Here is a 71,522-nt window from a genome sequence, read left to right on the forward strand (position 1 = left end):
CATGCATCTAAATACACTATTTTTTATTTCCTTGTCTCTTATGGGCTCACACCAATGACATAAAAAATTTCTGGGCCATTTCTACAGTGTTTGTATATTCTTAACTAAAATAAACAATTGTTAGAATATGAGACAGAGATCTGGGCAAACATCTAATTTCATCCCCTCCTGAAATGCTAAAAATAAAACAAAACCTGCACAGGGAGAAAGGGAGAGCAGACGAAACTTTGGACGCTGGAAAACATACACCACTAGTAAGTGGATTTAGCTGACCTGAAAGAGCTGAATGCCAAGCAAATGGCAAAAGCTGAGAACAAATGGATTTACATTCCAGAATCCTTCTAAGACCAGGGAAGGGCAGCACCAGGCATCCCGGGAAGGATCAAGGAGGTAAAGCTGTTCAAGAAGCAGTCAACTCCTTGGGTCCCCTCCCCCACCACAGCAGAAGGGGGCGGTCTATTCTCCGGGGAAGGGGAGGGACACCAGGCTCCTAGGCAGGGACGAGACTACCGAAGGGGGAGTCTTTCTTATCCCCTTTAACATGAAAGAGACCAAAACAAAAGGGGGATCACAACTTGGAGGAAGGAGGGCACTGCTGGAAAAGGTAATTTCCAGAACCCCCCTGAGCACTAAGAAGGCAAACTGACCAGCCTCCAGCCAGGTCTCAAAACTGGGTCAAGACAGCATTTTTAAAAAGCTATATTGCAGAGAATTAGAGAGAAGAGGGTGTATTCATGAAACAAGAATGAGATCATATTAAGAAGCTGCATTCAGAGAATAAAAAGAGAGCTACTGGAAATTAAGACTTTTTAGAAAGGCAAAGTTCAAGATAAAATTGGAAATGTCCCAGAGCAAAAAGACCAAGAGATGAAAAGCAAGTCAAGGAACTGGAGATACTGCAGAGGACAAAGGGGAAAGGACCCCCACGAGCCGGCACGAGGGCAGCCAGCCAGGAGTGCTTTCAGGGAGATGAGTACATAGGGTGTGTGATGAGCATTTACATTTAAGAAATGGATCTAGACGATTAGCAGACAGTTGGGATGGAATTAGTCATAGCCACACAGTCACAGCCACTAGGCAGGTTTTTTAAATGTTGAAAAGGAAAATTTTCCATCCTTCAAGGTTCTTTCAGGGGGTCTACGAATTAAATTGATGTGACACAGCCTAACAGGAGCAAATAATATTTAATGACAAACTTACATACTGGGGAATCCACATAAACATAAGAGATTCCAAAGAGAATCAGGCAAAATGAGGTCTGTATGTCATCCTGAACTATGGAAAAGGGGGCAGGGGTCTGGGACTTCAAAGGGAAGGAAAGAATTCAACACAAGATGAAAAAGAGTAAATGTTTGGTATGAAATCTTTGCTGGGCCACAGAGAGCAACAGGACACACAGAGGGATTTTAACACAGTCTTTGCTAAGTTCCTTCCTGTCTACTCCCCTAGTTCATACTGCAGTTATAGTTATCCATGGTGATTGCCCCCTTTCTTTTAGGCACGTGGGGGAAGGTCAGAGGTTCTTCCTGAGCCTTCTGTTTCTTAAAAATTATCAGCCTAAAATAATTCAGATGCCTAAGAGACACATTTTGAGGTGGCCCAGTCACAAAAAGACAAATACTGTATGAGTCCATCCATATGTAAGCATCTGAAGTAGTCAAAATCATAGATACAGCAAGTAGAAAGGTGGCTGCCCTAAGAGTGGGGGAAGGGAAGAAGAAATTAGTGTTCAGTGAGTATAGAGTTTCAATTCTGCTGGATAAAAAAGTTTGAGATCTGTTGCACAACAGTGTAAATATATTCAACACCACCGAACTGTATAGTCAAGATGGTGAAGATGGTAAATTTAATGTTAGATTTTCTATCACAATAAAAAAAGTGCCTGCCCAATAGCGTTCTTGTGAGAATGAAGTAAAGGAGATAACGCACCTTTACTTCACGCATAACAGGTGTTCGAAATTTCATTTCCCAGTGGCCCAGACCCTTCTCACCTCCTTGCAACATTATTTCCAGAGCTTCCTAAGTGGTATCCATGCCATCAACCTCTCTGCCCCACAACACGGAAATGAAATGTCACTTCCGTTACCCACCTGCCCAGGCACCGTCACTGCCCGTGTAATTCGTACAGGGTAGATGCTCCTGGTGCTCAGTTCCATCACTGCAGTGGGGCGTGAGAATCCAGTGAGACAGTGCGGGTAAATCTGGGCAGCACACACAGTAAATGCTCACTACGTGGTCACCATCCTTACTCCACAGTTTACTGATCAAGTCAAAGTTTCTCAACCCGGAGAAGACCTGCTATAATGTGGTTCCATCGTACTTCCTGTAACTTAGCTAGGCACACACTGAAAACTGCCTACCCGACCCCACTTGCTCTTTCCCCATGAAAGTACCCCAAGTTTGTCCAAGTACATCGTCCTGTGGTACCCATGTGCTTTAGGAGAGGTGGCCCATCTCTGGTTCCAAGGGAAGAACCACAGTAAGTCCTAGCCACTCCCAGGCCGGGGACTTACAATGCCATGCCATTCGCATGGACAGCTCCCAGACTTCTGACAGACACATTCTTAACTGATAAAAAGAAAAGCAGGGGGAAAGTCCTTTTTTCTGTCTCTGGGTGTCACTATGAGAATGTGAGGCCCTCATGACGACAGGAGCATACTATAAAGAACCAGGTCCTTAATGAAGACCTGAATTGACTGTCTGCAAGGTGCCCACCTCTAAGCTTGTCCTGTGAGACAATACGTGGGCCTTGTCCAGGGCCCATATTCCACAGGTACACGCTGGTCCAGGCCTATTGGTCGTTTGCATATTGGGAAAGTTCTGTGCTGCTTTGTTAGTTGCTACTGTCCTGAGCCTCCTAGGCGCCTGTCACTCCAGATCCTTACCCCTTCCCTGGAATTTGCTAGACTCTCCCTTACCCCTCCACAAGGGGTAAATGCTGGCCATAGCAGCGGCCTCCAGAACCCCATACTCTCTCCATATAACCAACCTCTGATGTTATGTTAACCTTAAAAGCAAGACTGTCAGTTATTTTTTCAGCAAAAATGGGTTTATTTGGGAACAATAGAATTACAAATGGGGACAAACCAGCTAAAGCAAAGCCATAGGCATGTCTGGAGAACAGAGGAGAGGAGGCTCTTTTACAGAAGAAAGGGGGCACTTAGGGACTGTTTAAGCAAAAAGTCCATTGGAGGAAACTGGGAGCCCTGCGTGTCATGGCTGCTCATTGGCTGAATTGTGACAGTCTCTCATTGGCCAGGCTGTTGGAGACAGAAACTCTTCCCTCCTCCTCCTGCTCAGTAAACTAGCCAAAATAGTATGATTTCTCTTCCCTGGGGAGAGGGTGTGGTGGGGAGTGGGGGTGGGTGTCTACTTTTGACCAGAGTGGGGGGCGTGAGAGCTCCCCCTGCAGGTCTCCCGACTCCATGTCAGTGACATGTCCCTTTATCAACTTCCTCAGCTCTAACATTAAAACCCATGTTGAAACAGTTATAACCTTTACAAAATAATGTGTTCTCACTGTTTGAGCCACATGGGTCAGGGTTTACTGTTACTTGCAACCAAAAGCATGCTAATTGACACTCATTCCCACCCAGAGTGGCCTGTCTGGGATGACTCCCTGCCAGTGTAGCTCAGCTTTTCATTCTCCCACTCCCAACCCAAACTCACCCACTCTGCCTGGCTCCAGCCCCACCCAGCCACTGCAGCCACAGTTTGCTCCCTGCTCTACAGATCTATAGTCTGTGTCACTGTTCACTCATAGCCTGTGCCACACAATTCATTGCTTAAAAAGTCTCGAATTATTTCTTAATTGCTTTGTATATGTGTGCGTGTGTGTGCTTTATAAGAAAGCATCAACAGTAAGGGCAGGTGCTTAAGTGTAACCCTTGTATATCCCCCAATAATACATCATCAGCAAATTTAGAAAAATAATTCAGAAAAAATAATGAATGAACTATGTGATGACAGTCAGTTTTCATGGACTTTCTATTTATTTGTGAAGTACTTGGTTTTTTTTTCCTTTTATTTTCGGAAGGGGTTGGGTACTGAAGAAAGAATCTTAGGTATGCAAGTCTGTGTTTATTGTAAAAATTTACTCCTAGCTCTCAAAACTCTGTTGTGACCTGAGATCTCACTCCATGTGATCAAAGCCTCTGTAAGAAGGCAACATGAAAGATACATAAACCAGAGACTAGGGAGGCCCTGGGTGGTATTTCATTTTACTTCAAAGAAACCCAACACTACAAAACCTAGAACAGATTCACAGGAGGCTAAAAGGTTTGTTAGCAGCCATGTGGCCTGTGAGCTGGAGCAGTGCTGAAATCACACCTACCCCTGTTCACTTTTCCCTAGTCGTCTTGGAACTGTGTGTGACAGAGCATCTAAAATCCCTTCAGGAAGATCCTAACAGGCCACTAGAAAGTGGATCCCAGAGCACAGATGCTCTGACAGCCCTGCCCTGAGCTGGGAACAACAAAATAGGCCACAGCCAGGAGGCTGTTCAAGGCTCCTCTGAGTTCTGGGACATCCTGACTGTCCTCACCTGTTTGGAGGAGGTCACCTGACAGAGCGTGGACACTAAGAGTGGCCCAAGAAGCCAGACCACCAAATCCAAGACTGCCTGGTCCTCACTCACCTCTGTCTACCTCTGCAGGCTCTGTCTGCAGTTTACACTCCTATGAACATCTGTGCTCATTCTTAAAGGCCACAGAGACCAGCTGATCTCACACCTATTCACATGCACTGGGCCTTTTTTTTTGGTATCATTAATCTACAATTACAGAAAGAACATTACGTTTACTAGGCTCCCCCCTTCACCAAGTCCCCCCCACATACCCCTTCACAGTCACTGTCCATCTGCGTAGTAAGATGCTGTAAAATCACTACTTGTCTTCTCTGTGTTGCGCAGCCCTCCCCATGCCCCCCATGCACTATACATGCTAATCGTAATGACTGGGCCTTTTTTTTAAATTGAAGTATTATATGATCTATAATATAATTGTTTCAGATGTACAACATAGTGATTCAACAATTACATACATTACTAAATGCTCACCACAATAAGTGTGGTTACCATCTGTCAACAAATTATAGTATTAGCTATATTCCCTATGCTGTGCTTTTATCCCCATGACTGATTTATAATTAGAAGTTTGTACGTCTTTAATCCCCTCACCTATGTTGCCAGTTCCCCAACCCCTCCCTTAGGACCACTACTAGTCTCTTCTCTGGGTTTATGAGGCTATTTGTTTATTTTTTGGATTCCACATAGTAGTGAAATTACGCAGTATTTTTCTTTCTCTGCCTGGCTTATTTCACCTAGCATAATACCTCCTAGGTCCATCCATGTTGTCACCAGTGGGAAATTTCATTCTTTTTTAGGGCTGAGTAATAGTCCATTGTATATATGTACATCTTCTCTATCCATTTATCCATCAATGGACACTTAGGTTGCTTCCATATCTTAGCTGCTGTCAATAATACTGCAATAAACAAAGAGGTTCATGTATCTTTTCAAATTACTGCTTCTCTTCTCTTTGGGAAAATTCCCAGAAGTGGAATTGCTGGATCATAAGTAGTTCTATTTTTAGTTTGAGGAGTCTTCATACTGTTTTTCACAGTGGATGTACCAATTTACATCCCACCAACAGTGCACGAGGGCCCCCTTTTCTCCACATTCTCCGGGCAGTCTTCTTCATTGTCCTTTACTGTCTTGGAACACGTGGGTTTATACATGCATTTGCCGTGCATGCGCTGCCTCAACGTGCCTGCAGCTCCAAGGGCAGCGAGCCAGCCCCAGCCACCCCCAGCCCCCAACAGCAGCACCCCTAGTACTCTGATTCTTCTACTCTCGGCTCTTCTCCCCTCAAAACACATGGTTCTGGAAAATAGACTATCATGTTTGCTGGGATGCTGATACCAGCTGGCATATCGCCGAGGGCTCCTGGGGAGGCAGCTGGATCAGGGAGAGCCCACTGAGGCAGGGCAGGGCCTCCTTCGGGCTTGAAGATAGCAGCAGCTGAAATTTCAAACCTAAAATACAATTGTTCAGAGATCTTTTCTGTACTCACCTTCTTGTAGGGCTTGTTCTTTGCTACAAAAATGTTTTCCCATCAAGACCTTTGAAGGGTTCTTTTCCCCCAGGGCTACCTTGTCTGCAGCAAGCCTGTTCCAGTCAGAGAGCTGGATTTCCATCTTTGTGACACCTTTAGACCCCTGGCTCTGTCTGGACAGCTGTCTCCAGAAAATTTGCTCTTTGTTCTCCATCCCCAGACTTCAGAAGCAGGCGCCTATAAGCTCACACTGGCCCATCCCAGGACTCAGCTGCCCTCCCAAGGTGAGAGGTATTTCTGAGAGACGCTGGGAGAGCAAATGCAGCTAGTAACGCCCAGGACTGCTCACTGCTTGGTGGTGAGGGCACTGTCTTCCCTGACAGGCCCGGGCAAAAAGCAGCACACACAGTGTTTACTCATTCACAAACTAGAAGAGGCAGTTTATGTGGGAAGAAAGGGGAAATCCTAGTCAGATTTGGGCTTCCCATCAAAGGAGTTGTTACTGGCTTTCTCCTTGCCACTGAGCTGGGCAACCAGATGCCCCTTAAGACTGCCACGGACCTAAAACAAAACAAAAACAGCCAAAACACGAAAAGCAACAAAACAAAACCAAAACCAACCCACGGCTCTATTCAAGAATCCTAATTACAACTTGCATGCCCAGAGGAACTCTGGGGTCCCAAGGTGGAGTGGAGTCCAATTCTGATTTCAGCTGATTTCATAGCCTCAGCCCTGCAGCACACCCTCTGGGAAGGGCACGAACTGGGAAGCCAGCAGGTGCCAGTGTGGGTGCAAGCTGTCTGCATCAGATACACCCTAGCCCGCACACAGCATGCTGAGACGCAGTGCGCAAAGCAGTGAGTGTTTTCCTCGCAGGATGAGCCCCGAAAGCTACCCAACTCGTCCCACTGATGGAAGCCGGGGCTTGGCAGGCCCCAGGAAAACCTGTGAAGTCAGTGTGAGTTTGGCTTTAGGACTTCTCCGTCCTCTCTTCACTCCCACATGCCTGACACCCCTTTGGGTATTTCACTGGCTTCCACCATGTTAAGATTTGCTGAACAGAAAGTAGCCATTTCCAATTTAGTGTGAATTTATCTCCAGTTGAAATAAATCTGAAAGTAGTGTTGGCAGTGAAGGTCATGCTTGGTGAGCCTCTGTATTTGTCCAAGGGCCAGGCTGTGGACTTAAAGACCACTTGCTCTGGGGTTCTCTGTTTTTAAGTTCCAAAGTATTCAAATTTATCCAAAATAAAACATATGCATCATGTGAGAATGTAACCGAGCAATAAAGGGACACTTGCTAGAATCTCCCAGAATTCTTAGGGGAAACCAACATTCACTGAATACTTCCTAAATGTCAAAGTTTTTAACCTCCACTGACATCGCATTCGACTTTCACACCATCCTCATCTCAGATGAAGGAACAAGTTCAGAAAGTTCCGCCCAAGTTGACCTGACTAGCAGATACAGGAGGTGGAGTTTGAACCAGGTCGTCCGACTCCCAAGTTCCGTGCTTCGGGCCGAGAGGCCTTGCGGCCACCTGGCCCAGCCTCCGCGTTATGGAGCCAAGGAGAAAACAGCCCGTGTTGAACGACGTGCCCAAGCTCACTGATCCTTTGCCCAACGACTCAGGCAGTTCAGTCGGGCAACAAGTCTACCAGCCTATAGATTCTTGCTATAGTAACTTCTCCCGCCCTTCATATGGCTTTGGTCTTTTTACTGATAGTACTGAATATGCTATTTACTGAAAACTATTTAAAAATTATTCATAGACAGGGTATAACTCATAAACAAAAAAGAGTAGCAGATCCTAGAATTCAGGGTTTCTTAGTGTGAATCTGGGACTTTTTCAGTTATATGACATGGTCCCTTCTAAAACCTGCATAAATATTAACCTAACTACATGTGAAATGAGTATCCTATGCTCACTACGGCAGCCTTGATACAATGTTATAACTCAATGTATACTCTCCTAGTACAGTGAATACTTTCTCAGAAAAATCCTTATATTTCTGGTTCACCTATTAGGAACCAAATGAGAAAAATAACCAATATTTATTTTTTATAAACACTGAGTGCTAAGTAACTTACCTGCATTGTATCTGTTTAATCATTACTGCAATATAATGGAAACTATTATCCTACAGTTTATAAGAAACATCCCACCACAGTGTCTCCACTAGCAACAGACTTTAAATTCCAGTTAGGGTGGTCCTATGTGCTACAGGTTAAACATGGGACCAGACTTCTTGGAGCATCAGCATTGCTTGATGGTAATTTCAAACTTCCTGGCAAAATTTTTAATAAGAATTTATCAGGAAGTAGAATGCAAATTTCACATGGATTTTTTTTTTAAAAGCTAAAACAGATTTCAAAGAAAGGTCATGCATAGAAGTGGGATGGAAGGCAGCTTGGGGCCATGTTCTTCTGTCCCAATGAGACCTTTGGTAGAAAAGTTTAAGGAGAACTAACAAGCTAACAAATGCTACTGGGAAAAAACAAGTATTTAATGTCTCCTTTATTTATTCTTAAGAAACCCTATTTTCCATCATGTACTGTATATGTATTTTCTGTATTTAAACCAGCTGGAATGTCACTGTACCTGAAGAAGTAATAAATATTACTGAATATGAAAAATTTTAAATACATAAAGTTGGTTTAGACAGATTTTGGGGAGAACCTTGTTCATGCCTTCCCTTTGAATGTTGTTCTATCCTACAAACCACATATTCTTATATACAATTTAAAATTCTCTACCCCACAAATAAGGTAAAAATAGACGAAACTAATTTTAATATATTTTATTTCACTCAATATACAGGAGTCTGCCCTTATCCATGGGGGAAACATTTCAAGACCCCCAGGGGTTGCCTGAAACCGTGGGTAGTTCTGAGCCCTGTATATACTGTTTTCTCCATACATACACACCTATGATAGAGTTTAATTTATAAATTAGGCACAGTAAGAGATTAATAATAACTAGTAAAACAGAATATAACAAGGTACTGTAGTAAAAATGTGAATGTGGTCTCTCTCCCTCTCTGAAAATATCTCCCTGCACTACACTCACCTATCATTTTGTGATGATGCAAGATGATGAAATGCCTACGTGATGAGATGAAGTGAGGTGAGGGACGTGGGCACTGTGACGTAGCTAGCATTAGGCTGGCGACCTTCTGAATTTACATCACGAGGAGGATCATTTGCTTCCAGGCTACAGTTGACTGCAGGTAACTGAACCTACAGCAAGGGAAACCTTGGCTGGGGGGAACCAGTGGATGTAAAATAGTTATCATTTCAACATCTAATCAACATCTAAAATTACTAAATTCCTTTTTTTCATACTAAGTCTTCAAAATCCAGTGTGTATTTTACACCTAGAATCCAGCCTAGTGACGGTGCAAGGGTTTGGCAGTGACACATGGCTGCAGCTGCCACACTGGAGTGTAGCTCTAGAACTATCCGAGACTCCCTCACGCTGACATCTTCATTCTATAGATAGGAAACTGAGGCCCAGAGAGATGGAGTCTCAGCAAGTTAATAGTATGTCACACTCTCAATCTAGGGCCCTAGAGTCGGGTTATGTGTGGCTGTTATTCCTTTCTTGAATTATGTATATTATTTTAAAGTAAAACAAACAATTCCTGTTTAAATGAGCTACAACTTCTAGAAAATGTTATTGAGGAGTTATTTCCTCAAGAATTTAACAGGATTAATTTACAAATCAATCACCAAAATGCACCTGCTGTCGTCAGGATCTACATTTAACCCCTCCTTCCTTCGGGGGAGTGTAAAGAGATGAACTTGGCTTCTCCGGGGCATTCTGCGGTCGTAACACTTCTGGCTATCAACCAACAGCCTACCAGCCTTTCATCCCGCTTGCAGTTCAGGTTAGTAATGAAAACGAAAGGGCACAACTCCCTCTGGAGGAGCAAAAATGATTGCAAGGACAACGAACAGAATCCCCATCACAATTAAAATGGCACACAGCAAGAAAAAAGGTGCCTTGCGAGATTATGCTTCATGGAAAAAAAAAACCTGATTTGTGTGATAAGTGGCAAATTAAAACCATATATTATATTTCTAATTTAAAAACTTTTAAGATATATAAATCTAACTTGGTCCTGTGGCCTTTGAGGAGTCTTTTCCAAATCACTGATGCTATACCTTTTAAAATAATAGAATTATAAAGACATTTTATGACCATCTGTTCCAATTCCCTCAATCCACACATGAGAAACTTTCCCCCAAATGATGGGGGCTTAACCATTCCCACAGCTGAGAAAGGAGAGGTTCCCTCAGCCCCTGGAGTGAGTCTTGACCATGCTTAAATGCTGGAGCAGCAGGAGGCAAGCTCCCCAAATTACTGCCAATACTGGTATCATTTAATGACAATCCAGATTGGGAAAAATCAACTACCTACTGACAATTATATTAATCCCCTGGGGCTGGGCTACTATGTTATGCTCCACTCAATGAAAGGATTCATGATAGTGCTTCACTGTGAGAGTCTGACAGTTTCTCAAGTAGGCAGGGGTCTTGTTTAAACTCAGGACCAACTGTTAAAATCATCTTAAAAACCTTCAGTTTATATTTGGGAAAAGATGGCAAAATGTGGGAATATAAGCCTTGGTTTCAAAATCTCCCATTCTTCTATATTGTGGTGATTTGGGATTGAAGAATTCACTCATCATTCTATTTTCTGGCTGAGTACTCGGGATTAAGGTAAATGGTTTCGCATGGTCAAAGACAAAATAATCTAGTTTAAGATGCATCAGTTCCAGTGGCCTGAGTGCCAAACTAATGCCCAGGGTCTGATGACAGACGACTGCTGAAGGGCCTGCCCTGTGTCTACAGACATAGCTCAGGGAGGTCCCCTTAAAATAGGCGCCACGGCCACTGGAGGGCAGGGCTGGAGGACACAAATAAACCCACATCTGTCCCCAGCTTTCACCTTTGTGAATGTGAGGGGTGCATCCAATTGATATCACAGATTCATCTTTGTTTATAAAACACAACATGTTATTCACTTCAATATTTATTGAGAACTTACTATGTTTCAGATACCACTGTAGGTGCTGGGATATGAAACTGAAGGTAACAATCCCTGCCCTTACGGAGTTTACATTATAGGCCAAGGCTGGGAGGTGGAAGACACAATGCACGTAAGTGAATTTAACAGGCAAGTAAGGTAGTTGGAAGAGTTACAGGAAAAATAACATAAAGCTAACAGGTGTACAGGGCCCATCGGGAAGGAGGCAGACCACAATCCAAACAGGGGGGTTAGGATAAGGCATTAAGAAGGTGCCATTATATTTTAAAACAAGGATTACATGTGGCAGAACAACTCTATCAGCATTTGTTCAATATACAACTTCTCTTATCCACTAATAGAGTGTGAATTTAGATCAAGAGGGCATTTCAAATGACACCTACTAAGGCCAGGACCAGCAGGTATTACAAGACCTACTGTTTGGCCCATGTGATTAAACTGTGATTTAAAGTTACTTAAAAATAATAACAAGTATGATAAACACTTGTATAACACAGTACTCGCATGTGACAAGCCATTTTAAGTACTTCATCTACTTCAACTCATTAAAAAGAAAACATTTTTCTTACAGAAAATTTTATACAAAGAACAGCAGACTGAATCCCTACACACCACTACCCAGCTTTAGCAATTGTTAGGGCTCTATTTTTGTTTCGTCTACCAGTTCTCTCCAGGGGTAGGGAAAAGGATGCAGCATTCTAAAGCATTTAACATCCTACTCATTTCACCCATACGGACTCCAGTCCATACTCTGCGAGATCAATTTTAAAAAATGGAACAGTACAACTATCATATCCAACTAAATCAAAAACTCCTTACTACCATCTAATACCTACTCCATTTTTAATTTTGTCTGTCTAAAAAAAAAAGAAAAAGCTCATCTTTTTACAACTGGTCTGATGTAATCGGGATCCAAATGAGGTCTGCAGCGTTGGGGTGTCTACTGGACCTCTTACTCTATAATCACTCCCCTCCTTTTCCCCTTTCATTACAGATACTCTCTTATGAATTTGGTTGACTGTATCCTTCCAGCATCATTTATCCTGCTGTGTGCCCTGTATTCCTGGAAACTGCTGATTACAGTTATAGGCTACCTAGACGCAGGTTCGTTTTTGGTGGGGAGGCAAGATACTTCACAGGTGGTCTGGGTACCTTTCACCTCACAACAGGAGGACCCGAGTGTGGCTGTTGTACTTTCAGTGACAGGACAATGTGCCCAGGTATCAGGCGACCCACCACTCGGCTCTCCTCTGCCTCCTTCACAGTAACCCTGAGAGGCAGGTATGACTATTACCTGCACAGGAGTTACGGCATCAGTTACAGCACCGACGACCTGAAGCGTCCAACCTCACGCTGAGGCCCGCACCTGAGGTCGGAGACCCCTTCCCACCTTTTTAGTTCCTGAAACACTCCTGCACTGTCATTTGGAACCCACATGACAAACCCACAAACAAAAAGCCTTGTGTTCTCAACTCCTCTATGGATTCCCTTTTCCATTTAAGCTCGGGCTGTCCTGAGGCACTGCTTCCCACCAGACCCTTTCACTTCCCCTGCGTGTCACAGGCATGGATGCTGTCTCCTCCCCCCACCCGCTTCTCCTCATTCCCCGAAGACCTAACCATGTCCCTCCCTGACACTCTAAAACTAGGCCTGTCCTAACAGATGGCCCTTCCGGAACACTGGCCTTTAATCCTTGACTGTCAAGCCTTCAGTGCCTTTGTGTGTTACTGTCCCGCAGCCTCTCACACCCCTGCTGTACCTTGGAGAACACCAACAAAGATCACCTCCTAACAAAGTACAACTTCAGGTACCCCATTCTGACCTTCTCACCAGCTTACACACTCCAGCATCCCCCCTCCCAACAGTTCTCTGGCCTCAAGGACCTACCACTTTTTCATGGACAAATCTGCAATGCCCTAACAGCTATATACAGAATCTGTAAAGGCTACAATTTCACCCAAGGGTGATAAAGTTGATCAGCTTTTAAACAAAATTATTAACTAGCACTGATAAAAGCCATGGACACTTCTCAGAGATAGCTCCGCTCACACATCAGAGGGCACCCTTACCATTCAGGCAAAAAATGAAAGAAAAAGGATTTTGTAGCTCTATGGCTACTCTGGCTACATGAGGCTACCTCCTCACCATCACGGCCTGCCAGCAATCAAAGCAGGACGTGGAGTGATAGAAAATGAAGGAAAGCCAAAAACCAACGAAATCTCACAAACCCGTCTTGGTTCTCTAAATTTAAGTCCAGAGGTTTCTACAACACTGTCAACTGGGACTAAGAGCTCTGGAGAACAGAGATGCAAAAAGACATCTCTGCTTTTGGAAACTAGCTTAAACGGCTTAATACTCAACATCACAATTCCCCTTGGAATATTTATAAAAGCCTTTATGTCCAAGGTAACACAAACCCAAAGGATATAGAAATTAGAAACTCTAACCAAAATGTAGGGAATATAATAACCTAATCCAGTTCAAGAGACAGAACCTGGAGAGCTTTGCTTTATGATGACCTGTGGTTGCAAACCTCATCTATTTGATGTGGTCTTCACAGAAAACTGTACTTTGAGAAGTAAAATTTGCTCTAGCTACTTATCCTTGCAACTCCTTTATCATCATAAAGTAACCCCCACAAATCAAAGCTCTGAATGTCTATGGTCTTTATTTACTATGTGTATAAACAACTAAAATTAGAAAACCTGTCAAGCTTTTGGAAATGAAGGATTTTTTAGAAACATCATCAGTCAGAGCACATGACACTTAAGGCATCCTTAACTTGAAATTTTATGTTTCTAAAGGAACTTTTTTTCAACTCTTCCTTTTCTGAGCTAGTACAAGTTCTGTTCCTAAACTGCTTTATCATAGGAAGAAGAACTAAAGTAACATTAGAAGTAGCTGTGATTTTGTGCTTCAAAAAAACTATCCAGATTTCTCACAGTAAACTTTTAGAAAAATACCTGCACTATTTAAAGGGATCAGAAAATCAATAAAATATGCCAGAAAATCAGATGCATCTGCAATTGACAAAATTATGTCCCAGCTTTTGGGCCAAGAGACCCAAACCTCCTCTCTCCAAATGGAAATTAACTGTGCAACCAGCAACCAACCCATGGACACTAAAACCTAACTGTCAAGCACTTAAAATTCAAATGCAGTCAAAGTCAGCAAGCAGCCCTATAAATTTAACAACAGGCTTCTTCTTCCAAGCCTTCTGATGAGAAAGAAAGAAACGAGGAAAATATAACTTCAGACAAGTTTGGCAAGAATATTACCAGTGGTCCCTAGTCCCACAACTGAAGGCCCAGAATCCCAACAGAGACACAACCACATCAGCAAGTTATCAGGAAAATGGCCTTCAAATGAGGATTCCCCCACAATCCCAAATCTTGGCATTTTACAAGCCCGTTCCTCCTGGCAGCCATGCAAAGGAGAATGAACTGTCCCTATATCCTGCCCGCACTACATCTGCCCAAGTGAAGCTGACTCCAAACTTTCATATTGGATTCACCGAAAGGCAGCACTGAGAAGCCTGATCACCTCTAACACACCAGGACGGAGACTATCACCGAGCAGACACAGAACCGGAAGATACCAAGATAAAACCCCCAGAGGTGCACAGGATCGCTTAGTCTGTTTCTGCTTTGCCTTTGGTTGTGTTAATTGAATAATATTTTGGAGGGACTCCTGCTGTGTCTCCCTGAAATTTATTTCATATGTTGAATTTTTTTTTTACTTAGTCAGTGAGGATATCATGAACACAGTAAATGTGACTTACACATTGTAAGAGCTCAATCCCATCCCTTCCAATAGCTCACCAACTCTGAAACAAGCAGGTACAAGCTTCAGTTTAAGGGAAACTAAGTTTACTCATAGAAACTGCTTCTATGCGAGGGCTAAAATAGGCATTTCTAATATACAGCATATGGTAAAAATAAAAATAAAAAACGAAATGTGCTTTGTTGCAATATAAGGTTTGATTCCTCCCTCTTGCCCCCGACCCTGCTCCACCCGATTCCTTCCGAACACAGCTGCAACTCCAACTGCCCCGCTGTCGCTTAGGTCACCAACCCGTAAGTCAGCCTCTCCTCTCTCTCCCTGTGTACCGCTTTGGCACACCCAGCTCGCTCCGCCTTTGAGTTCCATCTGGAATCCAACGCCTTCTCTCCAACTCCATTGCTACAATCCTAGACCAAGCCATCGTCATTTCTCTTGTGGGCCACTGCAATACCCAGCTGCTCTCCCACCCTTGCTTCCTAGGTAGGCAGTGCTCCATAGAGGCCGGAGAGAGTGTGACCCTTTCAAAACAGAAATGAGATCCTATCACTCCTCCGCTCAACACATTCCAGCAGCCTGGCGCCATCTGATTGCATCTGCTACTTTCTCCCTTGGTCATGATTATGACACTCTGTCCTCTGGAATATTTCAAGCTCACTTCTGCCACAGGGCCTTTGCACTTGCTGTTTGCTTTGCCTGGAATGCTCTTCTCTCCTGAATTTTTTTCATTTCAAGTATCTGCACAGCCTCCTCAGTGTGCCCTGTTTTAAAACTGCCAACTCCCACCTTCCCAAGCATGCTCTCTTCTCCACATTATTTCTCTCCACAGAATTTATCACCTGCTGACATATTGTTTTTTTTTTTTTTTAAATGTCTTGTCTTCCTATTAAAGTGTAAACTACCTGAAGGTAGTAATTTCCGTTCTGTTTACTGCTATATTCCCCAGCACCTAAAATGCTCAAATAGAAGAGGAAAGAATGAACAGACCAAATAGTTGGATGTGAAATAGCTTATGAGCTGGGAGGCCCCCATGGCCTTGTAATCAAATGTGCAGATGGGTCTTTGGCACATACAAATGAAGTGGAAACAATTTGTCCAAGTTTGTCTGAGGTGCCTTTACACTTAATATTAAGATTGTGGATATTCATTACATTTAAATATTTACTTCAAAAAGCACACTGCACGAGAAAAAAGTATGTAAAAATAAAATTGTACAAAGTTCTTTGTTAAAATAGTAGCTTAAGTAAATACTCTTAATGAAGACAGAGCTAGTGCTTCAATTTGGACAAGAGATTTTTACATAATTACATGAAAATGCCTGAATCGGTCTTCAGAGCACTGCCACAGGGACCCTTCAGGTAAAACCAGTAACTCATCTTCTAGATGCAGCTTAGCTGCAGACAAGAAAAGTACTGATGGAGAATTACTGGGTAATATCATCTAATTCTATTTCCCCTTTTTCGTCTTGGCTGTCTTCTCCTTTCTTTTTTTCACATGTTTAGGAATTTTGTTTTTTCTTTTCTCTCTCTGGGCTTCCTTGACCATCTTTTTTCTTTCCTATAAAACAACAAAAAAATTTAAAAGCCCACATATTTCATTCTTTCTTTCAGAGTATTCATATTATTACAACTAACCTAAAAAATATGCTAATGGATAAAAGTGGGTGTAGCATGAAAAAAATGGGAATGATTTTGGTTTGGTGATAGAAGTGCGGGGGTGGTGAGACCTTCTTTAAGGTTTCTTAACTGAAATTTGAACACAGCCAAACAGAAATATCCCTGAGGATGTTATTAAATGTTTGCAAGTACTTTTCCTTAAGTTTCATATTCTAACAGAAATAAAGTTTGGAAAGAGACAAAAATATGTATTTCCAGCAGACAGAGAGAAAATGTACAGGTGAGCTGGGTGTGTCTCTCAGAAGTCTTAGGACCCACACTGTGTAAGGCTTAAAGGGCTGAGTGACTGCAGAGTAACAGCTACACGGCAGCCGTGCGCCATTTACTCAGCAGTGTCCCTCGTGTCCACGCCCAGGAGTGGAAGAAAGTCTCTCTGGTGCTACAAACACCAGGCTGGGCTATAAAGCCCCCCTGAAATGATGGCTCTTCAGTGCTTCACCAGGGGGCGACTCCAACATCATCAGGATCAATGTAATCCCTACGCACTGCCCGAGGAGCCCCTGACAGAAGCCCAATCTCTACACAATGTGACCTCTAAAGAACTGAAACTACAACCAGAGGTACCTACTGATCAATAAGATTTTCAGTCAGCATAATCTAACTACTTGAACAAAGACAAAATGAGACTGGCTGGGCTGCCACGCAGAGGAACGAGAGAATTTGAGTTCTCGGCTAACCTTTTTATCAACATCAAGGTCAGTGGTGGGTTTCTTGGAGTGGGCATGGTCCCCCTGCTCTTCACAGTCTGTGTCAGAACACTCTGAGCTTCCAGCATCTTCTGAATCAGAACAAGTCTTCCCCTTAACTTGATTTTCTAGGAGGGCAGGGACCTTGAAAATATTACAGAAACATGCTAAACCAATCAGTTACATTCTCATTAAATGTATTAATGCCAGAATTCTGATTTCTAGCCTTCCAGATATACTGTGAAAAAAATCCTATAGTGAAACATCAGAACAACAGAACCAACATCAGGGAGGAAGCGTGGAAGTGCCAAGTCCAGTGAGACTCGGGAACACAGCAAATGAAGGACGGGGTTTGTACTGGGCGCCCCCAACGAGTGACGGAGCTGAGCTGGACTGCGAGGCAAGGAGCAGAGACAGGACAGAAGCATAAAGCGAAAGCTTGTTTGGATGACTTCAAGTTGTTGCTTTCCTACGAATGGAATTTCAAGCAACATTTATTGCTGATCCAGCAAGGGGGAAGACGATGTTTAAATGAGAAATTTTCTTTTTTTTCTGAAGTTTAGCAGTTTTTAAAGCAGCGGAAGAAGTTTTGTAAAACATTAGGGCTTTTTTTAATAAGGAAAAAAAAATCTTTAAACACAATTGCACAAAAAGGTTTTCTGTCCATCTACAAGATCTTTAAAACACAACTGCCCCATGATACGTTGTATATGTAACTCAGAAATGCAAAACACTGGGCTTTTCCTAACTCAATTCTTCCTATAAAAAAACAGTAGATTTTCAAAAAGCAAACTGTGATCCTTCCTATTTAAGACTTTAATTAAAAACATTAAAGAACTACCTTTATTATTGTTTAAATTAGAATTAATCCTCGCTGTTCTAAAATGTAAAACAAAACAAGATTGTTTTAAGAGAAAACACTCCAGAAATCCAGCACTCTGATACTGCTAAACTCTGGAGATTGCTCTCCACCAGGCTCTATACATAAGACCTGATTCCACTGTCTGTTCAAGCTGGTTGTAAAATTATGAAGAAACACATGGTTATCCTTATTAACTTCACAAATGAAGGCCCAGGATACAGAAAGAATCAATACCCCTGAACAGAATTCAGAGACAGAATGAAAAATAAACACATTTGTACATTCCAGTCTTAAAGTTAAGAAATATGAATATATTTCTAAAAATGCCCATAGACTTTGAAAGTATCTATAGTACTATGTCACTAGTAACTTAATACTAGCAATAGTAATACTTTAAATTTTATATCCCTTAAAAGAATTTTGACATAAATGAACAGCAATACATGATCTTCATACCTTCTGAACTCCTGACAAATCTTTCTTCAATCCCGTGACGGTTTGATACAGAATCTTACAACCAAAAAGGAGAAAAACTAGGATCAACATAAAACCAGATAGTGAAATACACATACTTCAATATTAAGAAAGAACACAGTGAGCTAAATGGTATCTAACGTAATTATAAACAGGTGCCTAAAATTTATGTCACAGTAACAACAGGAAGTTGATAGGTTGGATGCTGTTCTTGTCCACCACACCCACCAGGCCTCAACAACCTCCAGCCCACAGGTCAAGTCCAACCTGCGCCTGATGGTTTCTAGACGGACACTTGCAGTTAGTTTGATGACAGAGCATGCTAACTGAATCTCAATTAATTGAAATGTATTCTCCTCTCCAGAATGATGACATTCTTCTCTCATTAGCAGACTTGAAAAGTTGTATTCAATTATTATGAAACTGCTTTTAATTTCATCAATAAAATCTTCGGGAAATTTTTTCTCTCTTGTTATTTTATGACCTACATTATAGCCTCGATTTTGCTCTTGGCCTACAAAGCCTAATGTATCTACAAGTTGGCCCTTTAACAGAAAAATTTCCCAGACCCTGAATTATACATGTTAACAGATCTACTGTAATACACATTTACAGGACAGACTTCTATTCATATCTCTGTTTTTCTGCAATTATTGTCTGCTAGGCTCATTCAAGTGCATCACTTTCTCTCATAAACACCAATGAATTCTTAAACCCAGTATGTGCAGAGACCATGTTAATGCAAAGGGAATTAGTCATCTCACTAGATTTAGAGGTCAGCATTTGAAACTGCAGGTTAGGGATGGTGGCATCCTTTTGAACTTGCCTGTTATACTCACATTGTCTTGTTGGGTATTCATGGCCATGTCCTCTTCCTTCAATTTCATCATTACATCCATATCCCTTTCATAATTTTTTACTTCATTCAAGGTTCTAGGAATATATGCTCGCTTGAACACCTAACAGACACAGAGGAAAAGTAAAATCGAATATGTGCACAGATGTGCACATTCACTCAGCATCTTTCCCTCCATGAAGTCACAAAGGAATCTGTCATCAGCATCTACAGCACTGATTCTTTTTTTTTTTACTGGATTATATGGTAGCTCTGTTTTTTTATTATTAAGGTATCATTGATATACACTCTTATGAAGGTTTCACATGAAAAACATTGCAGTTACTACATTGACCTATATTATCAAATCCCCCCCATATGCCACTGAAGTCACTGTCCATCAGTGTAGTAAGATGCCACAGAGTCACTACTTGTCTTCTTTGTGCTACACTGTCTTCCCTGTGACCCCCCCACACCATGTACAGCACTGATTCTTAGCCAGCTGTCTGCACACTGGTGTGGCATCTGTGGTGTGGGGTGCTGACAATAATTCACTACTAACCATTAAACACTAAATGATTTAAGGATAATGTTAGAATTTAACACTTCTCTTCCCTCATTTGCATTCCAAAAAGGTTGTCTGAGTGGAAAAGAAAAGAATGGAATTGCAGTTAGCAAGCATTACCCAGCTGTGCCTTATGAAGGCACATGTTCTTACATGGGAACCTCATCTACTCTGTGCATAATGAAATAAGGTTCAGAACTGCTAAATATATAGGGCGCCTTATACTCATCTGCCATAATAACTGTGAGAATAAAAAAAAAATGATACTTGGATTACCTTTACAAAAAAATACAGATTCCCAAAATAACTTTCTTCTGCACCAAACATAAATATTTAAAATATACAATGTCCCTGGAATCAATATTTAAATCATTTAAAAATTCACATTTGCAAACTAAAACAGACTTTTCCTTCTTGAATCATATACTCCAACAGGTTTTTTAGAGATGTTCTCCATCTAGGCTAATGGGCTAACAGGTTGCTGAGTGAAATGCTGTAATGGAATACAACTTGGCTCAGTCAACTTAAGTGACATAGTATCGCTTAAGACTGCTTATCTGTGAAAATCAAGTTAATGCCCTAGCAATACAAACAAAGACCTCGAAACACAAGGCTTTGAAAAAAATAATAAATCTTGCCTCTTCATCGACATGATCTTGGCTGGACCTTTCTTCCTGGGTCCTCAGAGATGCTATTTCCATGGCCTTGGGAAGAAAACAAAAATTACATTCCTTTATATTCAACTTCAGAAGATACGTCCATTTCCCAATTTTAGTATAAACCCATTAAAAAATTTTTGCTATCCCCTTTTTCCATTTGGGAGAAAAGGGACTTAGTATCTTCTAGTGGTGCAAGTTAGCTCTCTCCATCAGACCTCACCACAAAGCCTGCCATCCCAAAAGTAACAGAATGAAACAAATGTGCCTAGCCTCAGGGGATCCCTGGCCTCTTCCTCAAAAGTAGTACTACTAATTTTTAAATGATTAGTGAAAATATTTCCTGAAAGAAAACTGAGACCCCAACATAAAAGAACCGTTCTTTAATACTTGAGCAGTCAGTGAAGGAAATCAAAAAGAAGGTGGATCGTCCTCTAATTCTGAGCACCTGGCTCTAATGTTGCTGCAGTATAAGCCACCAAAGAATGTTCTCAGAGCAAACTACTGAAATTAAGGTGACAAAGATTCTACAGGATTCTTCTCACTTACAGAACTAAAACTGCACATTTGCTCTCTAGTTTATTTAGAATATATAGAAAAAAAGAAAGAATAGTGGTACTAGGGTTTTTGTTTTAAGTTTGGACCTAAAATTAGTGCTAAAGAGTTCAGGAATAAAAATGACTTGCTATTCAGAGAGGTGGTTCAAGGTGGCAGCGCAGAAGATCCTTAACTCCCTCCCACGGACACAACAAATCTACTGCTACACATGAAAGAATTCCCTCTAAAAAAACCCTGAAAACTAGCCTAACAGCTCCTTCACAACAAAGGTTGAAAAAGACCACATCAAGATGGATGGGAGAGGCAGAGACAACATGTCAGTAATGTACTTTGTATTTTACTATTCACACAGTCTTATCAAAGCCTGTCTCCCACAGTAACCCACCCACCCTGCTCCCCTGCCAAGCAGTGACCCACAATCGGGAGGATCTCACAAATTCGGAGTTTCTTCCTGAGAAGCAAGAGGTTTGCACCGCCCATCAGGCACCTCAACCACTAGGACCTGCATATCACGGAGACAAACAAGCTCCCAAAAAGTTTGGTTTTGAAAACCAATGGGCTTATATCCAGGAGAACCACAGGACTGTAGGGAGTAGAGATTCCATTTTTAAAGGGTGTGGGCACACTCACTTGCCCCAAGACCCAACACAAAAGCAGCAGTTTGAAAAGTGCCCAGAACATATGTGAAGGAGACAAATCTGCTAATCTTAAAGCACCTGCCAGAAGAGAAGGAGCCTCTTAGGATTCCCTCCAGCAATGGAGGCACTGGCAGGCATCATTTTTGCACTCTCCCTCTAACCTGCTAGTGCTGCTCCCGCGCCACCCCAGTGGCCCCACAAGAGGCAGCTGATGCATGTAGCCCACACAGGGGACACCTCTGCAGCATGTGGCTCTCACACCACAGGGGATGCACTTCTGGGACCCACAGATGTGAAACAGACAGACAGTTCTTGGCAGGCCACCATGTAGACAACTGACCAAAACTCACACCAGTCTTCCTGTGAAAAAGGCCTATGGTACTTGTCCTGGAGTTTCAGCTCAAGAGGCATACTTCAGGATTACCACACATTGATGGGCTATTAAGTGATCTCAGGGAATGTAGGCTTGGGGACACCATCTTCACTCTCCCCCTTGACCTTGCTACAGCTCCCAGAAAGGAGCTCACACACTTGTCTCAAGCCCTGACTTTTTCAACTGTCACCAAGGGGACAACTCCAGATCAACTGGTATGGTGGCCAGAGCTCGGTTTAAAATTGCAGTTCCACAGGACTGTTTATATTTGCATATCCTAAAAGCCGTTGCCTAAGGGTCTAGCTTCCAATCAGCCTGAAACTAGGGGCTGAATGAGATCCATCCCTCTGGAACACTCATAACCACAAAGCACATTCTCAACAACTGAGATGGATCAAGAGTAAGTCAGGCTGCTTAGACAAACACAAAGGTTCAAGGGACAACCAGGACTAGGGCAGGGTTCAACAATAAGGATCATCTGCTATATAAGGCAATTCCTTCAAGACTGGGAAATATAGCTATTTCACCTAATAAATAGAAATAAACACAGAGAGTCAAGCAAAATGAGACAGAGGAATATGTTTCAAACCAGAGAACAAGATAAAACCCCAGAAAAAACCTTAACAAGCAGAGATAAGCAATTTACCTGATAAAGAGTTCAAAGCAAGAGTCATAAAGATGCTCACCACTCACGAGAAGAATGGATGAAAATGGTGAGAACTTCAACAGATAGAAAACATAAGAAGGTACCAAGTGGAAAGTACAGAGCTGAAGAATACACGAACTGAAGTGAAAAAGACACTAGAGGGAATCAACAGCAGCCTAGATGAACCAGAAGAAAGAATCAGTGATCTGGAAGACAGCAGTGGAACTCACCAAAACAGAGCAACAAAAAGAAAAAAATGATTTAAAAAAATGAAGACAGCTTCAGGGACCCATGGAACAACATTAGGCGAATTAACATTCATAGTATAGGGTTCCCAGAAAGAGAAAGGAGAGAGAAAGGGCAGAAAATTTATTTGAAGAAATAATGGCTGAAACAGACATCAGGTCCAGGAAGCAGAGAATTTCAAACAAAATGAACCCAGGAAACAGAGAATTCCAAACAAAATGAGGCATACACCAAGACACATTATAATCAAAATGTCGAGTTAAAGATAAAGACAGAATCTTAAAAGCAGCAAGAGAAAAACAACTTGTTATGTACAAGGGAATCCCCACAAGGTTATCAGCAAAAACTTTACAGGTCAGAAGGGAGTGACATAATATATTCAAAGCACTGAAAATTAAAGACTTTTCAACCAAGGATATTCTACCCAGCAAAGTTATCATCCAGGAGAGAGAAAGAGCTTCATAGATATAAAAAAGCTCTTAAAGGAGTCCATCACGACTAAACTAGCCCTATACGTGGTAAAGGGACTTCTTTAAGATGAAAAGAATGGGTACTAATTAGTGAGAAGAAAACATGTGAGTAAAAATTTAACTGGTAATGATTTAATCACATATAAAGCTAGTATAAAGGTTAAAAAAGCAAAAGTAAAAATAACCATAAGTACAATAGTTAAGTGATACATAAAAAGATGCAAAATGTGACATCAAAAACCTAAAACATTGGACAGGGGGAGTGACAATGTAGAGTTTTACAATGCATTTAAACATTACTTGCTATCAACTTGGACTGTTATATACATAGGTTGTTATATGTCAGCCTCCTGGTAATCACAAAGAAACAACCTAGACTACATACACTAAAAATAAAAAGAAAGGAATATAAACATAACACTACAGAAAGTCATCAAACCAAAAGGGAAGAAAATAAGAGAAGAAAGGGACTACAGAGCAGCCAGAAAACAATTAACAAAATGGCAAAATGACCCATCTGTTTATAATAACCTAAAATGCAGGTGGATTATCCAAGCAGAAGACTATACAACATCTACAAAACAAACCTCATCTATATGCTGCCTACAAGACAATCACCTCAAACATAAGGACATATACAAAGCGAAGGGCTGGAAAGAGAGGCTGCATGCAAATGGAAACCAGAAGAAGCCGGATGTAGCTATATTTACATCAGATAAAACAGATCTTAAAACCAGAACTCTAATAATAAAGACAAAGATGGGCATTACATAATGATAAAGAGGTCAATCCAGCAGTAAAATAAAACATTTGTAAATATTTATGCACCCAACACAGGGGCACCTAAACCTACAAAGCAAATATTAACAGACCTATTAACCTACTGAAAACAACAGTAAGGACTTCAACACTCTACATATATCAGTGGATAGATCATTTAGACAGAAAATCAATTACACAAATACAGTCCCAAGGATAAAATTGGAAAAATCACAACTATGTGGAAATTAAACAACATGCTATTGAAAAACCAATGGGCCAACAAAGAAATCAAAGGAGAAATCAAAGAATAACTTGAGACATGAAAATACAACATACCATGTTCAAAGAGGATGTTTACAGCAATACATGCCTACCTCGAGACACAAGAAAAATCTCAAATACCTAACTTAGCACCTTCTTTAGCTAGAAAAAGAAGAACAAATAAAGGCCCAAGTTAGTACAAGGAAGGACATAACAAGATGACAGTGTAAATAAATGAAATGGAAAAGATCAGTGAAGCTAAGAGCTGGTTCTTTGAAAAGATAAAGATAATTGACAAACCTTTAGCCACATTTACTAAGAAAAAAGAAAGGAGAAAATAACTAAAACCAGAAATGAAAGTTACAACTGATACCAAAGAAATACAAAGGATCATAAGAGACTACTATGAATTATATGTCAATAAATTGGACAACCTAGAAGAAATGGATAAATTCCTAGAAATATATAATCTTCTAAGACTGAACAATGAAGAAATAGAAAATACGAAGAGACTGATTACTAGTAAGGAGATTGAGTCAGTAATCAAAAAATTCCCAACAAACCAAAGTTGAAGACAAGACAGCTTCACTGGTGAATTCTACCAACATTCAAAGAGTTTTAATACCTATCCTTCTCAAACTCTCCCAAACAATTGAAAAGGAGGGAATGCTCCCAAATTCATTTGAAAAGACTAATATTACTCTGATACCAAAACTAGACAAAGACACCACAAAAAAAAGAAAATTATAGGTCAATAGCCCTATTTGTTGAGGATGCAAAAATTCTCAACAAAACATCAGCAAAAAAGAACTCAACAATATATTAAAAGGATCTTACACCATTATCAAGTGGGATTTATTTCAGGGATATAAGGATAAAGATCACATGATCATCTCAACTGGTACAGAAAAAAACATTTAACAAAATTTAACATCCATTTATGATTTAAAAAACTCACAACATGGAAACATACCTCAATATAAAGGCCATATATGACAAACCCACAGCTAACATCTGATTCAAAGGCAAAAAGCAAAAAGCAAAAAGTTTTTCCTCTAAGATTGGGAGCCAGACAAGGATGCCTATGTTCATCACTTTTATTCAACATAGTACTGGAAGTCCCAGCCAGAACAATGAGACAGGACAAAGAAATGAGACATCCAAATTGGAAAGGAGGAAGTAAAACAGTAACTATTTGTGGACAATGTGATTTCATATATAGAAAACCCAAAAGACTCCACCAAAAACTGAAAGTAATAAACAAATACAGTAAAGATGTAGGGTACAAAATCAATATGTAAAATGCCATGAATGAACAATGAACTATCAGAAAGAGAAATAAAAAAAAGTAATTCTACTTACAATTGCATCAAAAAGAATAAAATACCTAGGAATAAATTTAACCAAACAAGGTCAAAGACCTATATACTGAAAACTTTACGACACGGATAAAAGAATTTGAAAACCAAATAAATGGAATGATATTCCATGTTCATGGATTGGAAGAATTAATATTGTTAAACTGTTTATATTACCCAAGGCAACCACTGATTCAATGCTATCCCTATCAAAATTCCAATGACATTTTTCACAGAATTAAAACAAACAATCCTAAAATTTGTATGGAACCACAAAAGATCCCAAATAGCCAAAGCAATCTTGAGAAAGAAGAACAGGCTGGAGGCACCACCCTCCCTGATTTCAAACAATATTACAAACCTACAGTAATCAACCAGATTACTATATAATAACGGAGACCAATGGAACAGAATAAAGAGCCCAGAAATAAACCCATGCACATACAGACAATTAATTTATGACAAAGGAGGCAAGGTTTATACAATGGGGACAAGACAGCCTCTTCAATAAAAGGTGGCCAATAAGCACATGAAAAGATGTTCCATCACAAATCATAGAGAAATGCAAATCAAAACTATAGATACCATCTCCCACCCATCAGAACAGAAACACAAAAGCAAAACGAGAAAATAACAAGCATTGGCAAGGATGTGAAGATGTAGAGAAACTAGAAGCCCTGCGTGCTGTTGGTGGAAATGTAAAATGGTACAGCCACTGTGCAGACGAATACAGCGGGTCCTCAAAACATTAAAAAGTGTAATTACCATATGATCCAATAATTCTAGATTTGAGTATACATCCAAAACAATTGAAAGTAGGGTCTTGAAGACATATTTATATACACACATTCACAGCATTATTCACAACAACCAAAAGGTGGGAGCCACCCAAGTGTCCATCACGGATGAATGGATAAACAAAATGTGGTGGACACATACAATGGAAGATCATTCAGCCTGGAAATCTTGTCACATGCTACACCATGGATGAACCTTGAGCATTATGCTGATTGAGATCAGTCAGTCAGAAAAGGACAAATACGGTGTGATTCCACTTACATGAGGTCCCTAAAGTAGGCAAAATCATAGACAGAAAGCAGAAGGGGCTTTGGGTAGGTAGGAAAGGGGAGTTAGTGTCTAATGGGTACAGAGTTTCTGTTTTCCAAGATGAAACAGTTCTGGAGTTGGATGGTGGTGATGGCTGCACACCAGTGTGAATGTACTCAATGCCACTGAACTGTACACTTAAAAATGGTTAGAATGGTAAATTTTATGTTATGCATATTCTAACACTATTTTTTAAAATTCTGTGATTCAGTAAGGCCTCTGAAACCATGGAAAGGAATTAATGACCAAAGCTAACAGGTTTCTTACTAAACATTCACCAACTTTGACAGTCTAAGTCACCTTGCCTTATGATTAAAGTCAAGAAACCTGGATTTACTACTGGCTTTTTATTCTGTGTGATTCCCCGTCTGTAAACTCAGAAGTAAACGGCCTCAGAAAGCTGTCAAAATGGACAAAAATCATGCTGAGCAATTTGAGTCCCTGAGAAGTGTCACATAAATGCAAATTCCTACTGCTATTTTCTGTTCTCTCACTTCCTCAACCCCATCTCACCTTTGAGAGATAAATGTCCATGTTATCATGTGTGACTGATGGATCTGTGATAAAGTCAAAGAGCTCCCGCACGGTCATAACAGCAACACTGCGCTTCAGAAAGAAATCTGTCCAAAGGAAAACGTTAAGGACAGCTTTATGAGGAAAAACATTATTATTCCAACTATTTTACAGAGGAAAAGATAAAAGTACACCATCTCCCAGCAAATGGTGTAAGGCTCACCACATCAAATGATCTGGGGTCAATATTTTTATCAACAGAATATATACAAATAATCTGGTAGAAAATTCCAATTTCCACTCACCGTTGACATTGACACAGTCTTTTCTCAAGAACTCCAGGGCATGTGGATGGTCATGCTCCACAGATTGAGAAACATCAATGACGTACACACTTCCACTCTGGTACCTGAGGGCCAGACAGAGGACCATAGGATACTTCCACTTTCTACGTTTTTCGTTTAAGAAATTCTATCTGAAGAAAAAGGGAATTAACTAATGAAATGAACAAAGTGGGTGAGAAGAAGAGGCCGCTTTAATTAACGGGAGCTGAAAACTGAGAATATTTCTAATGTCCTTCAACTCTGTACATGACCAGAGTGGTCAAATCTGTGACCAAGGCCACCAAAGGCAGGAAATATCCTATGCTGTGACCACGCGGAAGCCAGCTTCAGAGCTTTAGAACTTAGTATGACTTCTCAGACTGGGATTTCACTTTTTTAAAGGACATGAATGACTTTCAGGAGGTTCCTAGGGAACAAAACACACTCACAGCATGTTAAATTCACTGAGATCTGCGTGGACAAGTCTTGCATCCTGATACATTCTTCTCATATACTGAATGACCTGCAGATACAATTCCCGAGCCTTGGATTCTGATAACTGGACATTTTTCAAGAGTGGTGCTGGCCTTGAATAAAAACAAAGTATACAATTAAGATAAACTTACCCAGAGTTTTCTTGATCTACACTACATCGTTACAAGCACTTCTTTTATTTTCTTTTTATTAAAGTGCCATTGATATACAATCTTATGATGGTTTTACATAAACACTACTGTGGTTTCAACATTCACCCATACTAGCAAGTCCTCACCCCCTCTACTGTAGTCACTGTCTATCAGTGTAGTAAGATGCCGAAGAGTCATTACTTGTCTTCTCCAACATGTACTTCTTTTCTTTAACTCATCACTGAGCAATTTGGTTCACTGTAGATATCGCATTCAAAAAGACTGTCAACAAACAGGTGCTTTCCTAGCTTACTGTACAAATAATTCACAGAAAGGGTGAACTTTGTTATCCTAAAGAATTTTGAGACTTAAAAAGGTAAACTAAGTTAATAACTCTAAGCACTAATATAGGGGAAAGATTCATAAAAAATTTTCTAAGATGAAAGGAATTATCTAAATGGGAAATATTCATGTATCAGATAATTCAAAGCACTTGAAAATATAATTCTGACCATGTAATTACTAGGCCTTCCACATACTCACATGTCATCTTTACCGATGAAACCCATGACAAGAACATGACTTCTTAGCAAAATAGGCTCTGGGCATGGGATTTCTGCTGTGCTTAGCCTACGATATTAAAACAAATAAAGAGACAAATGAAAAGTCAAAATGGCGACTAAAACAAATGATGACAGCCTCAGAACACAAGATTAACACTGCTGTTAGGGAAAAGCACCAAGGCCTCTCAACTGCACTATTGTATTTCATAAACCCTAGGATACCACTGATTTTAAACTGCACCATCACGTACCACCAATGATGAAACACTGGCAGTTCAACTACAACATACCTTAGGCTCTACCACCCAATCTGATTCCAGAGATCAAACTGAAAAACATGCATCTTAAAACTGACGAAACACAGCGAGATGTCTGCAATTATCTTTTGAGTTGGTCAGCCTGAACAATGACTATTAAAAGTAGTTGGATTCATACATTGCTTAATAGTAAAATAGCGAATGTATGTCACCTACAGACAGCATAGACAAAGTTAAAAGGCTGTTGAAAGAGGGGAAAAAAACTGAGTATTTGAGGAAACCTGGTGCTTTTACTTAATACAAAGGTATCAGTGCAAATTAGAAATGTGTGTGAAATTGGACTGAAATAAGAAAAAGAAACTGACAGAGGTTAGGAACTAGCAAAATGTCTAAGACTACATCTACTTAAAAATGACACATCGTTCTCACCACTCGATTGTGTCACTTTCCTGCTTAAAATCTTTTAATAGCTCCTTATTATCCTCAGCATAAATTCTAACAATTTTCATAGGGCTTCCAAGTCTCTTCAAATGATACAGCCTCACTGAATAAATGTGAATCGTAGCAGATTCTTCTGTAATGGGTTCTTAAAATAGAGAAGATAAGATAGTTCCTATTTGTCCAGAAATGTGTTCCCTTTGCTTCCTTCAGCAGACCTACTGGAATGGGGCAGCCGTCCTGTCTCTCAGTCTTCAGGCACCACACTGGGGTCTGCTGGCAGGAAGGGGCTGAGGCTGACATGCAGGGCTCAGCAGACAACTCCCCCACCAAGACAGTCACCTGATTAAGTTCCTCATTTCTTTTTCTGCCCAAGTTTTCACCATTTTTCTGGGGTTTCCTTTACAATAGCCATGACGAAATCTTGAACAAAGAAAACATCATTTCAATCATTCCACTTTTCTAGTTTTTATTTTTTAAGGATATAGAAATTAAACCAACTGGAGAAAACACTCTAAGCTCACCTGAATTCCCCACTTACATACTTATCCCGATCTTTGAACACCAAAATAGAAGTTTTATAAATTTTGATTGCTCTGCTTTCTCCATTTGCTGTGCTAGCATGGTATACATTAGCCTATTTTAAGACAAAAACAAAGACAATTGAGTTTCTGTTAAATAACTACAAGCAGTAGTTTACTTTTTTAGTCTATTTGATTCTATCCTCAGAAGTTCAAGAAAAGTCAAGTGAACTGAAATAACATGCATAAGGAACACCATTTTTTGAATATGTGAATCAAAACATGAAACATAATACCAAAAGGTACAATAAATCTATCTCCCATTTATTTATATAGTAAAATCAATTTAAGTGCACAAGAAGTGGTTTCAAACACTTTTATATGGAAAATATTTGAAGGCATTTTACATCTCATGGTTTATAAATTGAATTTTACTGAGAACTGCTTCCCATCGAATGAGTTGCTAATTTAAAAACACTCATGTCATGTCAGGCTAGACCCTGACCCACTAGGCCCAGTACTAACTTCTTGACCAGGACTTAGGCCGGCGGGGATCCGACCTTCGCAGCTTACTGCTGGGCACAGCTAGTTGGACTCAACGATACAGTACAGTAATGGTTGTGAAAGGGGTGGTTATGCGTCAATTTCCCCCCAGCCATATGAGTAAAGCCAGTTTTAGACACACTGATTAAACTGTCATGACTTGTGTGTCATTTGTTATTGTTCGCTTCTTCTTAAAGGCACAATTTATTTACCACGTGCCTGAGTTTCATCTTGTATCTGAAATAAGGAAACTAACATGATAACATTCAGGCATCCAAAGGCAAGCTCACTTCTTTTCCTGTGCTAATGCAGCCATTTATCTCTGATATGATTCCTCTCGTCAACATCTTGAATAGTATCATTCGTGTTCTGGGATCCAACACCTAAAAAGAAAGGCAAAAACCAGAACGCTCAGAAAGATACTACTAAATGTTTCACAGAAGCACTGGACAACTAATAAACCAAAGAGCTCATCTTTGCTATGCTATCCTGGTTGAGTAAAGGAGAGTCACTGTTGTGGTGTTTCTATTCACTCTGAGTTTTAGTAAATAAAATGTGAAGAGAAGGCCAAAGGAACCAGAGAGACGATAGGCCAGGAAGTTCACTCAGTCACGGAAACCAAAGCTGCCAAGTCCAAGAGAAGCAGCATCTGACTCTAGACCAACATCAGCAAACAGAAATATAATGCAAACCACCTAAATAATTGTACATTTTTTAGTCACCACATTAAAAGAAGTACAAAGTAAGAAGTAGAATTAGTTTTAATATATTTTATTCAATACATACATCTAAAACACTATCATTTCAACATGTAACCAAATGAATTATTAGTGAGATATTTTATATCCTGTTTGGTAGTTGTCTTCAAAATCTGCTCTGCATTTACATCTTAGTTCAGACTAGCTACACTTTAAGTGCTCAGTGGCCACTGCATTGGATATGCAACTTTCAACCTGGGGTCAGCATCCTGTAGATCATGAGTCAAATCCAGTCTACAGTCTTTTTCCATGCCTGCAAGCTAAGAGTGGTCTTTACCTTTTAAAACAGTTGTTAAAAAAGAAAGGAAGAACTGTGAGCCCCATGCTCAAAGTATTTATTCTGTAGCCCTTTAAAGGAAGAGTTTGCAGACCCCAGTTCTCTTTAACAAACAGAAAGCAATGAATTTAAAGCCTACTCCTGTCCATTTCCGAAACTGAAGCATCCAATATTTACATGCAATTTCAAGGGATGTTGCAGTAACTCCTCACAGCTCAGGTGGCCCCTCCAGTTCTGGAGTGGGACCTTGCAAAATGGCCAAAACTACACTTTAGGCTCTCTCCTTCAGTGAGGCAACTGAGGTCATACCAGAAGCCTAATAGAAACAAAATAACCTTGGAAGACTGCAGGACTTAAAGGCAAACTACAACCACTGCAACTAGGGAAGAATGAAAGGCAAGTGGGTATATAGGCAGTGCCTGGCATCCCTTGTCTATGGCAAGGTGGTTGAGCAAAGGAAATCCAGGTAGAGACCTGTAATTCTCCAAATCTGGCAGGTAGCCAAGACAGGGGAGTATTATGAGCAATGTAATGGCTTAAAATAAGATAGGGAAAGAGATATACAGTAAGTGAATAGTCTTACAAATATATATATTTAAAAAGATAGCTTAAGGCTCAAGACATACATGCTCATTCGAAATTAATTTTGAAAGATAAAAAGAAAGAACTTCCTGCCTGAGTTACTCTAGGGTCTTTGAAAATTAAAGTAGCCTCCTATCTCTGAGCTGGACCACACTTTGTTTTCAATCGCAAAAAGCAAACACACAAAATAAATGAATTAGAGGACACTACACTGAAGACACAGATCCCTGACATGCTTCTGCCTGACTGAACAGTGGGATTCTTCAACTGCACAAATGCTTCTGAAGCCCAGGGGGTGCGTCACTCCTTTGTGGACTGAAGTGGGGAGTAGGAGGGGTACTTATATCTGAAACCAAGGATCTGTAGGATTGTGTGTTTGTGTGCTTGTGTGTGGGTGGGGAGAATGGTGCTAAGCAGCAGTAGCAATGCTCTGACTCTTTTTATCACTTTGTTCATATCAAAACTCTGGGCCAATGTTGACATCAAATCATAGCCCTGCACATGTGGGAAAATTAGGGCTGACTTTTCCCCATTCTTGAGTAGAAAGAATTAACAAGTAAAATTTCTAAACTAAGTAAGGGATTTCTAATTGAAATTTGAAGTCATTATATGTCTGTGGGTCTCTCTCGCTCACACACACACATACACACACAGATGCTGCTTTTTGGCCAATACCTGGCCTATTCTGGGGAAACTCACAAAAATTCTGCAGATCTTATTTAAGACAAGAGAAAAGACTCTTGGTCTTATGGCCAACTCTGCTTCCCACAGCAGATACAAGCACTATATGGTGGCTTCGCAGGCAAAGGAGGGTGGAGGGGGATACGAGTCTATCTACTAACAGTCCTATTATCAATAAAGCAAAATGGAGAGATCTAAACTCAAAACTGTAGGAAGTAATTTTATACAGGAGTAATTTTAGGTAACATTAGCATTAAGCAAGAAGGATGACAGCAAACTACAATTCAAAGAGAAAAGAAATGCTAAAACGAGAGCTTGCAGCATATTTAAATTGTACCTGTTCTACAGTTGCTCTGTCCGCCTTATCTCTGATGCGATACCTAACCAAAACCAAAAAAGCACAGGTGACATTTCAGTCAAAGAAGCCAAAATAAAAGGTTTCTAAATGTACATCATGAAATCCAAAGTAGGTAGATTCATGAGCCCCCATGGTTTCCTAGCTCAGTGACACTCCCTTCACTTCCCCTTATGAAGCAATTCAGTCCCCTAGGACACAAGAAGTGTATCTTAGTAAGGAAAAAAATTCTATCCATATTCCAGAGGCACTGAATAGAAAGAGCAGCTGGGGTAAAGTCAGCTATGCTGGGAAAAAGAAAACCTTGAGTCTTTAACACTGTCCCTAAATCTTTAATGATTCTTTAGCACAGAATTGACGTCATTTATAAGGCCTTCTCCTTACAGACCTTTACTATAAAGGCGCAAGTTTTCATCATTTCAAGATGGTTACTGAGTTCTGCATAAAAACGCAGACTCAGATTAGCTTCAGCTCACACACTAAGTGACCCAATTAGCACACGAACCTGAAGTAATAAAGATTCAAACCCCAAAATTCAAACAGATGCTTCGATGAAGTAACAAATGACTGGTTTTTCTCAAAAAGCTGGTATCTCCTGGGCATAGCAATAAACCAGAAGAAAACTAGTTTTTAGTCAGAAGAAAAGTAGTTTTGAAGTTCAGTTCTCACACTGCTAGTTGTATGATCTTAGTTTCATTTTAATACATTGTTAATACCTTAGAGTTACTGTTTTTAGGAGAAATGAGCTGGATCTTAAACAACTGGTTTTAAGAACAGAAGTATAAATGGAAACTGTTCTCAATCATATCAGTATCTAGTTTTAAATTTTCCCTTGAATTTTACAAAGTATTTCATGGAAGGGAACAATTCTCAATAAATTCTAAAAAGGGAGCATTTTATACTCTAACATTTTAGTTTAAACTGAAATTATTTTTACCCACCTAAGAGTACTTTTTTGTTAATTTCATAAGCTTATAGTTTTACCACACATTTCTTAAGACTCATTTAATATTTTCAACTTAAAAAGCAAAGAATACTTTTTCATTTAAGCTAAAAAAAAATTGGCTTACATATACAAAAGAACACCCTTTTGAATACATAATTCAAAAGAATTATGACCAATATGTTGCTTCATTTGTCTAGAATTAGTCCCTATCAGCCATGTTTTATAGCTAAAATACTACTTACATATCTGCTTCCTTTTGTCTAAACTTTTCGTTGACTTTATTTATGACAGAGTCAGTAACACTTAGCTTATCTAAAAAATACAAAAAAATCCACAATGTAAACAATATATAAGGAAAAAGGCAACAGTCGTTCCACTTACAATGTTTCTTCCCTCTTCTCTATTTTCCAAATATTTTATTACACCCAGAATATATTTTAGTAATGAAAAAAATTTAACGTTTAAAGCACTAAGTGGTGTTTCCTTGTAACAAGTGTTGTCACTTTCACCATGGTGACAAGATCCAGAAATCACTCAAAAATCTGTACCTGCACAGGTTGAATTTCAGACACATATTAATATTTTGTACAACTAATATAAATAATAAAATTGCCTGAATTCCAGGTTTAATTAATTCTAAAAACTCCAGATTCATCTCAAACTACAGGTCAAGGACAGGATGTGCGAGAGACTGTGCTAGGTTTATAACTAATCAGTGTCTACAGAGAAAAGTAACCTTGCATTTTTTTTTTAAGAGATGGTATTCAAATTAACATTCTCATTCCTTGCATTTGATAGTTCATTAGATGATTAATGCCTACATAAAAAGTGTAGTAGAACAAGATGTAATTAAATACTGTAATATTGTCAATGTCCTACTATGAAATACTAGTGCCACAAATGTAATACAAACAGACAATAACTTGAATGGGTATCTGTAATTTCATATTACTACAATGGCGAGAAAGTAGAACTAAAGAAATGCAAACTGAAGTCTTTCCTTGAAGACAGGTTTTTAAATTACTATGTTTTAATTTTCTTTCAGCATTATTATACAGTCAGTAACATTGAATATATTTATTTTTTGATCTATGAAATTTTGAAGAATTTCCTCATAGCCCACCAAGGAAATGTATTTTATAAACTCACCTAGATTAATTTTATTCTCAAATTTCCTTAAGACCTTGTCTGCTGGAGTAGACATTTTGGCTAAATTCCAGGTAGAAGTCTGTCGATTTGCCTAGAAGAAATGAATTCCAGAAAGTAAGGCACTAGTTATAAATACAAACCTCAAGTTTATCATATATTTCTCCTTAAGTTCACAGTTAACTATTAAAGTATCAATACTTAAAAGAGTGCACTAAGGAAACATTATGTATCAATCACATTTGCCCATTAATTTTTTTTCAAAAGCATCTGAAGTATCAATTTGTTATTGAAGTATCAATCTGTTATTGATGGAGTATATACTGTTGCTTAAAATCTCTCTACAATGTATTCCTCATTATTATAAATAAATTAAAAGTAAGTGCATTTTTCTAATTTGACTGGTTTATAGATGTAAATCTTGATAATGTTCATTTATCCCCAAACTGCACAAATAATAAAAGCAAAGACCAACATGAAACCGGTTCTCTTAGATTAATTAGTTAAATTTTTAATTTCATTTTGGACCTAAAGTCTCAAGAAAGGGAAAGATTAAGTATGAGGCTTAGCACTTAGCCTGGTGCTGTGCATGAACCTAAATAATGGCAAAAAAGAAAACCAAAGGGAAATGACATCCAGAACACATAATAAGAGAATAGAGCAGAGATAAGAAGGGGTTTTAAGAGTTACTGATTTAATCCTATTAGCTCAGAATGGACCTCTGAAGCTAAGCTGTTTCTTGTCTGCATAGAAATGTTTAGATTTTCTATTAAATATAACTTTTAAAATAATTTTAACTTAGTATAGGTTCATAGTAGAAAACATAGGTAAAATTTTAATCCTCTATAATCCTCGCACCCAAAGATAATAGTTAACATTTAACATATACTTTGTCTTTTTTCTAACTTTATTCAAATTAAAAAAACTGTTGAAATTGCTCAAAGTCTCACCAGTTAATCAGTGGAACAGTTACCAAAACAAGACCACAAGTGTGAAATTTATTTGGTTATTTTAAAAATGCACACATTCTAGTCCACGATAAAGCTTGTCTGAATACCAAAGGAGTACTGTTGTTGGTGTGTTCTTCTCCATATCTTTCAGGAGCCTTTATGTTCCAGGAAAATATACTATGTTATATTCCTATGACTGTGCAAACTCCTGAAACAGTACTACAGTGTGAGAAGTAGACTAGATTTAGTTGGTAACTTGTGCTTCACACATGGTAGATTATGGTAGATCATGAACATACCTCTATAGTATTAATATAGTCTTCCACTAAAACATTATTTTGCAGCTACATACTATCCCACTGTATGAAATCAGCCCCACAGTTATTTTAACCTAGGTTGTTTCCAGTATTCATCTACTATAAACAACACTGACAAATCATTCTTGCAACACTATTCTTGGCACAATCCTAGATTTGATGAGTCAAAGAGTTTATTTTATAAGGTTTTAAAGCTTTTGTCACATACCAGTTTATCCTTCTAGTTACATGACCATCAATTGTATATTTTCTGTCTTTATCAGGTAAAAAAAAGTGACATCTCTACATATTTAACCTGCATTTCTTTAATTATTATGAAGGTCGAACTTTTCTCCATGTTTCTTAACCATTTGTAGTAAACTGCCCACTTAAGTCCTTTCCCATGCAGATTTTAAAGCTCATAATCTTCTGATCATTTACAGAACGCTTTCTAAATTTACTCAATATGGAAAGAATTCACATTCAGAATACTATCAGAAAATGGAAAGGATGAAGAATGAAAATAAATAAAGGCTGGGGCTACAGGGCAATAGAACCTGTGAGAAATCTTCCATTTACTCAATTCCAGCACCACAAAATGTTCTTTCAAGAAAAAAGACAAAGTAAACATGAAAATATACAGCACACGTACACCTTACCTGCAGGTTACTGCCTCCAGCCCAGGTACGACCCCTGGTGAGTTTCCCAACTCCATCATCCCAGTCCCAGTCCTCGTCATCGTCGTCCTCCTCCTCTGCCTCCTCTTCTATCTCACCTTCATTCACCTTCTCTTTCACATTATTTTGAAGATCTTCAAATACAATGTCATCTTCCTCTTTGACAATCTTTAAGTCAATGTTTTCACTAGAAATAATGTTTTAGAATGTTTACACATACTCTAATGGGACTTGCATTGGTATTTATTTATTATGTAAGACTAAATCTATACCAATAAATCTAAAAGGTTCCCTTATGATACACTTCTAACATGTTCAATCTTAATGCCAAGTTCTCCTGTTCTTCAGAGCTCTGTACCCGCTGTTTGTTTATTCTCTGGGTCCTACTAAAGCAGCACTATACCCGGTGTTAAATTTACTTCTGCCTTTATGAAGTTAGAATTTATATTATCTTCCTTGCTGAGTGAACTGACTCTGATCAGCATATCAGACCTGACTCTCGGAACTCACTGAGCTGCTTTGAGAAGTGGGAATAAAAGCTTCCTGACAGAACAGGAATAAGTTTAAAGCTTACCATGAACTCAATACCACTTTGCAACAAAAGGAGCTGAATCTAGATTTGTGTTACACAAAGAACTTCAAATCACCCTTGCACATAAAGGGAAGGAATGGGGAATATAAGTACCAAAAATTAAGAGAAGTAGGCTAGTTATAATTAAGTGTGAGAAGTGGGGATTGTCAAACCCAGAAAACTGACCTAGAGGGAAGAGGACACAACTGACAGCATATTTTTTTGTCATATGAAAATTCAGACCCAGTGTTACTGTATCCTCTTAGTTTTTCAAGAAAAGCCAGAAGTCTCGATTTTTGTGTAAAATCTTCCACTTAACTGGAAAATCCAATTTAAAAACACCGTGACCCAAACAAAACATGTCTGTAGGCCACATTCAATTGAGGTTACTACCAGTTCTGACTTCTCAGGTAGAGAACACAAAGGCAGAAACCATATTATATAAAACAACTGATAATATGCACTGCCAGCTTAAAAGCAGTCAGACATACATTTGAGTAAATTCAGGTTATTAATCTTGACTTATGAATTAGCCATTGCTTAAAGAGCTCCAAATCTCCATGTATATGGGTAGGAGGAGAATAATCACTAGCCACCAGCTATTTACAGATTTCATAAACATAAGCCATAAATTGATCCTTCAATTGTCAGTACTGTAGAGTGGCATGTTAAAGTTATGCCTTCATTTGTACCAGGGACTCTCAAACTCGGTTGCACAATTCTTTGCTGTGGAAAGTGGTCTTGTGCCTCGGAGGGCATTTAACAGCGTCCCTGATCTCTATCAGGTGCCACTATGTACCACTGCCCCCAGTTGGGACAAAAATGTCTCCAGAGATTGCCAAAAGTCTTGGGAGGGGGGGTGGACCAAATCCACTGGTTTACCTTCACATATCCAGGATGGACAGTAAACCAATGCACGCTCATTACCGTTAACTATTCACTGGCCACACTTGGCTGTGTTCCTCTGGAATCCCCTTCCCATTTCTCTGACTAAATCTTACTTAACTTTCCAGTATTAGCTTATTATCAGTCTTCGGGGAAGCCTTCCCTATTCATTGTCACCCATTTCTGCTTGGTACTACATACCCAATTCTAATGCAAAAAACTATTTTCCCTGCTAGAGTGCAAGCTCTGTGTCAATCAAAGTGGCATTTACCAGTGTATCCCTACAACAATACATTTGTCACATAGAAAGTGATTGATATATATATGTATTTGCTGAAAAAAATCCCCAACTGATTACTAAACTTGATGTAATGAATCCTTACTGTAAAAGTAAAATCTGTTTTCTTGGAATTCCAAAATAACCCTGTAATGTTTCCTGTAGGAGTTATCCTTAATTTCTATTGCCTCACACCCCATATCCAATCAACCACGAAACCCTGTCACTGCTACCTCCAGGACATACCCCTTTGACTATCTCTTGCTCCCAACCTCTTTAAACTGAATTACTGTTACTTTTGATCTGCTTCTACTCATGTCCTCCAAACCCTTCCTCTCCATTGCAGAATGATTCCTTTAAATAAGTCATTCCCTGCTAGAATCCCTCTTAGAGCTTTCTATACGACCTAGAATAATATCTCAACTCCTTACTATCACTTGTGAGGTTCTCCATGATCTGGCCCCTTCTCACTTCTATATCATTATCTGCCATTCTTCTCAACCTCCTCTGTGCTCTAGGTATGCTCTATGCTCTAAATCTTCCTTTCACAGCCAAAAGGGATTCCCACCATTGGACCTTTGCTCTTGTAGCCTCTTCCTGAGCTGCTGTTCCCTCTGCTTATGAAAGTTAGCTCCTTCTTGTCATTCAGACCTGGACTTAATTTCCCTAACCATTAAGTCATTACTCAGTCTAGCAACCGATTTTAATTGTTTGCATAGTATATATCATCTGCTTCTTGTCTTTTCAAAAAATCTCTCTACATACTTGCAATTGTCTGCCTTCTGTCCCAAGTAGAAGATAAAATTAAATGACAGTAGGAACTGAGTCTAATTCATCTACATCTCCAGCGACGGGGATAGAAGCTGGCAGACAATACGCGCAAAGACCTGTTTTCCCAATCGCTATCCTAACAATGCTTCCCATCAACGCTAGCCAACCTGAAAACCCGGAGCTCCCTTGACAAGTGACTTTCATTACCTCTGCAACCTGGGACAAAAGACCAGGCTGGGATGAAGAAAGCAGCAAAAGGCCGTGAAGAGAAACCCCGAATAATCAATCTATCAGTCTCCCTCTAACCCACAAACACATGCCAACTCCCCAGGACGGTGGCAGCGGCGGCGGCGAAGAGGGCAGAATCCGATTCAGCATGCTCAGCGGCCGCCTACCTGTCGGAGGAATCCGCGTCGTCAAACTGCCCGGGGACCACCCTACTCATCAGCAGCCGCCGGTAGTCCATGACGGAAGCCCGCAGAGCCTCGGCGCCGCGGGAGGCCGCTAGCCCTGTGCGGGGACTGGGACTGGGACTGCACAGAGACGGGTTCTACCTCTCCGCAGGCGACCCCCTTGCAAATCGCTTACAGGCGTCTACGCCAAAAGCACGCACCACGTGCTACGAGTAAGCGGGACCCCCAGCCGGCCCCCACGCCTGCCCTGACCGGAAGCCCCGCCCAGCCGGAAGCCCCGGTAGCTCCGGAAGTTCCGCCCCCGCGCCGGGCTAGGTCCTTGGAGCACGCTCCCCACGGTGCGCGGGCGGGTCACTCGGGAGCGTCAGGTCCGCTAGCTGAGTTGCCTGCGGTGTGAGGGAGAAGGACGCTCTCCAACTTCCCCCCCGTTCGGTGCCGGCCGTTTCTCCCGGAGCTTTTCGTTTCTGCACCCGGTTCGCCTGCACGTAACTCACCAACTGTGGGGACAGAGACTTCGAAGCCTCCACCCCGTGCCTGCGGGTCGTGGGTTGGTCTGAGGAATTGGCAGCCAGGTGGGCGCCGCTCCCCACCGAGACTTGCCGGCGGGCCAGGCTGCGTCACACAGGGACGTTCCAGCGCGGCCGCCTCCCGACCGGGTTTGTGGAAGCCTTCGGTGGGGAAGGCTGGAGAGTGTTCTCCCTCCCACGATTCCGGGAGCGGAGGGAGGAAGCACGAATTCCCTATGATGGATCCAAGAAACGATGGACCCTGGAAGGGAGCACACTTTTGCGACTTTGATGCATTGTTTTGAGGTGAAATAAGCTCTTTTAAAAAGTTAAGTTTGTCATTCGACTGAAAAAACTTTTTAAAGAAACCCTTAGAATTTTTGCCAGTAATCCCAGTGACACCTTGTTTTTTAAAATTGAAATATAGTTGCTATACAATGTTATATTGGTTTCAAGTGTACCCATCTGAAAACAGCTTTAGAGTGCCTCCAGAATATCTACTCAAATACTTGAATAAACATTTTAAAAGTCTAGCACAAATCTGGTGAGGACAGAACGAAAGTCTTAAGTTTGCAGACAAAAAAATTTAAGAAATGAGGCCCTTGCTTTTTCTTGCATTTGGAAAACAAAAAAAGGTTTTTCAGATCCCCTTCACAACAACCCAGGAAGCATTTATGTTTGGAGTACATGAAAAGCGTGGATAAAATTGTAATATTTCCAGACTATCTCTCGCCTGGCTTTAGTATATCTGCGTATTAATAGGCGTTCAGAGGTGGAAAGAAGTGCGGCTTTAGTGCATTTGCATCATTCCTCAGGGGTGGCGGGAAGTTCATCTCAGTATCAGTGGGTAATTACCTGGGCAAGGAGGGGCTTACCTGTACCTGAGAGGTGAGGGGGAGATCCGATTTTTGCTTCTGCTGGAGAATGAAAGAGAGAAGGCCCTGGACTGCAGTTTGTAAGCAATAAATTGATTTTAAACTATTTCTCCCTTTGACTGATTTCGGGTTTTGAGGTATTTTGCCCCAGGATTTCCTCTCCCCAGACCTACAGAAAGTGTAAGGATGAAGTTGGGCCTTTTACCAATCCTGACTAGCCTTGTTTTGCTGACTTGCTTTTGTTTTTTTTAACTTCACCAAATGATGACATAGGCTCCAAAAAATAAGACCTTACTAAATAGAGCCTGGGCAGGAGTACCGCCTTTTTGAATAAGCCCACCCGCCATCTCAGAGAGACCTAGGTTTCATTTTACTTAGGCTACAAGCATTTTCCGGAGGACATGTCCACAAGCCACAAACCCACCTTTTCCCTGACCCATCCCCTCAAAAAACCTGCCCATAAAAAGTCTCTTAGCTTGTAAGAGACACTTTCTTTGTTCTCACCAGAACAGAGGGGTCTCTCTCAGGTTTAGCAATAAACCTGCTTGGACTGTTGAGTTTGTGTCCCTTCTTTTTCTTTTACTAAATTATTTACTATTTTGATTTTTTTAAAAACTGGCAAATGAGTAGTGACTGTAGATTGAAAAATTTTAATAGAAATAAATCATTGGAATGCAGGATTTACTCAGTATTTACTCTGTGAACAATACTGGTCTGTTTTCTGTAGGGTATTGAAAAACCTTAAATGATCTCCCATAGAGTCATAATCTGTCAATACAAGTGCTAACACTGTTGAAACAGTGGTAGAGGCTAAAACAGTACAATATTTAGATGAAAGACACTGTAGGAATTTTTTAAATAGGTGAATGGGTAGATAGGAAGGTTCTAGGAGAGAGAAGCATTTGCCAGAGCAGACTACTGAAGTAATGAGCACAATCTATTTGTAGTGAAAGCCTGCTCTAACTAGAGCAGGGGAGTGTAAGATAAATTTTAGCCGAAATAAGCAGGTGAAGAGAGGCAACAAAGGGCCAGGTAGTTTATTTGAGTGCAACTCCTGGGTGCTGTTCCGTGGTCTGGGTATTACAGGTCAGGGAAGTCACACCTGGTCAGGGAGGTGGGGGCTTATAAGGGGTTAGGAGGGGGAGGAATGGGCAAGCTATCCTAGGGGGCGTGGAGAGGTATGATTGGCTAAAGGTGACATAATAGACTAGAAACTTTTTTTCCTTCCAAGAGGGAGGAGGCTGACATCCGGGTCTTAGTTGGCACATCAGAAGGATGGAATTCAGGAAGAGCTTATATTGATAGATTATGATTCTATGGGAGATCATTTAAGGTTTTTCAATACCCTACAGAAAACAGACCAGTATTGTTCACAGAGAGAAAAAGTGTGGCAGAGGAAAGCGAGGGAAAACTGATTTATGATGTTGAATTTGACTTGATAATGAGGTATCTGAACAGAAAGTATCACATAAATAGAAATACAGTGTTTTGTGTAACTATGTCCCTGGTAATATTTTGTAAATATCTCTTGATTAGATATTTATCTGAGAGATCCCTTTACTTTCTGGATACCAAACCTTTTAGGGAATTATTGGGCAGTAGCTACACACATGTTAACTTGGTTTTGTCCAAATCAGTATTTACTCCCATACAAGGTTACCATGTAAACTCAAAGTTTTTTATTATTCTAATAATCTGACAAATGACATTTTAAATTTAGGACAGTATACTTTGCTTCTTTCTTAGTGTGATGAGGGGTTGGGGGAGAAGCTTTTTATTTGCATATACCAATAGACATTCAAATTATGGTGTTTTTTTTTTTGAAGAGGCCTGTCATAATTCAACAGGAACAAGGACTATCAAAATGTGTGGTCATCACCTTCAGATTCTGCACATTTTGAAATGGATGCTTCTCATGAAAAATTACAAAGCATGTCAGAGTGGATGCCATGAATTTCAGCCGTCTTTCTCAAGATACAACTCACTCTGATTCTTCCTTCTATATGGAAGCCAGCAATACCACTTCGCATTTGCCTCAGGTGTGCTTTGCTTGTAAGTTCTGCGAGGTACTGCTGTATTCAGCCTCCACATTGTCTTCCATGTGAAAATTTCTTTAAAACTATGAGGAACAATGAAAATCTCTGGTAGAAGCACAGAGGAGGGAAATACAGTCTGTTTTTCCCAGTTCCATTAATCTACCAAAAGAGGTGGAATTTTACAAATAAAGGGTTAAAACTGATCCTTTCTAGCCTCCTTGAGAAGTCCCAAGAGTGTAACCAGGGGACATGGCCACAGCAACTCAGTCACTAGAGGCAGGAGAAGAGCCCAAGTGGACTGACAACTGGTCTAGGGTATCTTCCATTATGTCAGCATGGAAATGACTCAAATGCCATTCGTAATGACACTGACAAGGCCCTGTGTGTAAATGACTTCCTTGCCATCTTGAAAATGCCTAGTACTCCTCCCCACAAAATAAAAGAGATTGTATTGTCCCAATCTTGATGAACATTGTTCTCAATGTTTGACAATTACTAGCAAGAGTGTAGGGAAATAGTAGGAATGCCTTAGATTGTACCATGTGAAATTGTCTTTTTGTTGTTAAAATGTGGACAAATATTGACAACTTCACATAGTTCAGCCCATAAATTGGCATAACCTTTCTAGAGGGCTGTGTAGTGAAGGGAAATCAAGAATTTAACTACACACGTTATGTTTAATTCTACCTCTAGGAAGTATGCAAATTATCCATAATACCTAAACACTAGAAACCTAGATTTTTGTCAGTGGGGCCTAATTAAATTACTGTACAGTTGTACAGTGGATGTATGAACCTTAAATATTATAATACAGATATATATATTTGTTGACATGGAAAAATGGTCACACTGATTCTCACACATTGCTTCTCATAAACTACTGGCTTTTGAGTGTTTTTTACTTTCTCTCTTTTTGAAAATGATCAAGATTCTATTTTATGATAAAACTTCATTTTGCAAAAAAAGTTGGTCCTAGTATCGCAGTGTTAATGTCTGAGATACTATGTACTGAATTATAAACAATGTCTTAAATTAATGTAAGGATATCCTTCCTCTTGGATTTGGCTGAGCATTTTATTCTTTATAAAAAGTTCATAGATCCAAGTAACAAGTTATATTTTTGTTAAAAACAGTAATATCATAGAAGACTAGAGTTAGAAGTGATCTCTGAAATTTGATCAGTAGTGGAGCCCCAAGAAGTTTGTGTAAATATATCAATACATGTGAATATTGCTTTTTTTTTAAAGTATATTATTCTTGACTTTTAAAATCTAATTCGGAGGAATGGTCTGAATTAGTAACAAGTCTAAAAAATGAATTGTAATAGAATATAACTCAATTTTTATTGTACTTCAGGAATGTTCAGTAAGTGGAACAATGCTATAAAAAACATTCCTGAATAGAGGTTTGTAACCAGCTGACTTTGGTAAGAGATAAGAATTATTTCAGAGTATCGTTTAAATCCACATACTTTCTCTACTATTCATGATTAAATGAATGCAAACATTTAAAGTTCCCTTACTATCTTATTTATACTACTCATTCACTTAATAAACCTTTCATCTTAGATAACATTAAGATAACTTTGAGAATAAGCCCTCCATAAATTGTTTTTTATTTTTTTATATAATTATTTTTTATTGAAGGGTAGTTGACGCACAGTATTACATTACATTAGTTTCAAGTGTACAACACAGTGGTAGAACATTTATATACATAATTCTAGGTTCCAGCTATCACCCTACCAGGCTGTTACAATATCTTGACTATATTCCTTATGCTATACATTACATCCTGGTTACTTATTTATTTTACCATTGGAAGACTGTCCTTTTTTTTTTTTTTTTTTTCTTGTGAGGGCATCTCTCATATTTATTGATCAAATGGTTGTTAATGACAATAAAATTCTGTATAGGGGAGTCAATGCTCAATGCACAATCATTAATCCACCCCAAGCCTAATTTTCGTCAGTCTCCAATCTTCTGAGGCATAACAAACAAGTTCTTACATGTAGAACAAATTCTTACATAATGAATAAGTTGTAATAGAATATAACTCAATTTTTATTGTACTTTAGTGAACAGTACAAAGGCAGTCATCACAGAAACTTTCGGTTTTGCTCATGCATTATGAACTATAAACAGTCAGTTCAAATATGAATACTCATTTGGTTTTAATACTTGATTTATATGTGGATACCACATTTCTCTCTTTATTATTATTATTTTTAATAAAATGCTGAAGTGGTAGGTAGATACAAGATAAAGGTAGAAAACATAGTTTAGTGTTGTAAGAGAGCAAATGTAGATGATCAGGTGTGTGCCTGTAGACTGTGTGTTAATCCAAGCTAGACCAGGGCAATAAAATATCCACGTATGCAGAAGATTTCTCTCAGAACAGGGGGGGTGAGGTTCTAAGCCTCACCTCTGTTGATCCCCAATTTCTCACCTGATGGCCCCCCTGCGACTGTACCTGTCTTAGGTTGTTCCTCCCTTGAGGAATCTTACCCGTCTCTGGCTAACCAGTCATCTTCCGGGGCCATACAGGGAAATGTGAAGTTGGTGAGAGGGAAGCCTTATTGTTTGAAAAGGTTAGCTTTTTACTTCTTTGCATATTTATGCCCTGTGGCTTCTATGCCCAGCATTTGTCTTGAGGTATCTTTACCACTTGGAAGAATTATGATACTCGGTAAATTTGATATGAGGCACGAATTCTATTTAAGGGTTGTAATTAGGAAGGAAGAAGAAAAGCTATAGAAGTAGCAGGCGGAAGAAAACATGGGAAGATTGATTATTTCTTTGACATATCTTCTTGTAGAGTAACTTCAGCATATATAGGTTTTAAGCTACTACTTAAATTGCGCACACACATTAACATAATAGGAGTATAGTTACATAACCAAAGCATATCTGTAATTACCAGCCATCTCCAGTGAAACCAAGAAAACCAGTTAGGCACCTTAGGCATTTGTGAAAACTTATCTATGATATGGTGGATATTGTCCAACTGAACTTGAACAGTCTGAGAGAAATCAGACAAATTAAAACAACCCATTCCTGGGGACTGTTCACATGCCATATGTTCTTTTAACAGTAAATAGTCTGTAGTTGTAAGACTTTGGAGCGCTACAATTTGCACTTCTCCTAATTCTTGGTTGAGTTCCAACAGTATAGATCCAGTCAAATTTGTTGTTTTACTGTATGCACAGGCCAGCTTAGATATCTCCTTTCTCATTCCCATGGCAAGTCCAGGAACTGGTGAGATGAGTGCATCTACAGCTGTAGCAGTGCGTGGATATTTGTTGGGGTTTTTTGATGATCATCTTCTGGCATGAGTCTTCCAGAGAGTGCAGATGTTGGAAGTTCTTTTTCATATCGTATCTTAGTTCATTTTCGGAGTAGCCCAATTAGGCTTTGATCCTCTGTATAAACACAAACAGACCCTTTGCCTACACTTTTATATGCCCTTTATACCCTTGTGTAGAACTCGTTGGAGGTTACCACACAGGAACTGCCCTTTTTTTTTTTTTTTTGCTTTGTTTTTGGTATCACTAATCTATACTTACATGACGAATATTATGTTTACTAGGCTCTCCCCTATACCAGGTCTCCCCTATAAACCCCTTTACAGTCACTGTCCATCAGCATAGCAAAATGTTGTAGAATCACTACTTGCCTTCTCTGTGTTGTACAGCCCTCCCTTTTCTCCTACCCCCCCATGCCTGTTAATCTTAATACCCCCCTACTTCTCCCCCCCTTATCCCTCCCTACCCACCCATCCTCCCCAGTCCCTTTCCCTTTGGTACCTGTTAGTCCATTGTTGAGTTCTGTGATTCTGGTGCTGTTTTGTTCCTTCAGTTTTTCCTTTGTTCTTATATTCCACAGATGAGTGAAATCATTTGGTATTTCTCTTTCTCCGCTTGGCTTGTTTCACTGAGCATAATACCCTCCAGCTCCATCCATGTTGCTGCAAATGATTGGATTTGCCCTTTTCTTATGGCTGAGTAGTATTCCATTGTGTATATGTACCACATCTTCTTTATCCATTCATCTATTGATGGACATTTAGGTTGCTTCCAATTCTTGGCTATTGTAAATAGTGCTGCGATAAACATAGGGGTGCATCTGTCTTTCTCAAACTTGATTGCTGCGTTCTTAGGGTAAATTCCTAGGAGTGGAATTCCTGGGTCAAATGGTAAGTCTGTTTTGAGCATTTTGATGTACCTCCATACTGCTTTCCACAATGGTTGAACTAACTTACATTCCCACCAGCAGTGTAGGAGGGTTCCCCTTTCTCCACAGCCTCGCCAACATTTGTTGTTGTTTGTCTTTTGGATGGCAGCCATCCTTACTGGTGTGAGGTGATACCTCATTGTAGTTTTAATTTGCATTTCTCTGATAATTAGCGATGTGGAGCATCTTTTCATGTGTCTGTTGGCCATCTGTATTTCTTCTTTGGAGAACTGTCTGTTCAGTTCCTCTGCCCATTTTTTAATTGGGTTATTTGTTTTTTGTTTGTTGAGGCGTGTGAGCTCTTTATATATTCTGGACGTCAAGCCTTTATCGGATGTGTCATTTTCAAAGATATTCTCCCATACTGTAGGGATCCTTCTTGTTCTATTGATGGTGTCTTTTGCTGTACAGAAGCTTTTCAGCTTAATATAGTCCCACTTACACATTTTTGCTGTTGTTTTCCTTGCCCGGGGAGATATGTTCAAGAAGAGGTCACTCATGTTTATGTCTAAGAGGTTTTTGCCTATGTTTTCTTCCAAGAGTTTAATGGTTTCATGGCTTACATTCAGGTCTTTGATCCATTTTGAGTTTACTTTTGTATATGGGGTTAGACAATGGTCCAGTTTCATTCTCCTACATGTAGCTGTCCAGTTTTGCCAGCACCACCTGTTGAAGAGACTGTCATTTTGCCATTGTATGTCCATGGCTCCTTTATCAAATATTAATTGACCATATATGTCTGGGTTAATGTCTGGATTCTCTAGTCTGTTCCATTGGTCTGTGGCTCTGCTCTTGTGCCAGTACCAAATTGTCTTGATTACTATGGCTTTATAGTAGAGCTTGAAGTTGGGGAGTGAGATCCCCCCTACTTTATTCTTCTTTCTCAGGATTGCTTTGGCTATTCGGGGTCTTTGGTGTTTCCATATGAATTTTTGAATTATTTGTTCCAGTTCATTGAAGAATGTTGCTGGTAGTTTCATAGGGATTGCATCAAATCTGTATATTGCTTTGGGCAGGATGGCCATTTTAACGATATTAATTCTTCCTAGCCGCGAGCATGGGATGAGTTTCCATCTGTTAGTGTCCCCTTTAATTTCTCTTAAGAGTGACTTGTAGTTTTCAGAGTATAAGTGTTTCACTTCTTTGGTTAGGTTTATTCCTAGGTATTTTATTTTTTTTGATGCAATTGTGAATGGAGTTGTTTTCCTGATTTCTCTTTCTGTTGGTTCATTGTTGGTATATAGGAAAGCCACAGATTTCTGTGTGTTGATTTTGTATCCTGCAACTTTGCTGTATTCCGATATCAGTTCTAGTAGTTTTGGGGTGGAGTCTTTAGGGTTTTTTATGTACAGTATCATGTCATCTGCAAATAGTGACAGTTTGACTTCTTCTTTACCAATCTGGATTCCTTGTATTTCTTTATTTTGTCTGATTGCCATGGCTAGGACCTCCAGTACTATGTTAAATAACAGTGGAGAGAGTGGGCATCCCTGTCTAGTTCCCGATCTCAGCGGAAATGCTTTCAGCTTCTCGCTGTTCAATATAATGTTGGCTGTGGGTTTATCATAGATGGCCTTTATTATGTTGAGGTACTTGCCCTCTATTCCCATTTTGCTGAGAGTTTTTAACATGAATGGATGTTGAACTTTGTCAAATGCTTTTTCAGCATCTATGGAGATGATCATGTGGTTTTTGTCTTTCTTTTTGTTGATGTGGTGGATGATGTTGATGGACTTTCGAATGTTGTACTATCCTTGCATCCCTGGGATGAATCCCACTTGGTCATGATGTATGATCCTTTTGATGTATTTTTGAATTCAGTTTGCTAATATTTTGTTGAGTATTTTTGCATCTACGTTCATCAGGGATATTGGTCTGTAGTTTTCTTTTTTGGTGGGGTCTTTGCCTGGTTTTGGTATTAGGGTGATGTTAGCTTCATAGAATGAGTTTGGGAGTTTCCCCTCCTCCTCTATTTTTTGGAAAACTTTAAGGAGAATGGGTATTATGTTTTCCCTGTATGTCTGATAAAATTCCGAGGTAAATCCATCTGGCCCGGGGGTTTTGTTCTTTGGTATTTTTTTGATTACCGCTTCAATTTCGTTGCTGGTAATTGGTCTGTTTAGATTTTCTGTTTCTTCGTGGGTCAATCTTGGAAGGTTGTATTTTTCTAGGAAGTTGTCCATTTCTCCTAGGTTTCCCAGCTTGTTAGCATATAGGTTTTCATAGTATTCTCCAATAATTCTTTGCATTTCCGTGGGGTCCGTCGTGATTTTTCCTTTCTCATTTCTGATACTGTTGATTTGTGTTGACTCTCTTTTCTTCTTAATAAGTCTGGCTAGAGGCTTATCTATTTTGTTTATTTTCTCGAAGAACCAGCTCTTGGTTTCATTGATTTTTGCTATTGTTTTATTCTTCTCAATTTTATTTATTTCTTCTCTGATCTTTATTATGTCCCTCCTTCTGCTGACCTTAGGCCTCATCTGTTCTTCTTTTTCCAATTTCGATAATTGTGACATTAGACCATTCATTTGGGATTGCTCTTCCTTTTTTAAATATGCTTGGATTGCTATATACTTTCCTCTTAAGACTGCTTTTGCTGTGTCCCACAGAAGTTGGGGCTTAGTGTTGTTGTTGTCATTTGTTTCCATATATTGCTGGATCTCCATTTTGATTTGGTCATTGATCCATTGATTATTTAGGAGCGTGTTGTTAAGCCTCCATGTGTTTGTGAGCCTCTTTGCTTTCTTTGTACAGTTTATTTCTAGTTTTATGCCTTTGTGGTCTGAAAAGTTGGTTGGTAGGATTTCAATCTTTTGAAATTTTCTGAGGCTCTTTTTGTGGCCTAGTATGTGGTCTATTCTGGAGAGTGTTCCATGTGCACTTGAGAAGAATGTATATCCCGCTGCTTTTGGATGTAGAGTTCTATAGATGTCTATTAGGTCCATCTGCTCTACTGTGTTGTTCAGTGCTTCCGTGTCCTTACTTATTTTCTGTCCGGTGGATCTATCCTTTGGGGTGAGTGGTGTGTTGAAGTCTCCTAGAATGAATGCATTGCAGTCTATATCCCCCTTTAGTTCTGTTAGTATTTGTTTCACATATGCTGGTGCTCCTGTGTTGGGTGCATATATATTTAGAATGGTTATATCCTCTTGTTTGACTGAGCCCTTTATCATTATGTAGTGTCCTTCTTTATCTCTTGTTACTTTCTTTGTTTTGAAGTCTATTTTGTCTGATATTAGTACTGCAACCCCTGCTTTCTTCTCACTGTTGTTTGCTTGAAATATGTTTTTCCATCCCTTGACTTTTAGTCTGTACATGTCTTTGGGTTTGAGGTGAGTTTCTTGTAAGCAGCATATAGATGGGTCTTGCTTTTTTATCCATTCTGTTACTCTGTGTCTTTTGATTGGTGCATTCAACCCATTAACATTTAGGGTGACTATTGAAAGATATGTACTTATTGCCATTGCAGGCTTTAAATTCGTGGTTACCAAAGGTTCAAGGTTAGCCTCTTTAGTATCTTACTGCCTAACTTAGCTCACTTATTGAGCTGTTATATAAACTGTCTGGAGATTCTTTTCTTCTCTCCCTTCTTGTTCCTCCTCCTCGATTCTTCATATGTTGGGTGTTTTGTGCTGTGCTCTTTCTAGGAGTGCTCCCATCTAGAGCAGTCCCTGTAAGATGTTCTGTAGAGGTGGTTTGTGGAAAGCAAATTCCCTCAGCTTTTGTTTGTCTGAGAATTGTTTAATCCCACCGTCATATTTGAATGATAGTCGTGCTGGATACAGTATCCTTGGTTCAAGGCCCTTCTGTTTCATTGTATTAAATATATCATGCCATTCTCTTCTGGCCTGTAGGGTTTCTGTTGACAAATCTGACGTTAGCCTGATGGGTTTCCCTTTATAGGTGACCTTTTTCTCTCTAGCTGCCTTTAACACTCTTTCCTTGTCCTTGATCTTTGCCATTTTAATTATTATGTGTCTTGGTGTTGCCCTTCTTGGATCCTTTCTGTTGGGGGTTCTGTGTATTTCCGTGGTCTGTTCGATTACTTCCTCCCCCAGTGTGGGGAAGTTTTCAGCAATTATTTCTTCTAAGATACTTTCCATCTCTTTTCCTCTCTCTTCTTCTTCTGGGACCCCTATAATACGGATATTGTTCCTTTTGGATTGGTCACACAGTTCTCTTAATATTGTTTCATTCCTGGAGATCCTTTTGTCTCTCTCTATGTCAGCTTCTATGCGTTCCTGTTCTCTGATTTCAATTCCATCAATGGCCTCTTGCATTCTATCCATTCTGCTTATAAACCCTTCCAGAGTTTGTTTCATTTCTGCGATCTCCTTTCTGGCATCTGTGATCTCCCTCCGGACTTCATCCCATTTTTCTTGCGTATTTCTCTGCATCTCTGTCAGCATGTTTATGATTCTTATTTTGAATTCTTTTTCAGGGAGACTGGTTAGGTCTGTCTCCTTCTCTGGTGTTGTCTCTGTGATCTTTGTCTGCCTGTAGCTTTGCCTTTTCATGGTGATAGGAATAGTCTGCAGAACTGGGACGAGTGACGGCTGGAAGGACTTCCTTTCTTGTTGGTTTGTGGCCCTCCTCTCCTGGGAGAACAGCGGCCTCTAGTGGCTTGTGCTGCGCAGCTGCGCGCAGACAGGGTTTCTGCTTCCTGCCCGGCTGCTATGGAGTTAATCTCCACTGTTGCTGTGGGCGTGGCCTGGCTCGGGCAGCTGCTCCAAAATGGTGGAGTCGCGTTGGAGCAGGAGCTGCTGGGAGGCTATTTATCTCCGTAAGGGGCCTCCCTGCTCCCTGCAGCCCAAGGGTTATGGTACCTAGAGATCCCGGATTCCCTACCTCTGGATTAAGTGACCCGCCCTGCCCCTTTAAGACTTCCAAAAAGCACCCGCCAAAACAAAACAACGCCCACCAAAAAAAAAAAAAAAAAAAGAGAAAAAAAATTTTTAAATTAAAAAAAAAAAAAAAAGAAGAGGTGGTCGTTCGTTTTTCTTTATTCTCCGGTGCCAGCCTCAGGCCTCTGCTCACCGGTCTTTCTGCCCTGTTTCCCTAGTATTGGGGTCCCTATCCCTTTAAGACTTCCAAAAAGCGCTCGCCAAAACAAAACAGCAAAAAAAAAATGGTCGCGCGCTTTTCTTATGTCCTCTGTCGCCCAGCCTCCAGTGCCTGCTCACTGTTCTTGCTGCCCTGTTTTCCTAGTATCGAGCGCCCTGCACTCTGGCCCGGATGGCTGGGGCTGGTTGTTCGGCAGTCCTGGGCTCCGTCTCCCTCCCGCTCTGCCTGCTCTCCTCCCGCCGGGAGCTGGGGGGAGGGGCGCTCGGCTCCCGCGGGGCCGGGGCTTGTATCTTACCCCCTTCGCGAGGCGCTGGGTTCTCTCAGGTGCGGATGTGGTCTGCATATTGTCCTGTGTCCTCTGGTCTTTATTCTAGGAAGGGTTGTCTTTGTTATATTTTCATAGATATGTGTTGTTTTGGGAGGAGATTTCCGCTGCTCTAGTCACGCCGCCATCTTCCGCCCCTCCTCCCATAAATTGTTTTATGTTTCTATTCATTAGAATCAGAATTCACTCATAATGTAACCCTGTTTTATAAATCTTCAATGTTAAAAGGCTCAAATAACAACTCCCCTAATATTTAGGTGAGGTTTAACAAACATCAAAGAATTATTAGTAAGAGATATGTATACATGTTATCTATCATATACCCTTGTGTTTATAGTAATATGATTAGACTTACCAAAAAAACAAAATATTAAAATGGCAAGATATGTTTGCCATTTAATATTGTGGCTCTGTTAGCATGGTTTTGCTGAAAGGGAGCTCAAATATGCAGTGGGGAAAGATACTAGAAAGCACATACCCTTGCAACAAAAATACTAACAAAAATAATAGAGCATTGCACATATACCTTTAGAAGAGGCTTATGATGTTTGAAGTATTAATATTAATATCTTTGTTATTAATACAGGATGAAATGAATATAAAAAGGGAAAATGAGTCTAAACTCACACTTTCTGAAGAAATTTATAGCATGCTAGATGATTTATTAGGTGGTGAGTATCTCTTCACCGTCAATATGCAAACAAAAACTTAGATTTTTGTGTCCTGTGATAATAACAGTAATGAGCAGTAATAACTATACTAAGCACTTTGTATGCATTATCACATTTAATCTACAAACAATCCTGTGAAGTAGGGTTTTGTTTCCTTTTATATAAGGGCTGTTTTTATCTCCATTTTACAAATGAGAAAAGTGAGGCTCAGAGTAACATAAATGCCATAATTGACACATTTGACTATATTAAAATAAAAGAACATATCTATATGACCAAATTATAATAAAGAGAAAAAACAAACCACAGACTAAGAGCATACGTGCAATGTGTACAATTGACAAAGGGTACGTATCCAAAATAAATAACTCCCAATAAGAAAAAGACGTACAACTGGACAGAGAAAGAAGCAAAGTATATGTATTGTTTTGATAGAGCTGTCATAGCAAAATATTAAAGACCAGGTGGCTTCACCAACAAATAGATGTCTCACAGTTCGGGAAGCTGGAAGTCTGAGATCAAGGTGCCAGGGCAACTGCTTTCTCTCAAGCCTCTCAGATGTCTCTTTTTGTGTCCTCACCCAGCCTTTTCTCTGTGCCTCCCTGGTGCCTCTTCTTCCTGTAAGGACACCACCCTTACAACAACATTTTACCTTAATTACCTTTTTGAAAGCCCTATGTCTAATACAGTCACATTCCAAGGTTCTGGGGATTAGGACATCTACATGTGAATTTGGGTGCCAGAGTCCAGCCCCAGCGAGTCCAGGAGTCCCAGAAGGATGGATGGCGTCAGCGCTTTTGAATGAGTGAGGACACAGACACTAGCAAAAGCTGAGCTTGGCCTTTAATGAAAAGTAGCAGTTTGATTATATACTCTTTGATTACATTAAGTACAGATATTAATCATATGATTGACACATAGCACGGTTACATGAGTTTGGAGAATGAGATTACATCATTTGGCAGGTCTTAGCAGTTAACTTGTTTCTAAGTAAGCTTGGTTTTTAGTTATTGTGGCCAGAAAATCTCACGAAGGTTAGGTTGGTGCCAGACTCTTGGTTTTTTTTGCAGATGACTATGTAAAGTTCACTATTCTATTATTTTTATGTAAGGCCCTCATTCTTTCATAGTTATACTCCCATTCTTCATCTCCAGTAGGAAAGAAGGAGGCTCTCTTAAAAGAACATGATTTTTTGGCAAGCAGGGACAAATTTTATGGACTGTGCCTCGGACCCATTTTTAATAAGACTTAAAATGGAGATTTTTCTGATCTGGAGTTAGGTAATGCCCTGTTCTCATTTGTTTTATAGTTTATCAGGCTGTTCTCTGGCTGGCTAAGCACAGAATAGCTTTTGTTCTCTGTACACACCTGTTGCCATTAACCATTGAGTATGTTATTTGGAGGCCACGTAGGGGCGGGGGAAGGAACCTTGACCCAGGTACATTTCCCATATCTTTTTCCAGTAAACTTGGGTTCAGTTCTCATGGGGTCTCACTTTCCCATCATCAGGGGTAGTCACAGGGCAGTAGTGGTTTTTTCCAATTCCATTTAAGGCCAGTACCTAAAATTTTCAGGGAGAATTAGATATGGCCTCTTCCCTGAAGGGGCAGTTTGAATTGAAACCAAAATAAGCAAATTTATTAGGAGGGGCATTTTGAGCAGGAGGGATATCAGGGTTGCTCCTCTGGGAAGGTTGCTGTGCAGTCCCTTCAATCCGACTGTCTGGACTGTGTCATCAGGCTGGTGTTTCGGACCGGCTCCCCACATTTGGGGGAGATACAATTCGGTCCATAACAGTACCTAATAAGCAGATCATAGAAAAGGAAACCTTCAAGTTCATCAAAAAGAACACAAAATACCATTTCATAAATTACCAATTTGACATGTATTGGAGGTCTGTAGAGCAGAGAAACTCTTAGGCTACTGGTAGAAGTATAGTATAAATTGGTACAACTACTTCAGAGAGTAATTTTGCAATTTCTAGTGAAGTTGAAGATATGTATTTCCTATTATCCTATTATAATCGTATAGTCCTATTATAATTGCTGTAATTCCAATTATGTATGCACAGAGCCTAGACAAAAATGCTTACATTAGCATACAAGGAAACGTATATAAGGATATTCGCTACAGTATTTTTTTCCTATTCCTTAATTTTAATGTCATCTAAGAAAGCTCCTTTTTTAAAAAATTTCTGTAACAGTCTTTATTAAAAATGGTAATTTACAGTGGCCAAAAAATTCAAAACAAATATAACAGCCAATATGATATTGTATTATGAAAGCTACAGTATTTTTAATAGCAAAATTAGAAAATATCTAACAAAGGGAATAAAGTGTAATCCTTCAGTAGAACGAACTAGATCTTCATGTATTTACACGGCAATGTCTGAAAAGCAAAATTTTCAGTGAAATAGGTATTTATGTGTATGATGCTGTTTACATAAGACTTTAAAACACAGAAAACAATACTATATATCCACAGTTTGCCCAGGGTGCCACAGGGTGTTTTGAAGTATGAAGGAAAGAGGGATACTAGTTATCATTTGGCCCCCACAAACTGCTAACTTGAGATAGTTCACTATTTCAGTATAAAAACATGCTACAACCCTTTCTGTAACATCTCACTTGCCAAGCTGGATTTTGGGGGGTCACTGTGACACAAAGCAAGCTCTGTGTGGAAATCAGTGTGGAATAGGGCATGAGGGTTGGCATTGTCCTGTCTGATTCCAGGGCTTGAGACTGTGCAGTGCCCAGTTGGTGCGTCCAAGTAGTAAAAAAGTTTCGTTGTTTAAGAATGAAATAAAATATAAAAATTTTGTTCAGTTGGTGTATATTTTCAAACAGCTACTAAGTTGTTAGGACAAATACTTATGAAGTTGTTTGAGCTTCACTAAATAAATGGAACTCATAGGTATTTCTTTTGGTCTAGGGGTGCTGTGAAAAAATTACTGAGACATTGGCATGTCACAAAGTGAGGATGTCTGGAAACTATCATTTAGTGAACATAAATGAGTAGTGAAAGTAGAAAAATATGGATGCAAAGAATAAACACATATCAACTTCAATATAGTACATCTTTGGGGAGGGGGAAAGGGAATTTAGAAGGAAGGAGTCATTAGTTAATTTGGTAACACTTTCTTTCCATTTGCTTTGCCTTTTTTTTTTTTTTGTATCATTAATCTACAATTGCATGAGCAACATTATGGTTACTAGACTCCCCCCATCATCGAGTCCCCACCACATACCCCATTACAATCACTGTCCATGAGCATAGTAAGATGCTATAGAACCACTACTTGTCTTCTCTGTGTTGTACAGCCCTCCCCGTGCCCCCCCAACATTGTTCACTAATCATAATGCCCCCTTTTCCCCCTTGCTTTTCATTTTTAAAAGGTATTAAATCTAAGTAATTTGTCATATTGAGAGACAGTATAGCATAGCATTTTTTAAAAAGTATTCAAGGAGGCAGAGCCAAGATGGCGCCATGAGTAGAGCAGCAGAAATCTCCTCCCAAAACCATATATATTTTTCAAAATACAACAAATACAACTCTTCCTAAAAGAGAGACCAAAAGACACAGGACAACAGCCAGACTACATCCACACATGCAAGAACCCAGTGCTTCGCAAAGGGGGTAAGATACAAGCCACAGCCCGGCAGGACCCAAGCGCCGCTCACCCCAGCTCCCGGTGGGAGAAGAGGAGTCAGAGAGAGAGGGAGAGGGAGCCGAGGACTGCTGAACACCCAGCCCCAGCCATCCGGACCAGAGCGCAGACACAGTGCGTGCGCGGGGCCCTGGATACTAGGGAAACAGGACAGTAAGACCTGGGAGTGGGTCCCCACAGCTGGTGCCCCTGGGACAAAGAAAAGCAAGTGCTTTTTGAAAGTCTTAAAGGGACAGGGACCCCACAGCTGGATGGAAGCATTTCGGGACACATAGCACAGCAGCTGGGAATCCCAGGGAACTCGAGGCACCCTAAACCCCTGGGTAGCAGCACAGCTTGGAGGCACCTCATCACAATAAACAGCCTCCCACCCATTTCCCCTCCGACGCGGCTCTGCCATATTGGAGCAGCAGCCTAAGGCCAGCCACGCCCACAGCAAACATGGAGCTAAACTCCACAGTGGCTGGGCAAGAATCAGAGACTGCGCACAGCTGCACAGCACAAGCTGCTAAGGATTGCAGTTCTTCCAGAAGAGGAAGGCCACAAGCCAGCAAGAAGGGATGTTCTCCCAGCGAACACATGTGCCAGCTCCCCACAACTACCTCTATTGCCATGAAAAGACAGAAGAATTTGATACAAACCAGATTAACCCAGACATCCTCCCCTGAGAAGGAACCTGGGGAAATAGACCTAACCAATCTCCCTGAAAAAGAATTCAAAATAAAGGTCATAACAATGCTGATGGATCTTCAGAGAAATATGCAAGAGTTAAAGGATGAAGTCCAGAGGGAGATTACAGAAATGAAACAATCTCAGGAAAGATTTATAAGCACAATGGATGAGATGCAAGAGGCCATTGATGGAATAGAAACCAGAGAACAGGAACGCATAGAAGCTGACGCAGAGAAATAAAAGGATATCAAGTAATGAAACAACATTAAGAGAACTGTGTGACCAATCCTAAAGGAACAATATCCACATTATAGGGGTACCAGAAGAAGAAGAGAGAGAAAAAGGGATAGAAAGTGTCTTTAAAGAAATAATGGCTGAAAACTTCCCCAAACTGGGGGAGGAAATAATCGATCAGACCACAGAACTACACAGAACTCCCAACAGAAGGGACCCGAGGAGGACAACACCAAGACACATAATTAAAATGGCAAAGATCAAGGACAAGGACAGAGTTTTAAAGGCAGCTAGAGAGAGGAAAAAGGTCACTTACAAAGGAAAACCCATCAGGCTACCATCAGACTTCTCAACAGAAACCTTACAGGCCAGAAGAGAATGGCATGATATATTTAATGCAATGAAACAGAAGGGCCTTGAACCAAGAATACTGTATCCAGCACAATTATCATTTAAATATGAAGGAGGGATTAAACAATACCCAGACAAGCAAAAGTTGAGGGAATTTGCCTCCCACAAACCACCTCTAGAGGGTATTTTAGAGGGACTGCTCTAGATGGGAGCACTCCTAAGACTAAATAGATGTCACCAGAGAAAATAAAATCACAGCAAAGAAAACAGACCAACGAAATACTAACTAAAGACAAAAAATAAAATCAACCACACAAAAGTAGTTAAAGGAAACACAAAACAGCACAGAATAAAACAAACAACATATAAAGAATGGAGGAGGAAGAATAAGAAGGGAGAGAAATAAAGAATCACCATTTAGCCAGTCTACCTGAAAAAGAATTCAAAACAAAAGTCATAACCATGCTGATGGACTTGCAGAGAAATATGCAAGAACTAAGGAAGGAGAATTCAGAAATAAAACAAGCTCTGGAAGGACTTCAAAACAGAATGGACGAGATGCAAGAGACCATTAATGGACTAGAAAACAGAGAACAGGAACGCAGAGAAGCTGATGCAGAGAGAGATAAAAGGATCTCCAGGAATGAAAGAATTTTAAGAGAGCTGAGTGATCAATCTAAAAGGAATAATATAAGAATCATAGGTATTCCAGAAGAAGTAGAGAGAGAAAAGGGGATAGAAAATGTCTTTGAAGAAATAATTGCTGAAAATTTCCCCAAACTAGGGGAAGAAATGGCCTCTCAGACCACAGAGGTACACAGAACTCCCATGACAAGGGATCCAAGGAGGGCAACACCAAGACACATAATAATTAAAATGGCAAAGATCAAAGACAAGGACAAAGTATTACAAGCAGCCAGAGAGAAAAAAAAGGTTACCTACAAAGGAAAACCCATCAGGCTATCATCAGACTTCTCAACAGAAACCCTACAGGCCAGAAGAGAATGGCATGATATACTTAATGCAATGAAACAGAAGGGCCTCGAACCAAGACTACTGTATCCAGCACGAATATCATTTAAATATGAAGGAGGGATTAAACAATTCCCAGACAAGCAAAAGTTGAGGGAATTTGCCTCCCACAAACCATCTCTACAGGGCATCCTACAGGGACTGCTCTAGATGGGAGCACTCCTAAAAAGAGCACACAACAAAACACCCAACATATGAAGAAGGGAGGAGGAGGAATAAGAAGGGAGAGAAATAAAGAATCATCAGACTGTGTTTATAATAGCTCAACAAGCGAGTTAAGTTAGACAGTAAAACAGTAAAGAAGCTAACCCTAAACCTTTGGTAACCACAAACTAAAAGCCTGCAATGGCAATAAATTCATACCTTTCAATAATCACCCTAAATGTAAATGGACTGAATGCACCAATCAAAAGACACAGAGTAATAGAATGGATAAAAAAGCAAGATCCATCCATATGCTGCTTACAAGAGACTCACCTCAAACCCAAAGACGCGCACAGACTTAAAGTCAAGGGATGGAAAAAGATATTTCAAGCAAACAACAGAGAGAAGAAAGCAGGTGTTGCAATTCTGGTATCAGACAAAACAGACTTCAAAATAAAGAAAGTAACAAAAGACAAAGAAGGACATTACATAATGATAAAGGGCTCAGTCCATCAAGAGGATATAACCATTATAAATATATATGCACCCAATACAGGAGCACAAACACACCTGAAACAAATATTAACAGAACTAAAGGAGGAAATAGAATGCAATGCATTCATTCTAGGAGACTTCAACACACCACTCACTCCAAAGGACAGATCCACCAGACAGAAAATAAGTAAGGACACAGAGGCACTGAACAACACACTAGAACAGATGGACCTAATAGACATCTACAGAACTCTACATCCAAAAGCAACAGGATACACGTTCTTCTCAAGTGCACATGGAACATTCTCCAGAATAGACCACATACTAGGACACAAAAAGAGCCTCAGTAAATTCCAAAAGATTGAAATCCTACCAACCAACTTTTCAGACCACAAAGGCATTAAACTAGAAATAAACTGTTCAAAGAAAGCAAAAAGGCTCACAAACACATGGAGGCTAAACAACACGCTCCTAAATAATCAATGGATCAATGACCAAATCAAAATGGAGATCCAGCAATATATGGAAACAAATGACAACAACAACACTAAGCCCCAACTTCTGTGGGACACAGCAAAAGCAGTCTTAAGAGGAAAGTATATAGCACTCCAAGCATATTTAAAAAAGGAAGAGCAATCCCAAATGAACGGTCTAATGTCACAACTATCAAAATTGGAAAAAGAAGAACAAATGAGGCCTAAGGTCAGCAGAAGGAGGGACATAATAAAGATCAGAGAAGAAATAAATAAAATTGAGAAGAATAAAACAATAGCAAAAATCAATGAAACCAAGAGCTGGTTCTTCGAGAAAATAAACAAAATAGATAAGCCTCTAGCCAGACTTATTAAGAGGAAAAGAGAGTCAACACAAATCAACAGTATCAGAAATGAGAAAGGAAAAATCACAACAGATCCCGCAGAAATACAAAGAATTATTAGAGACTACTATGAAAACCTATATGCTAATAAGCTGGGAAACCTAGGAGAAATGGACAACTTCCTAGAAAAATACAACCTTCCAAGATTGACCCACGAAGAAACAGAAAATCTAAACAGACCAATTACCAGCAACGAAATTGAAGCGGTAATCAAAAAAATACCAAAGAACAAAACCCCCGGGCCAGATGGATTTACCTCGGAATTTTATCAGACATACAGGGAAGACATAATACCCATTCTCCTTAAAGTTTTCCAAGAAATAGAAGAGGAGGGGATACTCCCAAACTCATTCTATGAAGCTAACATCACCCTAATACCAAAACCAGGCAAAGACACCACCAAAAAAGAAAACTACAGACCAATATCCCTGATGAACGTAGACGCAAAAATACTCAACAAAATTTTAGCAAACCGAATTCAAAAATACATCAAAACCATCGTACACCATGACCAAGTGGGATTCATCCCAGGGATGCAAGGATGGCACAACATTCGAAAGTCCATCAATATCATCCACCACATCAACAAAAAGAAAGACAAAAACCACATGATCATCTCCATAGATGCTGAAAAAGCATTTGACAAAGTTCAACATCCATTCATGATAAAAACTCTCAGCAAAATGGGAATAGAGGGCAAGTACCTCAACATAATAAAGGCCATCTATGAAAAACCCACAGCCAACATTATATTGAATAGCGAGAAGCTGAAAGCATTTCCGCTGAGATCGGGAACTAGACAGGGATGCCCACTCTCCCCACTGTTATTTAACATTGTACTAGAGGTCCTAGCCACGGCAATCAGACAAAACAAAAAAATACAAGGAATCCAGATTGGCAAAGAAGAAGTCAAACTGTCACTATTTGCAGATGACATGATACTGTACATAAAAAACCCTAAAGACTCCACCCCAGAACTACTAGAACTGATATCGGAATACAGCAAAGTTGCAGGATACAAAATCAACACACAGAAATCTGTGGCTTTCCTATATACCAACAATGAACCAACAGAAAGAGAAATCAGGAAAACAACTCCATTCACAATTGCATCAAAAAAAATAAAATACCTAGGAATAAACCTAACCAAAGAAGTGAAACACTTATACTCTGAAAACTACAAGTCACTCTTAAAAGAAATTAAAGGGGACACTAACAGATGGAAACGCATCCCATGCTCATGGCTAGGAAGAATTAATATCGTCAAAATGGCCATCCTGCCCAAAGCAATATACAGATTTGATGCAATCCCTATGAAACTACCAGCAACATTCTTCAATGAACTGGAACAAATAATTCAAAAATTCATATGGAAACACCAAAGACCCCGAATAGCCAAAGCAATCCTGAGAAAGAAGAATAAAGTAGGGGGGATCTCACTCCCCAACTTCAAGCTCTACTATAAAGCCATAGTAATCAAGACAATTTGGTACTGGCACAAGAACAGAGCCACAGACCAATGGAACAGACTAGACAATCCAGACATTAACTCAGACATATATGGTCAATTAATATTTGATAAAGGAGCCATGGACATACAATGGCGAAATGACAGTCTCTTCAACAGATGGTGCTGGCAAAACTGGACAGCTACATGTAGGAGAATGAAACTGGACCATCGTCTAACCCCATATACAAAAGTAAACTCAAAATGGATCAAAGACCTGAATGTAAGTCATGAAACCATTAAACTCTTGGAAGAAAACATAGGCACAAACCTCTTAGACATAAACATGAGTGACCTCTTCTTGAACATATCTCCCCGGGCAAGGAAAACAACAGCAAAAATGAACAAGTGGGACTATATTAAGCTGAAAAGCTTCTGTAAAGCAAAAGACACCATCAATAGAACAAAAAGGAACCCTACAGTATGGGAGAATATCTTTGAAAATGACACATCTGATAAAGGCTTGACGTCCAGAATATATAAAGAGCTCACACGCCTCAACAAACAAAAAACAAATAACCCAATTAAAAAATGGGCAAAGGAACTGAACAGACGGTTCTCCAAAAAAGAAATACAGATGGCCAACAGACACATGAAAAGATGCTCCACATCGCTAATTATCAGAGAAATGCAAATTAAAACTACAATGAGGTATCACCTCACACCAGTAAGGATGGCTGCCATCCAAAAGACAAACAACAACAAATGTTGGCGAGGCTGTGGAGAAAGGGGAACCCTCCTACACTGCTGGTGGGAATGTAAACTTGTTCAACCATTGTGGAAAGCAGTATGGAGGTACATCAAAATGCTCAAAACAGACATACCATTTGACCCAGGAATTGCACTCCTAGGAATTTACCCTAAGAATGCAGCAATCAAGTATGAGAAAGACCAATGTACCCCTATGTTTATCGCAGCACTATTTACAATAGCCAAGAATTGGAAGCAACCTAAATGTCCATCGATAGATGAATGGATAAAGAAGATGTGGTACATATACACAATGGAATACTACTCAGCCATAAGAAAAGGGCAAATCCAACCATTTGCAGCAACATGGATGGAGCTGGAGGGTATTTTGCTCAGTGAAACAAGCCAAGCAGAGAAAGAGAAATACCAAATGATTTCACTCATCTGTGGAATATAAGAACAAAGGAAAAACTGAAGGAACAAAACAGCAGCAGAATCACAGAACTCAAGAATGGACTAACAGGTACCAAAGGGAAAGGGACTGGGGAGGATGGGTGGGTAGGGAGGGATAAGGGGGGGCAGAAAAAGAGGGGTATTAAGATTAGCATCCATAGCGGGGTGGGAGAAAGGGGAGGGCTGTACAACACAGAGAAGACAAGTAGTGATTCTACAACAGGTTGCTACGCTGATGGACAGTGACTGTAAAGGAGTATATAGGGGGGACCTGGTATAGGGGAGAGCCTAGTAAACAAAGTATTCGTCATGTAAGTGTAGATTAATGATTAAAAAAAAAAAATGCAGTTCCTATGTGGTGACCTCTAATGAGTTCTACACAATGATATAAAGGACATATAAAAGTGTAGGCAAAGGGTCTGTTTGTGTTTATACAGAGGATCAAAGCCTAATTTGGCAACCCCAAAAATGAACTAATATACGATATGAAAAAGAACTTCCAACATCAGCACTCTCTGGAAGACTCATGACAGAAGATGATCAGAAAAAAAAAAAAAATAAATAAACTTCAACAAAGATCCACGCACTGTCACAGGTGTAGATGCCCTCATCCCACCAGTTCCTGGACTTGCCATGGGAAAGATGAAGGAGATATCTAAGCTGGCCTGTGCATGCAGTAAAACAAAAATTGGACTGGATCTATACTGTTGGAACTCAACCAAGAATTAGGAGAAGTGCAAATTGTAGCACTCCAAAATCTTACAACCACAGACTATTTATCGTTAAAAGAACATATGGGATATGAACAGTCCCCAGGAATGGGGTGTTCTAGTTTATCTGAATTCTCTCAGACTGTTTAAGTTCAGTCGGACAATATCCACCATATCATAGATAAGTTTTCACAAATGCCTAAGGTGCCTAACTGGTTTTCTTGGTTTCACTGGAGATGGCTGGTAATTACAGGTATGCTTTGGTTAGGTAACTATATTCCTATTATGTTAATGTGTGTGCACAATTTAATTAGTCGTTTAAAACCTATCCATGCTGAAGTTACTCTACAAGAAGATATGTCAAAGAAATAATCAATCTTCCCAGGTTTTCTTCTGCCTGCTACTTCTATAGCTTTTCTCCTTCCTACCTAATCACAACCTTTAAATAGAACTCGTGCCACATGTCGAATTTACCGAGTATCATAATTCTTCCAAGTGGTAAAGACACCTCAAGACAAATGCTGGGCATAGAAGCCACAGGGCATAAATATGCAAAGAAGTAAAAAGCTAACCTTTTCAAACGATAAGGCTTCTCTCTCACTTACCAACTTAACATTTCCCTGTATGGCCCCGGAAGATGACTGGTTAGCCAGAGACGGGTAAGATTCCTCAAGGGAGGAACAACCTAAGACAGGCACAGTCGCAGGGGGCCATCTGGTGAGAAAATGGGGAGCAGCCGAGGTGAGGCTTAGAACCTCCCCCCTCATGTTCTGAGAGAAATCTTCTGCATACATGGATGTTTATTGCCCTCGTCTAGCGCGGATTAACACATAGTCTACAGGCACACACCTGATCATCTACATTTGCTCTCTTACAACACTAAACTCTGTTTTCTACCTTTATCTCGTATCTACCTACCACTTCAGCATTTTATTAAAAATAATAATAATAGAGAAATGTGGTATCCACATATAAATCAAGTTTAAAAATCAAATGAATATTCATATTTGAACTGACTGTGTATAGTTCATAATGCATTAACAAAACCGAAAGCTTCTGTGATGACTGCCCTTGCACTGTTCACCATGTAACTTATTCACTATGTAAGAATTTGTACTCCATGTAAGAATTTGTTCCTTATGCATCAGAAGATTGGAGACTGACGAAAATTAGGCTTGGGGTGGATTAATGAGTGTGCATTGAGTATTGACCCCCCTATACAGAAATTTATTGTGGTTAACAACTATTTGATCAATAAATATGAGAGATGCCCTCACAAAAAAAAAAATATATATATATATATATATATACACTTCCAATTGTAAAATAAATAAGTAACCGGGATGTAATGTATAGCATAAGGAATATAGTCAAAATATTGTAACAACTTGGTATGGTGATACCTGGTACCTAGAATTATCATGTATATAAATGTTGAGTCGCTGTGTTGTACACCTGAAACTAATGTAATGCAATGCTGTTGTCAACTACCCTTCAATAAAAAAAAAAAAAAAAGTTAAAAAAAAAAAAAAAAAAAAAAAAAAGAATCACCAGACAGTATTTATAACAGCTCCATAAGAGAGTTAAGTTAGACAGTAAGATACTAAAGAAGCTAACCTTGAACCTTTGGTAACCACAAATCTAAAGCCTGCAATGGAAATAAGTACATATCTTTCAATAGTCACCCTAAATGTAAATGGATTGAATGCACCAATCAAAAGATACAGAGTAATAGAATGGATTAAAAAAAGCAAGACCCATCTATATGCTGCTTACAAGAAACTCACCTCAAACCCAAAGACATGCAGAGACTAAAAGTCAAGGGATGGAAAAAGATATTTCATGCAAACAACAGGCAGAAAAAAGCAGGTGTTGCAGTACTAGTATCAGACAAAATAGACTTCAAAACAAAGAAAGTAATAAGAGATAAAGAAGGACATTACATAATGATAAAGGGCTCAGTCCAACAAGAGGATATAACCATTATAAATATATATGCACCCAAAACAGGAGCACCCGCATGTGAAACAAATACTAACAGAACTAAAGGAGGAAACAGAATGCAATGCATTCGTTTTAGGAGACTTCAACATGCCACTCACTCCAAAAGATAGATCCACCGGACAGAAAATAAGTAAGGACACGGAGGCACTGAACAACACACTAGAACAGATGGACCTAATAGACCTCTACAGAACTCTACATCCAAAAGCAACAGGATACACATTCTTCTCAAGTGCACATGGAACATTCTCCAGAATAGACCACATACTAGGCCACAAAAAGGAGCCTCAGTAAATTCAAAAAGATTGAAATCTTACCAACCAACTTTTCAGACCACAAAGGTATGAAACTAGAAATAAATTGTACAAAGACAGCAAAAAGGCTCACAAACACATGGAAGCTTAACAACATGCTACTAAATAATCAATGGATCAATGACCAAATTAAAATAGAGATCCAGCAATATATGGAAACAAATGACAACAAAAACACAAAGCCCCAACTTCTGTGGGACGCAGCGAAAGCAGTCTTAAGAGGAAAGTATATAGCGATCCAGGCATATTTAACGAAGGAAGAACAATCCCAAATGAATAGTCTAATGTCACAATTATTGAAATTGGAAAAAGAAGAACAAATGAGGCCTAAGGTCAGCAGATGGAGGGACATAATAAAGATCAGAGAAGAAATAAAATTGTGAAGAATAAAACAATAGAAAAAAAATCAATGAAACCAAGAGCTGGGTCTTTGAGAAAATAAACAAAATAGATAAGCTTCTAGCCCGACTTATTAAGAGAAAAAGAGATTAAACACACATCAACAGAATCAGAAATGAGAAAGGAAAAATCACGACGGACCCCACAGAAATACAAAGAATTATTAGAGAATACTATGAAAACCTACATGCTAACAAGCTGGAAAACCTAGGAGAAATGGACAACTTCCTAGAAAAATACAACCTTCCAAGACTGACCCAGAAAGAAACAGAAAATCTAAACAGACCAACTACCAGCAATGAAACTGAATCAGTAATCAAAAAACTACCCAAGAACAAAACCCCCAGGCCAGATGGATTTACCTCAGAATTTTATCAGACATACAGAGAAGACATAACACCCATTCTCCTTAAAGTTTTCCAAAAAACAGAAGAGGAGGGAATACTCCCAAACTCATTCTATGAAGCCAACATCACCTTAATACCAAAACCAGGCAAAGACCCCACCAAAAAAGAAAATTACAGACCAATATCCCTGATGAACGTAGATGCAAAAATACTCAACAGAATATTAGCAACCCGAATTCAAAAATATATCAAGAGGATCATACACCATAACCAAGTGGGATTCATCCCAGGGATACAAGGATGGTACAACATTTGAAAATCCATCAACATCATCCACCATATCTCCTGGCTAGGAAGAATTAATATCGTCAAAATGGCCATCCTGCCCAAAGCAATATACAGATTCAATGCAGTCCCTATCAAATTACCAACAGCATTCTTCAATGAACTGGAATAAATAGTTCAAAAATTCATACGGAACCATCAAAGACCCCAAATAGCCAAAGCAATCCTGAGAAGGAAGAATAAAGTGAGGGGGGTATCTCGCTCCCCAACTTCAAGCTCTACTACAAAGCCACAGTAATCAAGACAATTTGGTACTGGCACAAGAACAGGGCCACAGACCAGTGGATAGAGACTCTATCATTAACCCAAACATATATGGCCAATTAATATATGATAAAGGAGCCATGGACATACAATGGGAAAATGACAGTCTCTTCAACAGATGGTGCTGGCAAAACTGGACAGCTACATGTAAGAGAATGAAACTGGATCACTGTCTAACCCCACACAAAAGTAAACTCCAAATGGATCAAAGACCTGAATGTAAGTCATGAAACCATAAACTCTTAGAAAAAAACATAGGCAAAAATCTCATGGACATAAACATGAGTGACTTCTTCATGAACATATCTCCCTGGGAAAGGGAAACAAAAGCAAAAATAAACAAGTGGGACTACATCAAGCTAAAAAACTTCTGTACAGCAAAGGACACCATCAATAGAACAAAAAGGTATCCTACAGTATGGGAGAACATATTCATAAATGACAGATCCGATAAAGGATTGACATCCAAAATATATAAAGAGCTCACCTCAACAAACAAAAAGCAAATAATCCAATTAAAAAATGGGCAGAGGAGCTGAATAGACAGTTCTCTAAAGAAGAAATCCAGATGGCCAACAGGCACATGAAAAGATGCTACGCATCCCTAATCATCAGTGAAATGCAAATTAAAACCACAATGAGATATCACCTCACACCAGTAAGGATCGCCATCATCGAAAAGGCAAACAACAACAAATGTTGGAGAGGTTGTGGAGAAAGGGGAACCCTCCCACACTGCTGGTGGGAAGGTAAATTAGTTCAACCATTGTGGAAAGCAGTATGGAGGTTCCTCAGAATGCTCAAAATAGAAATACCATTTGACCCAGGAATTCCACTTCTGGGAATTTACCCTAAGAATGCAGCACTTCAGTTTGAAAAAGACAGATGCACCCCTATGTTTATTGCTGCACTATTTACAATAGCCAAGATATGGAAGCGACCTAAGTGTCCATCAGTAGATGAATGGATAGAGAAGAGGTGGTACATATACACAATGGAATATTACTCAGCCATAAGAAAAAAACAGATCCTACCATTTGCAACAACATGGATGGAGCTGGAGGGTATTATGCTCAGTGAAATAAGCCAGGCAGAGAAAGACAAGTACCAGATGATTTCACTCATGTGTGCAGTATAAGAACAAAGAAAAACTGAAGGAACAAAACAGCAGCAGACTCACAGAACCCAAGAATGGACTAACAGTTACCAAAGGGAAAGGGACTGGGGAGGATGGATCTGAAGGGAGGGATAAGGGTGGGGAAAAAGAGAGGGGGTATTATGATTAGCATGTATAATGTGGGGGGGGCATGGGGAAGGCTGTGCAACACAGAGAAGACAAGTAGTGATTCTACAACATCTTACTATGGTGATGGACAGTGACTGTAATGGGGTTTGTGGGGGGAGACTTGGTGAAGGGGGGACCCTAGTAAACATAATGTTCTTTATGTAATTGTAATTTGATAACAACAAAAAAGGAATAAAAGCAAAACGAGGACATTTAAGAAAATGAATTTGAAAATGAAAAGAATGTCACTTTGTAAATATTTTATGTTAACAAACTTTCAATTTCAAAAGTTATCAGAACAATAATTTAAGTGTTTTATGTAATAACAGTGCCAGCTGTTTACTGATCAGAATTTTTCACATTCTGATTTGTTATCATGGTATCATTTGCAGTGTTTCTTTATCCACTATCAACTTGTAGCTGGGTTTAGAAGCTTGTTTTCAGATGGGGGATTTTTTGGTGAGAACACCTCACAGATGGTGCCGTGTGTCCTTCTGCATTGCGGCCCAAGTACAGGTCTATTTGTCTCACCTCAGTGAGGCTGAGATTGATCAGTGGGTTCAGATGTTTGTTAGTTTGACCCACTCATGAAAAGTTCCCTATCAGTCTTGAACTTGAAGGTATTAACAGTCATTATAATTGCCTGGATTCCTTATTTCCTTCAGGGATGCAAAATATAATTTTCTAAATGCATCTTTCCTTCTGCTTTTAAGAGTTTACATGCAATCAAGAACGCTCCCTCATCAGTTAATTAACATGGTTTTGTTGAGATACAATTTGTACAAGATGGCAGTAGCTTTTTTTTATTTAGTGTTTTTTTCTTAAATTAAGGTATCATTGATATACAATTTTATGAAGGTCTCACATGAACATTGTGGTTTCAGCATTCACCCATACTATTACGTCCCTCCTCCACCCCATTGCAGTCACTGTTTATCAGCATAGTAAGATGCTATATAGTCATTATCTTCTCTTTGCTGAGCTGCCTTCCCTGTGATCTACCTATATTGTGATTGCAAATTTTACTGCCCCTTAACCTTAATCCCCTTCTCCCTCCCTCCCCACCCACCCTCCCTAACCCTTTCCCTTTGGTAACCACTAGTCCCTTCTTGGAGTCTGTGAGTCTGCTGCTGTTTTGTTCCTTCAGTTTTTGCTTTGTTCTTATACTCCAGAAATGAGTGAAATCATTTGGTACTTGTCTTTCTCCACCTGGCTTATTTCACTGAGCATAATCCATGTTGTCACAAATGGTAGGATTTGTTTTCTTTTTATGGCTGAATAATACTCCATTGTGTATATGTATCACATCTTTATCCACTCCTCTGGCAGTAGCTAAGTTTAATAGAGACATAGCGTGTCTGGCATGCTTCCATCTGGGTTCTCTTGCTCATCCCAGCTTCTTACTGCAGGGAAGATTAAGGCCCAATCTCATCTTTTATACCTGAAGCACAGAAGCTGCCAATGAGTGGTGGAATATTTAGTGTTCCCCTTACTTCCCTATGTTCAAATCTCACTCATTTTCAAGGCCATCCATCCCCTTCACAGGTCTCCTAGCCCAGGGTTCTCCCTCTGGGATGTCATCTCTTCCTCCTATGA

The 71,522-nt window shown here is 39.7% G+C and overlaps 1 protein-coding gene and 1 long non-coding RNA gene across 2 annotated transcripts; one reads left to right on the forward strand and one right to left on the reverse strand.

Annotated features, from left to right (window-relative positions):
* Positions 1–11,072: 11,072 nt before the first annotated feature.
* Positions 11,073–40,680, reverse strand: RIOK1 (RIO kinase 1). The gene is made up of 17 exons (XM_036924867.2): positions 40,410–40,680; positions 37,493–37,697; positions 35,591–35,681; positions 34,684–34,753; positions 33,478–33,520; positions 31,133–31,225; positions 30,303–30,415; positions 30,121–30,201; positions 29,064–29,150; positions 28,344–28,481; positions 27,877–27,980; positions 27,572–27,678; positions 20,622–20,687; positions 19,423–19,542; positions 18,566–18,619; positions 17,239–17,391; positions 11,073–16,442 (listed from the first exon to the last, which is right to left on the reverse strand). The coding sequence occupies exons 1-17, from the start codon at positions 40,478–40,480 to the stop codon at positions 16,332–16,334; spliced, it is 1,707 nt and encodes a 568-aa protein (XP_036780762.2). The 5' UTR covers positions 40,481–40,680; the 3' UTR covers positions 11,073–16,331.
* Positions 40,681–40,791: 111 nt separating this feature from the next.
* Positions 40,792–44,304, forward strand: LOC118931914 (uncharacterized). The gene is made up of 2 exons (XR_005032539.2): positions 40,792–41,239; positions 43,635–44,304. It is a non-coding gene; the product is annotated as an uncharacterized LOC118931914 (long non-coding RNA).
* The last annotated feature ends 27,218 nt before the right edge of the window (positions 44,305–71,522 follow it).

This window comes from Manis pentadactyla, chromosome 16 (assembly GCF_030020395.1).
Source record: "Manis pentadactyla isolate mManPen7 chromosome 16, mManPen7.hap1, whole genome shotgun sequence".
In the NCBI taxonomy this organism is placed as follows: Eukaryota; Metazoa; Chordata; class Mammalia; order Pholidota; family Manidae; genus Manis; species Manis pentadactyla.

What these genes read in the sequence shown, in the direction of transcription:
- RIOK1 (XM_036924867.2), bottom strand. Translation starts at nt 40,480, where the DNA reads ATGGACTACCGGCGGCTGCTGATGAGTAGGGTGGTCCCCGGGCAGTTT. An exon ending in CTGGAGGCAGTAACCTGCAG is followed by an intron (nt 35,682 to 37,492) that starts GTAAGGTGTACG and finishes CATTTCTTCTAG; the next exon opens with GCAAATCGACAGACTTCTAC. An exon ending in AGACAAAAGGAAGCAGATAT is followed by an intron (nt 33,521 to 34,683) that starts GTAAGTAGTATT and finishes GGTTTTGGTTAG; the next exon opens with GTATCGCATCAGAGATAAGG.